This window comes from Macaca mulatta, chromosome 5 (assembly GCF_049350105.2).
Source record: "Macaca mulatta isolate MMU2019108-1 chromosome 5, T2T-MMU8v2.0, whole genome shotgun sequence".
NCBI classification, from domain to species: domain Eukaryota; kingdom Metazoa; phylum Chordata; class Mammalia; order Primates; family Cercopithecidae; genus Macaca; species Macaca mulatta.
This window is the reverse complement of record NC_133410.1, coordinates 145943431-146015519: the sequence shown is the minus strand read 5'-3', so window position 1 is coordinate 146015519 and position 72089 is coordinate 145943431. Positions and strand designations below refer to the sequence as shown.

The 72089-nt window shown below is 34.0% G+C and overlaps 1 long non-coding RNA gene across 1 annotated transcript; it reads left to right on the top strand.

Annotated features, from left to right (window-relative positions):
* Positions 1 to 28089: 28089 nt before the first annotated feature.
* On the top strand, positions 28090 to 57781 carry LOC144341005 (uncharacterized). The gene is made up of 3 exons (XR_013417566.1): positions 28090 to 30061; positions 31555 to 31646; positions 56468 to 57781. It is a non-coding gene; the product is annotated as an uncharacterized LOC144341005 (long non-coding RNA).
* The last annotated feature ends 14308 nt before the right edge of the window (positions 57782 to 72089 follow it).

The window sequence follows — 72089 nt, the reverse complement described above, 5'->3', positions numbered from 1 at the left end:
ATATATATATATATATATATATATATATATATATATATATATACACAGAGAGAAAGAGAGAGAGAGAGAGAGAGAGGAGAGAGAGAGAGAGAAATAAACAGCCCTTAAACTATAAAACATATTGCAGTAATGATACAACAGAGAAATATGACATTTCTGATTAGAGAACATATTTTATGTTGAAGACATTGGGCTGAAAAGCAAAAACAATGTCGTATAAGCATAGTAATGAAGCAGAATTTTTAACCACTTAGTAAAACGGGGATTGGGAGAAAGTGGTCAGTTAGCATATGCAAAAACATTGAGGTAGAGAGGTAGGAAATACAGGCAAGATCTGTAAGGTAAAACTATTTGTAATGGATCTGAAAGCATATAAATTAGCATGAAGACCATTCATAGTCCAATCTACCTTAACCCAAGAACTAGGGATCAAGCAGGACAGTTCTAAAAAATGTGGCAATAAATGTATGAAAAATAGGATAATGAGAGATTATTTGGAAGTAAAATAAACTGTCATTTAGATTAAACAGGGGTTGGAAGAAGTAGAGGAGATAGAGATCAATCAAACATAAATCCCAAATGTTGGTTTGAGATGATAAAGAAAATATCCTTAACGTATCCAGAGTGATGAGCAGAAGACACTATTCTGTGAGGGGCAAGATGTTCATTCATATTTTAACCTCATTTAAAATGTAGGTGTAAATAATTAATTTATTCATCTGTTTTTCAGAAAGTAATTGAGTAACTAGTATGTGCATAGTGCTGGATCTTGGCCATGGGTGATACAAAAGCCAAATAAGAATAGGTCTTGTCTAAGGAAATTACTGTGTCTACATGCTATTAATGGAGCTATGCTTAGGGCACAGATGAAGCCCTGGAAATTGGCAAGGATATCATAGGAAAGGGGAGGTCTGATTTAAAGGTATTATGTGCTAATCCCAAGCTTTTGCCTTTATTCTGAAGGTTTTTTGAAATCACTGAAATAATTCATTCTGACAGTGTAATAATCAGATTCATGTTTTCATAAAACATATCTAGCTATGCTACACATTACCTGCTTATGAATACAAGATACTTGTTAATCCAAGATGGAATGGTGAATGTAGTAAAATATTTCCCTCTTACTATATACATATTATTATCATGCATTCTTTCAATAAACAATAAATGTATATTTTCAATAAAATATTCAATAAACAGGTACATAAATAAATGGTTATTAGTTGTGCAACTACTATAAATTGAACATACATGTGGTAGAAAATAAAAAAGGAGTTCGAGTAATGGGTTAGGGACCTACTTGGTCTATAAGAGGACAAAATCGTATCTGAGAAGGTAAGACATAACAGATTTGAAAGATAAAAAGAGTCATGTAAAAAGAAGAGTGTATTCTAGGAAGTAGAAATAGCATATGCACAAACTCTAAGGTTTATGGTACTTTTGCTGTATTTTGAAAACATTGTTATTCTGCAGATAAGGTCACTTTCCAGAAATAAGCCTTATCTATGAGGATTTTGAAAGCTAACATAGCTCACCTGTAGGCCTTGAAGGGTTGCCAGTTTTAGAGCAGCAATCATCCTCTCTTTCTCTTTTTCTTTTCTGTAGGTAACCCTAAATTTAACTGCAAAAAGGTATTTTTCAAATGTTCAAGCTTCCTTTCAATCTCAAAATGAAAGAAAACAAGTCTTTTTTAGATGAAAACCTTAAATGTAGGAGCCTTTAATATTATTTAAACTGAATCTTAAAGCTAAGAAAATAAATTTTAGAGACTTATCAAAAAAATTAAAATTTGCATACATATAACCACTAATTCTGGGAATAGTTTCTAGATATCGACTAAAACTTATACATGGGAATCTTAAGTGATATGCAAAAACTGTAACATTAAAAGTTCTACTGCTAATTACTATAAGGAAAAAATAACAAAATGACATATTTGCATTATTCCAAAATTTGAGGTATTCCAACATATCATATATTTAATTTTAATGAGATTCTAGTTTTAAGTCAAAGACTTAAATCTAGAAAAGAAAGTGTATATTATTGCATACACGTTTCACAGAACAAGTATTCCATCAAAATTCTTCCGGTTAATTTTATGGTGATGGCAAAACCAGTTCAGGGAATTCTAAACATATGAAGTTATATGAGATTTCTAATAGGGTATATTTGTTAAATAAAATACTGTTCACATTCTTAATATTTAGTTTTTTCATATAATTAATTTATATCAAAAGTATAACACATATAAATGTTGTTAATTTATTTTTAGGTATGTTCAAATAATATGGCATAAAGTGAGAAAAAGTATAGTATAATCAGAAAAGTTCACATAAGAATAGATACAAGATCTGTCACTCTACAATTAATATCAAGTTATTTCCATAAGTTTCTATTATTCCCCTGATTTAAAATAGAGATATTACAAATTATGTAATTAAGTATTACGTGTCATGGACTGAATTGGATCCCCCTGAAATTCATATGTTCAAGTCCTAACCTCCAGTGCTTTTAAAGACCCTATCTCAGTATTTGGGGATAGGGTCTTTAAAGAGGTACTTAATTTAAAATGAGTCCACTAGCATACGCCCTAATCCAATCTGACTGGTGTCCTCATTCACAAAAGAGAATGGAACACACAGATGCATACACAGAGGTGTGTATAGTGAAAAGACCATGAAGACATGAAGAAAATGGCGCTACCTGCAAACCAAAAAGAGAGGCTTCAGAAGAAATCAAACGTGCTAACACCTTCATCTTGGACTTCTACCCTTCAGAACTATGAAAAAATTAATTTATGTTATTTAAGCCACCCAGTCTGCGGTATTTACTTAAAGCAGCTCTAGAAAAATGGATACTCTATGTTTCCAAAATGATTTTTTTCCTACAAATAACATACAGAAAACAAAAGATACACATTTTCTACAAAACGCATACTCTTACTACATAATACAAAATAATTTGAGATGCCATATGCAGTCATTATAATTTCATGTTTTAGCTTATTTCTGGAAAAATAGCTTCTCTTTATCTTGACACTGTTGCACTTAAATAGTTTTTAAAACGTCATCTTTCAAGCAAAATAATATTAACACACTCTGAAATATAAAAGAAAACGTGAAAAATATTCATTGACATATTTCACATCAATGAACTTTATGAATAGCATGTATTTGTAAAATTATTTTGCAAATGTCAGACTTTGATTATACAGGTCATTAAGCAAATTATACAAATGAGCAAAGTCTAATAGATAAATTGACCCTCATAACTAGTAATGTATGTAACGTTATCAACAATCTAGACTTTGCATGGGATAAGTCTGTGAAATATGTAATACGAGCAATAAAATATGCAAAATCAAGAGCTACAGTATATAGCTTACTCAGTAAAACTTGGCAAGCATAATAATTAAACAATTTACTGAAAGAGCAAAATATGCAAAAAAGGGAAAGCAATCTTATTTATTAAACTGTAGTAATGGATCATCAATAGAGAGTTTCAGATGATTTGATTTAAAAAATAAGCTGTTTGAATGATCTATGCTGCTCCATCAGCAAATTACGTACCTCAATCATTGAGCTGTATGAAAAATTAATTGGCTAACTATGGGATTTTATTATTGCAACAAAGGAAATTCATTGAGACAATAAAAAGTTTATGTGTATAATTTTAAAATCTGATATGGCATCTTAGAGCTTTTTGCAGCTTGCTTTTATTAATTTCCCTTTTTCCCTTTTTCTTGTTCTATTATTTATTTTTTTTTTGGCAAAAGTTGACTCACAAATTATGATGGGATGTAAAAAATAAAAGCTTAAAGATAAATAATAATAAAGAGCGATTTTTAAGATTTCACATATGATTATGATTTATTAATTAGTACCAGACTATCCCTTCTACCACATACACTAGATAGAACATATGAATCAACAGTTTTCAGAAACTAGATAATAGGGAATACAAGACTGCTATTCCTAAAACCACAGACATTCATCTGGTTTGCCCCATGATGTCACTAGGTCTAAGAATAGGAAAACTTCCCCAGCACAAAAGAGCGGACAAGGTACTAAAAAGAGAGCTGAGCTGAGGAGGCAGAGATCAAAGTTCAAGACAGCTGGAGAAGAGCACGGGAGAAAAGGTGGTCCTGCAAGAGGAGATCCCAAATTCTGTGCATGGTTCCCCAAAAGAAACTGGGTGAGGACTGTACTTCATCTATTCAGGGTGAGGCTATAGGAAACTGACAACAGCGTCAAGAGCAGAGATACTAAAATTCAAGTTGTCCTGGTGATACTACATCCTGAAAAGTAAGAGTGAAGAGTCCATATTAATGCCCTATTAACATCCCTTCAGATATCTGATATATTAGAAAAGTAGGTCCTACAAGCAAAAACCATGCTCTAGAATAAGACCTACTCTACACCCCTCCACACACACAAAAAGCCTCAAACTGATCCCAACAAGACATGTAGATATTTGAAGTTGAGTACTGACAACTTGTAGGACTTTGGAAAACAACTTGGACTTTCCATACATCTATCCAATAAAGCATAAACCAAGTTTATGTAAGTTCGTTGAACAAAACTCAGCACTTTTCCAGAGGAGATAATATAATATAGATTTCTTACAGATATTAACAATAAAACATTAGTAGACATGGAAAGAAACTAGAATATGGGAACCTTATTTTTTGTCTTTATTTTTTGCATAGTTAATGGAAAAGAACTATCAAATTGTCCAGGTTTAAGACTTATAAACATATAATAAATCAGATATTATAAATATATACATAAAACTAAAGAAGATAATTTTGTAAAATTAAAACAATGGCAGAAGAATATCAACAGAGAAATGAAAAGTCATAAGGAAATAGAGAAATACAAGAATTAAAATTTTTAAAATTCCTAATTGGGCTTAACAGTAGTTTGGATATGGCAGAAAAAAAGTTCAGTCAACTTGAAGATAGGATGGATAGTCAATTCCTCATGAGAAAGCTGATATGTAATTAATACTCTGTATGGTATAAGGTAGCTGATAATAAGACTTGAATGGAAACCTGCAGCCATTTTGAGATCAGGTTAGAAGTTTTATCCTGGTATAACAGTGGTGTACTGTTGCAAGTAAAGGCTGAAGAAACGTCTTTACAAAAAAATATTTAGTAGACTTAAATGAAGTAGAGATGATGATATCAGTGTGAAGGAGAAAATCTGCTGCTTGAAGCAGCAGTAGCTAAATTTCCCAATTTGTTAAACATGGGATAGAAGGGAGTTTGAGAGGGAGGAATCTAGGAAGTAGTGACCCACATTTCTCAGCTTGATTAAATGGATGTATGAAAAAATTAATATGTTCAAAAATATGTTTTGAACATCTACTGCATAACAGCAACTGCTTATGGTGTTGAAGATACAGCACCATAAGCAACAACACAGTCTACAACACAGTCAGGAATTTCTGCCTTTATGAAGATTTTACATGGTGGAGAAGACAGACAATAAATAACAAAATTATCTAAATCTTCTTGAAATACTCACATTTTTCTGGGTGAACTGAAAGGATGATCAGACTGAGACAAATGTAAAAATATGATGTTTTGGCATTCATACAAATTCTCTGAAATATCATTCAGGAGTAATTAACATACATTTACCTACTTATTTTGGTGACTGGGAGTGTGTCTGGTGGAGATTACATGATAGAAAAAAAAGCAACATTACTTAGCAACAACTAAAAATTATCTTAATCATTATATATGGAGAAATTAACTCTGTAACAGCCAATAAATTGTACAATTACATTATACAGTTTTGAATATGCATAGAGCCTAAACGTCTGAAAATAAATGATTGATTTAAAATATATCAGTATGCAAAACAATATCTACAAAACTCTGATGAAAGAAATCAATGAACTGAATAGGTGAAGAGATATTCCATGTTCTTGGGTAGTAAGAGTCAATATTGTCAAGATTTAATTCTTACCAAATTGACCTATAGAGTCAATGAAATCCCATTTAAAATCCCAGCAGGTTATTTTGTGGATATTGACAAATTGATTCTAAAATTTATATAGAGAAGGCCGGGCGCGGTGGCTCAAGCCTGTAATCCCAGCACTTTGGGAGGCTGAGACGGGCGGATCACGAGGTCAGGAGATCGAGACCATCCTGGTTAACACGGTGAAACCCCGTCTCTACTAAAAAATACAAAAAACTAGCTGGCCGAGGTGGCGGACGCCTGTAGTCCCAGCTACTCGGGAGGCGGAGGCAGGAGAATGGCGTGAACCGGCGAGGCGGAGCTTGCAGTGAGCTGAGATCCGGCCACTGCACTCCAGCCTGGGTGACGGCGCGAGACTCCGTCTCAAAAAAAAAAAAAAAAAAAAAAAAAAAAAAAAAAAAAAAAAAATTATATAGAGAAGGCAAAGACTCAGAATAAAAAGCACAATACAGTCAGTCCTCTGTATATACATGTTCCACATTTGCAAATTCAATCAATGGCAGCTCAAAATGTTTTGAAAGATAAACAATGAAAAATAACAATATAGGATGGATGTAGTGGCTCAACATCTACTATCCCAACATTTTTGGGAGACTGAACCAGGTAGATTGTTTGAGTCTAGAAGTTTAAGACCAGCCTGGGCAACATACCATACTATATACAGTATAGAGAGTCTTGCTGCCTAATATATGCACACACACAAAACCCAGTCAGGTATGGTTGTGTGTGTCTGTAGTCCCGGCTACTCAGGAGGCTGAGGCAGGAGGATTGCTTGAGCATGGGAGGTCAAGGCTGCAGTCAGCTGAGATGGTGCAACTGCAGTACGGACTGGGTGAAATAATGAGACCTAGTCTCAAAATAATGATAATAATAATAAACAATACAGTATAAAAACTTTTACTTTTCATTGTATTGGTTACTATAAGTAATCCATGAATGATTTAAAGTAACTGGAGAATGTGCGTAAGTTATATGCAAATACAGTGCCATTTTATATAAGAGACCTGACCATTCACAAAGTCTGATATCCAACAGGAGCCCTGGAACAAATCCTCCATGGATACTGAGGGAGGAGTGTATTGAAGGGAAAAGGGAAAGAACAGAACTGTTCTACCAGACCTCAAGACTTAATATAGATCACTATACACTATACCTCAAGAATTAATAGAAACATGGCAGTGTGGTATTAGCAGAAGAACAGACAAATCAATGGAGAGAGCTAGAGAGCCCAAAAATAGAGCCAGATAAATACAGTCTACTATCTTTGACAAAGGAGAAAGGGCAATATAATTGAACACATATAGTCTTTTCAACCAATGGTGCTGGAGTATGCAAAAAATGAATCTAAACAAAGCCTTCCATTCACAAAAGTTAACTCAAAATGAATCATAGACCTAAATGTAAAATGCAAAATATACAACAAATAAAAGATAACATAGGAAAAAACCTACATGTCTTTGCATATGGTAATGGATTTTTAGATACACACCAAGGCAGGATCCATGAAAGAAATAATTGACAAGCTGCATTTTATTAAAAAAAAAAAAAAAAAAAAAACTTCTTGTCTGTAAAAAGAAATGTCAAGAGAGTAAGAATATAAACCACAGACCGGGAGAAAATATTTGTTCAAGACACATATGAAAAAGGACAGTCATCCAAAATATACAAGAACTCTTAGAACTTAATAATGAAAAATAAAAATAAATAAAAATCAGTAAAAGACCTAAACAAATTTGTCATTAAAGAAGATATAGAGATGTCAGATAAGAAGTCCATGAAAATATGCTCCACATCATATGTCATCAGGAAATGCAAAATAAAGCAACAATGAGATATTATTATACCTATTACAATGGCCCAAATCCAAATCACTGACAATATCAAATGGTGGGAAAAATGTGGGACAACAAGAACTCTCATTCATTGCTAGTGGGAATGGAAAATGGTGCAGCCACTTTAGAGGACAGTTTGGCAGTTTCTTACAAAACTAGAGAGTCTTACAATACAATCCAACAATCATCTCCTTGATATTTATCCAAATCAAGTGAAAACTTATGTTCACAAAAAATCTTGCACACGGATGTTTATAGAAGCTTCATTCATAATTGCCAAAACTTGGAAACAACTAAGATGTTCCCCAGTAGGTGAACTGATAAACTGTGGTATATCCAGACAATGGATTATTTTTCAGTGCTAAAGAGAAATGAGCCGTTAAGCAATACAAAAAGGAGGAATGTTAAATGCATATTATCAAGTGAAAGAAGCCAGTCTGAAAAGACTACATGCTATACAATCTCAACTGTATGACATTCAGGAAAAGGTAAAACTACGAAGATAACAAAAGCATCAGTAGTTGCCAGGGTTTGAGGGGGGAAAGGAGGGATATCTAGGTGGAGCTCAGAGGATTTTTAGAGTAGGAAAACTACTTCGTACACTATTATGATGATCATTATACGTTTGTCCAAACCCATGAAATGTACATCAACAAGCATGAACCCTAATGCAAACTATAGATTTGGGGGTTATTATGATGTGTCAATGTAGATTCTTCAATTTTAACAAATATACCACTCTACTGGGGGATGTTGAAAATGAGAGGGGTTGTGTATTTGTGAGGGTAGAGGACATTTGGGAAATCTCTGCACCTTTCTCTCAACTTTACTGTGAATCTAAAACTGCTTTTTAAAAAAGTCTTTAAAAAGCACATATTAGTACAATTAAACTAGTATTTCCCAAGACTCTGTTCATTAAAATCACCTCAGGAGCTTGAGAAAGCTACAAATTTTCCTATTTTACTCAAATTAAATGAGTCAACATTTCTGGTGGTGGATACGGAGAAACTATATTTTGAAAACAACCTCTCAAATGATTTTCATGTAGGAGCAGTTGCGCATACAATGGAATGCTATCAAATAGTTTGTGGCAGAATAATTGATGACACATAAAGTACCTAAAATATACTCCACTAGTAAGCAAAAGAGTACTGAGAAGTATGTTCATCATGATATAATGTTGTTACACATAAGGAAAACACACACAGAAACACACCCTCAGTTATTCACACGGTAGTTTTTGCAACACTAAATAGAGGGACACATTTAAATAATAATTATGATTGCAAAATAATATGTAACAAATAATATTTAATAATTTATATTTAGATGCCTATGTCATGATATGCAGATGCTTTCCCTCCCTTGTCTTAACTGTAAAAACTTAATTGAGAGGGTCTTTTTAACTGTTTCCCAAAGAAGGCTATATTTTTGGAATCGTAGTCAGCTGTAGGAGCACACATTCTAAAAACAGAAGTCAGAACCATAATTTTGTTGACTTGAAAGATCAGACTTAGAGTGCTTGTTGAGTGCTTGTAGAGTGCTTGGTAATGCTTGTTTTCAGTGCATTTTAGTAGCATCGCTAAAGGACTGGCACTAGAGATGAAAATTCAAATCCCACTCTTAGTAAGTTATCGGAATGATTACAAATTTCTTAAACTCCATTGTTTCTCTCACCCTTAGGCCTATTTACCTTTGCAGAAAGTCCTCATATACACAAAGTCATTCAGACTCAAAATAAAGACAACTTAATAGGAGCCAGAAGAGAGAATTCAGACGAAAGATGGCAGAGACGTAGAAAATAATCCTCCCAACTCCTGACCAGCAATTTGCTAACTTAAAATCATTAACATTTATGTTTTGAAATATGACTATGACAGTATGGAAGCAATTTATTACAAACTATATAAATTGATTTATAAAAAATGTTTGGTAAATACTGTATTTCTGTTTAATATTTTGAATAACCTACTTTGGTCTACAAAAAAATGTGTGGAATACAATTTCAAAAAATTAGCATTTAACAAAATAATTATATTTGGGGTGAGGAAAACTTACTTTCAGATCTGAAGTGCCTCGAGATGACTCTTACAAGCCTCCTCTGTTCTTGTAAAAATCCTGCAACCAGAGAGGATAGTAGGAATAATTAAGAACCAATTCATTTTCTCTGCAACCTCGTCAGCATATGTTTTTATTTTTTAGTAGTAGGCTTTCTGACTGGTGTGAGATGGTATCTCATTGTGGTTTTGAACTGTATTTCTGTAATGATCAGTGATGTTGAGCTTTTTTTCATATGATTGTTGACAGCATGTATGTCTTCTTTTGAGAAGTGTCTGTTCATGTCCTTTGCCCACTTTTTAATGTTTTTTTTTTTTAATTGTAAATTTGTTTAAGTTCCTTATAGGTGCTGGATATTAGACCTTTGCCCAATGCATAATTTGCAAAATTGTTCCCTTATTCTTTAGGTGGTCTGTTTACTCTGTTGATAGATGTTCAGAAGCTCTTTAATTAGATTCCATTTGTCAATTTTCACTTTTGTTACAATTGCATACATTGTTGGTGTAAGTGTAAATTAGTTGAATCATTGTGGAAGACAGTGTGGTGATTACTCAAAGACCTAAAGACAGAAATACCATTTAACCTAGCACTGCCATTACTGGGTATGTACCCAAAGGAATACAAATTATTCTATTATAAAGACATATGCAGGCATATGTTCTTTGCAACACTATTCACAATAGCAAAGACATTGAATCAACCTAAATGCCCATCAATGATTGACTGCATAAAGAAAATATGGTACATATACACCATGGAATACTATGCCACCATAAAAAAGGACAAGATCATGGCCTTTGCAGGAACATGAATGGAACTGGATGCCATTATCCTTGGCAAACTAATGCATGGACAGAAAACCAAATATGGCATGTTCTCACCTCTAAGTGGGAGCTAAATGATGAGAACACATGGACACAAAGAGGTAAACAACACACATTGGGGCCTATTGGAGGTTGGAAGGTGGGAGGAGAAGAGGATCAGGGAAAATAACCAATGGATACTTGGCTTAACACTTGGGTGATGAAATAGTCTGTGTAACAATCCCCCATGACATATGTTTACCTATGTAACAAACCTCAACACCCCTGAACTTAAAATAAAATTTTAAATTAAAGTAAGTAAATAAAACAGTGCCCAGCATTCAAAAAAAGAGCCAATTCTATTATTTACTCATTGAAGCAATTACATAATAGGTTTAACTGTTTTGTTTTCTTATTTATTTTGTTTATATATTTGTATTTATTGGGTTAATCTCTAAATGTAGTTTTCTTACATAGAGAAAAATGTGTTATTGTCTACCCAAGGATTAATTAATGATGGTCTCACATAAGCAGAAAAAATATTTTAAAATTTAGATTATGGAGTAAAAAAGTAACACAAAACACTTAGTGGACTCTTTTGCTCTAAAACATCACTAGGGCTGTGATGAGAATATTCCCCAAATCCACTTCCATCGGCACTTCTGTATAGAATCAACAAGGATGGATCACTGATATGTGTTTTGTGAGTCTTTAAAATTTTAAGACAGGAATTTTTGTTACAGGATATTTGGGCATAATACTAATGCCTATTCAACAATGATTGCCAAATAAATGAGGCTGGCGCTAATGCTGATGAAAGCTTGAAGTGAGTTTAGAAGCCTGTAGAACCAGAGATTGAATCTAAATTTTAAATTTGAGCTGTTTGATATCAGGTAAAGTTCTTATAAGTTTTCTACATCTTTGAAAAGATCAAAAACAGTGAAAGAAAAAAACAGGGTAAAGCACTGGGTTTCAGAACTCTTTGTGATTATGAGTGGTAATGTAAGAGTTCCTCCAAATTGTTTTACTCAGAATTGGCTTTCAACAAATAAAAGTTATATCTTCTTGGAAGCAGAATGCTGTGGTAGAATGAGGGCTTCTAATTTCAATTCTAACATCTATTGTGACCTTGTATCAAAGTCTCTTACTTCTCTAAGCCTTCAATCTCTTGCATTAAAAGAGAGAAAGAATACTTACACAGGCTTTGTGATCTTAGCTGCATAACTTTGCCATTCTCAATGGCAATTTCTCTAAGCCTAAAATGAAAATGATTTTACTAAGTTCAGTATATAACTGTGGCAATCAAATTCATAATTATCAGTATATAATTGTAATTTAAATCATGTTTCTATACTTTTATGATGTATTTGAACATACAATAATGTATATATGCAATATTTAACTTAACATTAAAAATTTATAAGTTCTTAGTAGATTTCTGTCTCTATCCCTTTTCTTGTTAGTTTTAATTTTCACAAATGGCACCAATACCTTCTAGCATGAAAAACTAGAGAGTGTTATGACATATACATTTTTTTTGAGTCAAATGTTAGGAAAGAAAGTTATGTTGAGTTTTAAGAAATCTTCCAAAGTTGTTTCAATTTCCTAGAATTTCAATAATAACGTGTCATGAAAAATACATAAACTTGTCTGCGATCGTTTGTATGCCTGCACACAGATCTCTAGATAACATTTAGATAGATGGATTTTGATGTGGAGAGTGATAGGAGAGGAGAATTTGAGGAATAAAGCTTGTATAAAGTAATATTTCTATGCTTTCAGACTGGAGGTCTGTCTGCCAATGGCTGGGATGCTTGTTTCTTTTTAGAACTTTGCTTTATATAAGACTGTCAAATTCAAAGTGAGATTTTCTTCTTCAAACCCTTCTTAGTAATTAAATGAAAAATAATCTTATAAAACAATTAGAACCACCAAACTTGATGTCCTACCTAACCCAAAAGAAATAATTTCACATTGGCTTTCAGAATAAGCATAGCTAAAGATCATTCTGTTTAAAGTATCTTCATTACGGTTAATTTTCTTAGTCCAAACTCAGGACAATACAGTTGTAATGATGTCACATTTTTACATTACAATAAATTGATCAGTTGCTGAATTTTTTGAGGGGAATAAAACTGAGTTATTTGTTCTATATTATACCATAACATGAGGTTTGTTATAGAATTTTATAATACAACACCAGAAATAAAGTGCCCTAGGCCTTACTTTTAAGTGTTCAGTGAAGAGAATAATTTGTTCTGTGTATGCTATTTTAATTTATAATTGCCCATTATTATTTATGGCCTTTTAATACATCCTCCTAACATCTTCAACAGAGAAGCAAAATGAAAACAATGAAAACTTTTTTTTTTTTTTTTTTTTTTTTTGGAGACGGAGTCTTGCTTTGTCGCCCAGGCTGGAGTGCAGTGGCGCTATCTTGGCTTACTGCAAGCTCCGCCTCCCTGGTTCACACCATTCTCCGGCCTCAGCCTCTCGAATAGCTGGGACTACAGGCGCCCGCCACCACGCCCGGCTAATTTTTTTGTATTTTTAGTAGAGACGGGGTTTCACTATGTTAGCCAGGGTAGTCTGGATCTCCAGACCTCGTGATCCGCCTGCCTCGGCCTCCCAAAGTGCTGGGATTACAGGCTTGAGCCACCGCGCCCGGCCTGAAAATGTTTTTAAAAGTAGTCTGTTTCAGAAGTTAAATGAGGTTGGTGGACTCAAGTCACAAATGTTTAATAGTGGTGCTTAATGACGGTGATAAAGCCATCATAAATACTGTAGAAAGGCCTATATAAATGCAAAGTAGTAGTTGCAGTGGTGACAAGAGAAAAGCTGAATATACCTTTTACTTTAACTTTTTATGTTTGACTTCTTTGTTCTTGCCTGACTTGACAATGTTACAATATCGCAATATCTGGTTCTCTTTAGTCCTATTGATAGTATTTATGCTTATATGGCACATGGTTAATAGAAGGTCTGCCACAACTACTCTGCTATTAACATTGAGATCTTTGGAGACTGTATGGCCACCTTTTAACCCTGAGTTGTTTTTTGTTTCTTTAAAATAATGAAAGTTTTTGGAAGAAAACATAGGATTGATGTCACTGCTGTTTCAGCCTGTAGTCCACTGTTAGGACTTCAATGTTGCAAAATGCTGAGGATGTAGTTGAGACAGAGAAGGTGTAGACTTTCCATTGATTGATGGAAAAAGACAGTCTCTAGAGGAATGACCTTAAAAAGCCTAAGATGATTTAAAAAATACTCAACCTCCTAGATCTCAGGTATGAATTTTTTTTTGTTTCTCTAAAACATGAAAGATAGTAGTAGCTAATTTTATGAGTGTATTTATAACCAACTTCAAAGGAACTCATTTTCTTGGCATTTATTAAAATATGACACTGACTCAGGAGGATGAGGCAGGTTTGCTTGAGGCCAGGAGTTTGGGAACAGCCTGGGCAATGCAGGAAGATGCCAGATCTAAAAGAGAAAAAGAAAAATTAGGTGGGCATGGTGGTACACACATGCAGTCCTAGCTACTGAGGAGGTTGAGGTGGGATAATCACTTGAGCCTAGGAGTTCCAGGCTGCAGTGAGTTATGATCGTGCTACTGCATTCCAGCCTGGTAGTCTCAAAAAAATAAAAAAAATAAAAAAAAGACACTTAAAAAAAGTTTTATCAGTATTTATGTTCTCAAGCTGCGTTAATCATCTAGCGAAGATAGCATGGTACAGTCATCTCTTTAATTATATAGTTTATTACAATGATTAGCATCCTTTTTATGTGGCCCCTTCATACTCTTGTTTAAAACAATTATGGTTCTAATGGAGAAATAACCTCTGATTCTTGTTGCAATAACTGAGAAGGTCATAAAAAGGTGTTGAGAATATGTCTAATATATAAAATATTGGCAATTTATAATACTTGATATAAAAGACTAAGTTGTTTTTCTTTGGCTATGAATGTATTGCCATGTTCTCCACATTTAAAAACTGCAGATCACAGAGCAATTGACATCCATGTTACTTCCTGAAATAAATCTGATTTTGCATACAAGGTAGAAATTTAAAAGAAGCCAAAGTGGGAAATATACTTCTCAAATGATCAGTACTGCTTTTTTGGTTCCATCTGGGATGATTTTGCTTATTATTGGCTTCAATAAGCACAAGAGATGCGGTGGATACTGAGCAAATCTGAGACCCTAGATATGTCAAAATGAGACTATTGTATACGATCCTTTGTTACCTTGCAAACATAAGGTCAGCAGACATTTCTACATGCCAGTCCGTCACAATTATGTGTTTTATAACCTCTTACTTTAGCACATTGTGTAGTGAGTGAGGTCACCAAGGATGCTCTAAAACTAAATGTGTGTCCCGGACTACACATGTGGTTTTCAAATTAGTTCTTGCTTTCTCAACTGATAAGGTACTTTTCAGCATACTCTGAGACTCTCAATTTTTAACTTTGGATTTTTGACAACTGTTCACCCAAAACTCATTCAGGGAAAATAATGCCATGCTCTTTCAGGATATTCTTGTATTTTTCCCTTCAGTGTGACTAAAAATGGTTTAGATGATAACAATATATGTCAATAAATCTCTGAGAAGCATCCTTTCTCCAAAGCCATTGTTTGAAGCTACTTATTTTGATACTATCATGAAAAAGGCTATAAGTAGCCCATAGGAAAAAGCAGGCAAAAACATGGTGAATCAGAGGCTAAGGCATCCAATGACGAAGAATAGTATAAAAATACAATATGAGGGAAAGAAGCTGTTGAAGAAACTCATCTATAGCAATGTATTATTTACTGTCATCCCTATTTCTGTATGTTGTAACCAATGCCGAGATTCTCCTTCCAATGGTTCTATTATAGATGGATTTGTCATGGCACTATACTTCTGCAGCGTTCCTCTTATTCATGGAATTGTCACACTTGAACACTTGAAATTTTTTCTTTTTTGTTAACAAAAAATAAAATTTGACAAAAATGCCAGGGAGAATCTTTCTTAAAACTAGGTCTAATCTTATAGAACAAAGTGCTCTGGTTAGAAAACCTGAAATTACCGAAAGCAAATGTGTTCTTTCCTTTCTCTAGCCACCAGAGATTATTCTGTTATTTTTTTTTTCTAAACAATTTGCCAGGGATTCTTCATATTTTCAATAGAGAAAGATTATCAGTCATTTATTGATATGGATTGACTGTGTTGCCACTCAAATCTCATCTTGAATTGTAGCTCCCATAATTCCCTTGTGTTGTGGGAGGGACCCACTGGGAGATCACTGAATCATGGGGACGGCTCCCCCATACTGTTCTTGTGGTAGTGAATAAGTCTCACAAGATCCGATGGTTTCATAAGGGGAATCCCCTTTTGCTTGGCTCTCATTCTCTCTTGTCACCACCATGTGAGATGTGCCTTTCACCTTCTGCAGTGATTGTGAGGCCACCCCAGCCAAGTGGAACTATGAGTCCATTAAACTTCTTTCATTTGTAAGTTGCCCAGTCTCGAGTATGTCTTTATCAGCAGTGTGAAAATGAACTAATACATCTATTCTATGTGTTTTTTTATAGGAGTCTGAAAAGACTAAATATGAGAAATTAGTGCTGGGAATGGGATGTGGCTATAATAAATACCCCAAAAATGTGGGGATGGCATTGTAACTGAGTGATGGATAGAGACTGAAAGAGATTTGAGGTATATACTAGAAAAAGTCTACATTGCTGTGAACAGTTTTTTAAGGTAATTCTCATGAGAGCTTAGGGGGAAAAGTGGAAATCTGTAGAAAAAGCCTCAATCTTTGAGAATACCTTAGTAATTTTGAAGAGTGTTGGTAGAAATATGAATTTAAAAGTTTAGCCATAGGAGGTCTCAGACAGAAATGAGGAAGTTGTCATTGGAAACTGGATCTTTATGATAAAGTGGAAAATAAATTGGTTGATTTGTGTCTGTGTCCTAGTGTTTGTGAAAGGTAGAACTTGAGAGCGACGAAACTGGATAGTTAGCTGAGAAAATATCTAAACAAAATGTTAAAGATGAAGCTTGTCTTCTGCTATGGTCTGAAGATTTGTGTCCCTCCAAAATTCATGTTCACATCTAATTCACATTGTGGTGATATTAAAACATGGTGTCTTTAGGAGGTTATTGGGCGTCACTGACCCCATCCTCATAAATAGAATCAGTGCCCTTATAAAAAATGATTTGAGAGAGGCTTCCCCTACTTCTGCCATGTGAGGATGCAACAAGAAAGAGCTATCTTGAAACAGAACAAACCCGTACTAGACACCAAATCTGTGGATGCTTTGGTCTTCTCAGCCTTAGAACTGTGAGCAATAAACTTCTGCTGTTTATAAATTACCTAGTCTACAGTGTGTTGTTATAGCAGCCCAAACAAACTAAGGTAACTTCTCCATGCTGATTATAGTAAAATGTTAGAAGAGGTACACGATTTTACGATGGAATTGTCAAATAAAAGGGCATCAAAACTTAAAGATTTGGCAAAATTATTAGCCTATCCATAATGTAAAGAATAACATCTGTTCAAGAGAAAATACCAAGGCTATGGCTGAAGGAATATTTGGTAAGAAGCTTAGTCAGCCTTCTCAACAGAAGACAAGAGCTATTGTTCAATGGAAGAATGCAAAGGAAGAGCTCATGCCCATTGAATCTTGGCATAAACTGCCTGGTATAATTTCACATCAAGGGTTTAGCTCCCCACACTCTCTGGGTGTTTCAGGTGCAGCTGTGGCATGGTGCAGTGGCTGCCTTTTTGGAGGGCATATGCAGCAAACTTTGGTAGAGTTCGTACAGCACCATCCCCACTTATCACACACACCTAGAGAACCCTGGGGGCATGGCTGCCTCTACTTATATTTCAAAGGAAAGGAACAATTTCCTGTGAATCAGTGAGGATGGATCCCCAACAAAGAGCTGCCATGGCACCAGGGCAGCCTGGGGCCTTGGGGACTCAACTTTTGCCGGACAAAGCTGTGGTAGGAGGACTACTGCCCAATTAAGTTCTCAAGGCAGGACCCCTTCCCCAATGTGTTTGGGCAGGGACCTCTGCCTCAGTGGTCCTGGAAGACACAGCATGGAGCCAAAGATTATTCTTAGCCTTAAGGACTAATGGGGTTTGCTCAATTGGGTTTTGGACTTGTTCAAAACCTATTACTCCTTTGTTTTTTTCTTATTTCTCTCTTTCAGAATGGAAATATCTATCCTATGCTGATTCCACCATTGAATTCTGTTTGATTTCACATGTTCAGAGCTGGAGAGCAATTTGCCTCTGAGTGAATCATACCTTGAGTATCACTCATAGCTAATTTAGACTTTTTGGTTGATGCTGGAATGAGTTAAGACTCTCCGGACTTTGGGGATGTAGTAAATGTATTTTACCTGTGAGAATAACATGAGTTTTGGAGGATGATTATTTCATAAATGTGAAGCTCTTATAATGGGATTAATGCTGCTATAAAAGAGGCCCTCACCCCTTTTGCCATGTGAAGACACAGCATAAAGACAGCCATCTATGAACCAGGAAACACCGTCACCAAACACCAAATCTGTGGGCCTGTTAATGTCAGACATCCTAGCCTTGAGAACTGTGAGAAATAAATTTCTGTTGTTTATAAGCCACGCAAACTATAGTATTTTTGTTGTAACAGCCTGAGTAGACTCAGACAAATAGTTACTCTGACACTTTGATTCATTTTTACATTTATGAAACTAGATATTGATGTTATTAGCTAGGGATTCTGCACATTTTCAACACAGAGAAAGAATCTTAATTTCACAATTATGTGTTCCACTTCTTTACAGCCATTGACCTTTCAGTGTTCATTTGGGGAAAATGATAAATCTAATAGGAATTCAGCAATAATTTTGAATACATTTGCATTTCATTATATTCATTTGAAAACTATGAGATCCAAAACATATTATTTGCTCTACAGGTAGTCCATGCACATATACATATGGATTCATAGACCCTTACAGTAGCTTTCACCTTACTCTATGATTCTATGCTTCAGTGATATGAAAATAGCTCACTATTTTTAACTAGTAGATGAAGCCACCTGTTTCTCTCTCCCTGTTTTTCCTCTCTCTCTGTGTCTCTCTCTCATTCTCTTTTTCTCTCTCTCTCTCCATCTCTTACATGCACACACACACACACACACACACACACACACACACATACATACAGACAGACACATAGAGCCTCCCATATCTTTGATTGGCTATTCCTACTAATATTTCAGGTCGCAACTTCAGATAAGTTTCTGCAGGAATTCTTTTCTCCATGACTGAACTTTGTACCTCCTCTAAGCAATGTTTGGGGCAAACTGTGTTTGTATCTGCTTTTTACCAAAATATAAGCAAACCAATGTTAAAACTTTATCTACACAAATTGTATTAAGTGTTTATAATGTGTATTAAGTGAAGTAATGAATGAATCAGCTTTTCTTGTCAACTGCCAAAATCCATAGGCTCTGAGCTATTGCTATAACTTAATAAATGTACTTCTAACTTGAATTTGACAGAAGGGACCTCTCCTTTTCCCATATTCCTAATTTTCAAGCTATCCATAAAAATAATTTTAAATATCTGTCATCTTGCACATCTACGTGTTTCCAATATCTTCCTTCAAAATATCGCTTACTTTTTTGTAACTTATATTTGGTAGTAAAATTGAGAGTATAGCACACCTTCTTCCCTTTTGCAGCAATAGTAATAAATGTTTGCTAAGTTATTAATGCACGAGAGTGTATTACGCAGTCATGGAAATATTAAGTTAACTGTTTTGCCAAGCACCACACTTTAACCCACTGAGCTTACCTAAAATCCAGAAATTAGCATGTAGAGTTTATTTTATATATTATATTTAAATTGATTCTAGAGGAAAGTGTATTCACTTATTCACCTGAATGTAAATAACATCCAATCACAAAAACTTTTAAATAAAGAAGCCAGAGAAATCTGACAAAATAATGTTTTCATTTTTCTGTTGCTTATTTTATTTTTTACATATTTCCCAGACTAAGTTAATGTTGTAATGGTCCATTAGTTTTCTTCACCTTCTTTAATATTTTCTTGGAAGAAATAATAAAACACAAGCACCCTACAAAGTTTATTATATATGGCTCATTTCCTAACATATTATATTAGCTCTAATATATCATCAAAGCAACTACTTTGTTGAATTTATATTTTTTAAGTTGTTGTTCAAAGGGTAATGATTTTGCTAGGGAAATATTCATATTTTCCCCATGCAAAGTAATGATTTTCTAATAAACTGGGCATGGTGCATGGGCCTGTAGTTCCAGCTATTCCCAAGGCTGAGGCAGGAGGATGGCTTGGGTCCGGGATTTGAGTCCAGCATTGGGCAACATAGTGAGATCCTGTTACAAAAATAATAATAATGATGATTTTCTAGATGAAAACTTCACCAAAATCTTCATATATGTATTATAGAATATATTCTATATGTTGAAATCTTCCATCAAAACAATTTCAAATTTAATTTTCATTAAGGTCCAAATCTTGACATTGAACATATTAATTATGGTGTAATTAAATGTCTACAAAGAAAATCAAAAATACATTATTAAATTTATCTGTGCTCTGATTAAACTACTGCAAAGAGAATAATCAAGTTTAAAAATAAGCTTAAGCTTGCTACATATATTTTTACCCTAATGTTCAGGAAGTTCAAATGTTCAGAAATGTTCAAATATCTTTCAGAAAGATATTTGGAAACTAATGGAACTAAATTTTATTTCAATTACTTATTACTTTATCCATGCTATGATTATAAATGAGTTCAAAATATGCAGATTTGAAAAAGATTACCCAAGTGGTAAAGAAAGTCAACATTTCTTTTTCTTCAAGCATACAAGCCCAACTCCTACTAATAAGACTCAAAATTGTATCAAATATTCATCATGTATGCTAAAGTGATTGGTATGAAGTGTAGTCTTATTGTGTTTTTTTATATTGAAAAAATATACAGTTTTCTGGGTATGAAGTTAATTATTTTCATGGAGTGCTCCTTTTCTCAAAAGACTTTGTCCACCCAAAAATCCTCAAATGTTTTAATTCTTTGATTTTATTTTGTAGATTAATTTGAATATCTTTTAAACAATGTTAATTTTAAGATAATGATTTTTATACACTGAAATGTCTTATGCCTGGCACGGTGGCTCATGCCTGCAATCCTAGCACATTGGGAGGCCAAAACAGGCGGATCACTTAAAATCAGGAGTTCGAGGCCAGCCTGACCAACATGATGAAACCCCATCTCTACGAAAAATACAAAAATTAGCTGGGTGTGGTGGCGTGCTTCTGTAGTCTCAGCTACTGGGGAGGCTGAGGCACGAGAATTGCTTCAACTTGGGAGGCGAAGGTTGCAGTGAGCCAAGATCACTCCACTGCACTCCAACCTGGACAACAGAGCAAGATTCTGTCTCACAAAAAAAAAGAAAGAAAAAACAAAAAAAGTCCTAGAAAGGCAGATTTAGTGACGTTCAAAATGCTCATGTATTTCATTCTAACTTTATTATAGCTTGCTAACTAATTTCAAACATTTTAATTCCAAGGACATTTTCTTTTCCATGCTTTGACCCAACGTGGCCTTCCAGTTAGCAAGTAAATGAAACTGATGGCAGAAATCTTGTATGTGATGCTTAGGCAAAAACAACCTAGGTAAGTATTTATAGTGGGAAGGACTGACAGAATATTTGAGCTTAGAACTCCTATATTTTATTATGCTCCCTGCTATAAATAAGAAAATTAATATATCTTTGAATACTTCCAACCTCACCTTCTTGAGACTTCATCTGACAATTCAACTTAAACTTCTTAGATCAATAATTGCAGATACTGAAACAAAACTGATTTTTTATTTTCTGTGTATACACTCCTGTAGGTATCTCTTTTTCATTACTTTTTTTTTTTTTTTTTTTTTGAGACGGAGTCTTGCTCTGTCGCCCAGGCCGGAGTGCAGTGGCCGGATCTCAGCTCACTGCAAGCTCCGCCTCCCGGGTTTACGCCATTCTCCTGCCTCAGCCTCCCAAGTAGCTGGGACTACAGGCGCCCGCCACCTCGCCCGGCTAGTTTTTTGTATTTTTAGTAGAGACGGGGTTTCACCATGTTAGCCAGGATGGTCTCGATCTCCTGACCTTGTGATCCTCCCGTCTCGGCCTCCCAAAGTGCTGGGATTACAGGCTTGAGCCACCGCGCCCGGCCTTCATTACTTTTAATGTAGAAGAAAACAAATTAGCAAGGAGAGTCCAATTACTATAAATTTATACTTTTACATTTTAGCTGAGATGTGAAATATATTAATGTGATTTTTTGAAAAGATACTTTCAAAGAAAAATATTTGCTGACCATATCAGTCACTGAATAAGAAAATTCATATTTTATACAAAAAAGATAAATTTATTATCAACATTTATAATAGAGTATTCCAAATGTGTACAAATATATGCATAATAAGACACACAATCACATACTAACTCCTAAATTTTTCCTCACATCATAATTTTTTTGGTCACATTTACTTCGCAACTTTTTTTTTTCTTTTTTTTTTTTTTTTTGAGATGGGGTTTTGCTCTTGTTGCCCAGGCTGGAGTGCAATGGCACAGCCTCAGCTCACTGCAACCTCTGCCTCCCGGGTTCAAGTGATTCTCCTGCCTCAGCCTCCCTGTTATCTGGGATTACAGGGATGCACCACCACACCCGACTAATTTTGTATTTTTATTAGAGACTGGGTTTCTCCATGTTGGTCACGCTGGTCTCAAACTCTGGACCTCAGGTGATCCACCCTCCTCTGCCTCCCAAAGTGCTGGGATTGCAGGCGTGAGCCACCACGCCCAGCGGAACACTTTGTTAAAGAAATAAAACGATACAGATCAACTTGACCCTATTCTTCTGTTTATTTTTCTCCAATTTCATTTGCCTCTGTTCTTTCCTCCATTTCTCCTAATAGGTACTAACAATTATGAATTTAGTCATCTTCCCCCAAGTGCTAATTAATTTGCATGTGTAAGTAACATTTCATATTGTCTTACATGTTTTTGAACTTTTACAAATGATCTCCATTTGATTATATTATTGAGCTACTTTCCTGTTTGTGCAACTTTAACTTCTGAGATCTGGTTTATTCCTGTTGATATATGTATCATTTTAATTGTCATAAAATATTAAAATTGCAAATAATTAAAATTCATTTTAATTGTCATAAAATATTCTATTTTATGAGTATATCATAGTTTTGGATCTCTTGTGTGGTAAGATATTTAGGTTGTTTACAAATGTTACAAAAAACATTTCAATAAATATTGTGTACATGTCTTCTCATGCACACGTGAGAGAATTATTGGGTGTAGACTAAGAGCACACTCAAAACTTCTGAGTATGGCCAAATTGCTCCATAAAGTGATTTTACCAGTTGCAATCCCACTAGGGTGCATAAAAGCAGGCAATTTGCTGAGTGTGTAATGATGCCTTCTTGTAGTTTTAATTTTTACTTTCCTCATTACCAATGTGCTTGAGTATATTTTTACATACTTGCTGACTAGTTTTTTTCTCTTTGTAAACTGCTCATTTTTCCTAATTATTTGCTTTCCTTCTTTGTAGGTTTTTTTCTCTCTCTCTTTCAAAAATCAAAATACATAGTATAACCAAAAATATTTTTGTTTTGGTTGTGTGAATTTACATAGAGAAAAAAATCTTACATAATAGTTTTTCAACCTGATGTTTTTTAAGAGAATCAATCGTGATTATTTTATGTTAAAAAAAAGTACAATCTAAAGAAACAATTCAAAGCATGCATCAGTTTTTCCACTAAAGATGTTGATGAGATTTAGAGCTGTTCCAGACACACATAAAAGTTAAAGAAATAATCATATTCTATGTAATTATTTGAACACCCAAAGTTGCAAGCTACAAGTATCTACAATATTCTTAAAAAGTTATATATAAATTATTTAACAGGAAAAAAATAAGTTGGGCACAGAGAAAGAAAGCTGAGAAGGTGACATTTAAGGCATGTCACTGACATAGGTTTGAAAATAATTAAAGGATTTAGTTTGAAAGAAAGTAATGGGGTGGGCATTTCAGGCAAGCAAACTGCTGAAATAAAGGCTCAGATGTAAGATGCCCCATGTGTAGGGGCAGTGAGGAGCATAGCAATTAAGGAGACTAAGCATTTAGATTTAAGAAGTTGGTTATTGAAGTCAAATCAATCTATGCATTTAATAACGTGGAATCTCAGTATAAAATCACGATACTGTCCATTCCTATAAGATAAAAATTGAGAGTCCTTTATGTGGTACGCAAGGTCCTTCAACTTCTCACTTCTATCCAAATTTATTTTCAGATTCATCTTCCACAATTTATTCATCCATAGTCTACTTGCTAGCCACAGAAGCCTTATGAATTTTCTTGAATTCATTGTTTCTGAGATAACTTTCATTATGCCACCCACAGGCCCTCATCCCTATCCATACTGCAGTTTTTCTCATTATTATCACCTCTGTGAGTCCTTGGATAGTTCCTCCCCATCTTGCTGTCCATGCAATTTTCACGAGTTCATTACCTTTTTTTTTTTTAACCTTATACATGTATGTTTATCAGTATTTCCCCTCTCTCCAGTGTATTTGTTCTTTTTCCCCTAAGTATCTTTCCTCTGTCCTCAGGAGTTCTTTGAAAACAAGATTTATGTCTTTGTTTCTGAAAGTATTCCATTCTTGCAGCACAGGAACTGCAGCAGAGTATTTGCTCAGTGATCGTTTCTAAACGGAGGACCATAGAGGTCTAAGACCATCTACAACATAGGAATAAGACACATGTGATGGCAAAGCAGTTGTGGACGATTCCTCGTATATTGGTTACTCTGCCTTCTCTGAATTCCACACCTCAGGCTTATAGACTTTTGCTCAGTGACTGTTTATAACTGGAAGACCGTAGAGGTCTAAGACCATCTACAAAGTAGGAATAAGGCACATGGGATGGCAAATCAGCTGTGGGTGATTCCTTGTATATTGGTTACTCTGCCTTTTCTGAATTCCACATCTCAGGCTTATAGATTATTGGAGAAGACATCAGGACAAATGAAGCACAGGCAATTATCTATAAATGAGTCAGCTGCGAGGTCTGAAAATAATATCCAACGAATATGCATGAAATTGGGAAATTACAAAGGGAAACAATCAGATCCTCACAGTGGAGGTTTGTGTTTTGCGTCTGGAATATGTGAAAGTAATCTTTAATAGGAAGAGACCAGGGAGAAAGGAATCAAAATAGATGTGCTGAGTAACAGTAATGGAAAAGTTATTCTTGTATCCTGAAAAATGTTTGAATTTTTCATGAGACCTGTTGAAATGCTCTCCTGGTCTCTTATTCCTTTTTATTTGGCAATAAATAATATTTCACTTACAATACTATTTTATCACCTATGCTAACCAGAATGATTTGGCCACTTTCACCTTCAGTTTGAAAGAACCCAGATAATATGAATAAACAAACCAAATGATGTAGAAAAGAAAAAATAATCCTATCTTCTGAGAACAGAAACCAGATCTAAAGTTTTTGTAAGATTTAATAATCAAAATGAGCCCATTGTAATACCCTCCTGCCTTGTTAAAATAGTCACAATAAAGATTATCTGGCTATTTTATTAATTTTGAAAACCATAAAATAATTTTGTAGAATGTTATTTATTAATTTCCTCTTCTCTCAACTAGAAACTGGATATTATAAATTAGGTTTAAAATGTTTGCACATGTCCTCTTCAAGGATTTGATCATTTAAGATCAAAGCCAAGAGTAAATCTGAAACTTTGAAAGGAATGCAATTATTTTCTCACAGCTGTTTGCTATTTCACACCTGCAAAAACAATAATATTTCAGCAAAAATATTTTTAAAGTAAAGAAAGAGTTTAACTTGTGATTGAGGGCACGTGTTGGTAAGGCTAAGCTACTTTTGTTAGCTGGTGAAACTAATCTCTCCCTTTCTTGGATCATGAAGGGTCTCTACAGATGGTTAGGAATTTCTTTATCGTGATGTTTTGTTTGGTTGCTTTAATCAAGGTTGCCATAAGAAGGAAACAGTTCCTTGGATAGAATTACTGATAAGACTTTGGTAAAATGACACAACTTTAGCAAATGATTAAGACATACATTCAGTTAGACAACTAAATAATGTGGTGCTTCTGGCTACCCTGTTTTCGTACTAAAGATTAATATCACTCTTGGTTGGGTGTGATGGCTCACGCCTATAATCTCAGCACTTTGGGAGGCTGAGGCAGGTGAATCACATGAGGTCAGAAGTTCAAGACCAGCCTAACCAACATGGTGAAATCCCATCTCTACTAAAAATACAAAAATTAGCTGGGCATGGTGATGGGTGCCTGTAATCCCAGCAACTCAGGAGGTCAAGGCAGGAGAATACTTTGAACTCAGGAAGCAGAGGCTGCAGTGAGCTGAGATCACATCATTGTACTCCAGCCTGGGTGACAAGAGTGAAACTCTGTCTCAAAAAACAAACAAACGCACACACACGCGCGCGCACACACACACAGATTAATATCACTCTCTAGTTGCATGTATCTTTGGAGTCAGATTTCACATTTGGTTCCTGATGTTTTTTATTGGTTTTGTCCTGGTTTACTCCATCTTCTGTTGCCTTGTTCTACATGATTGCACCTTAATTCTTGTTTTAGTCTTTGTATTGGTTGCATGAATATCTCCTTTCATTTGTATCTTGCTTCTGATTGAGAAATAGTTACATTACCCTTTATTTCAGAAACAAGCAAATATGCAGCAAACAGGCAAATAATCAAACAAATAAAAATCCCAAACAAATGTGTGTTAGTTATTATTTCTGCTGGGCTTTTACGCTCTCTCGCTTTCTCTATCTATTGATTGATGTTTTGCCAGCATCAAAAGTAGGACAAATTGAAGAGTGGTTAAAGTCCCTCACTTTATAAAGACTGCATTGATTGCTTTTGTACTGGCTAATTCAAAGTTGGAAATAAATTTTAATGGCATACTGATATTTTATTAAGAAAAAGAGAACTTCTAGGAGTAGGTCCCATTGGAAGATTGATCCCTAATATTCATTCCTCGTTTGCCATATTTATTTTTAATCTCTCACTTGGTCAGGGAATGACTGCTGGATTAAGCAGCAAAAAGTGAAAGTGAAAGCCCAGGAACCGGTGCGGCACTTGGGACATAAAATCTAGTCCCAGAGGAGACAGTTGAGATTGTCTTTGAGAAAACTCTGGCAAAATTTTGGAGTGTGTTTTGTTGCTTTCTGCGTGTGCTGGATCCAGCAGAGAGTGCAATGATAGTCAATATAGGTACATGTGTAGATACAGGATCGATCTAATGGTTTGCACACAGACAATCTTCTGTCACACAAATTTGGCTTATGTATAAAATATGTAATGTATTCTCTGCCTTCCACTGAGTAAACCTCTACTGAATTTTTTTCCTTTTGGAAACTTATTTCATCTATGAGGAAATTACTTCTTGTGTCAATCTCCTGTCTTTAGCTGATTTGCTGTGATACCATATCATGCTTTCCATGGGAGAAATTCTTTGTTAGAAACCTGGGCTGAACTATGCTTATGACATATGCTTTCATATTGAAGAGATACTTCAGCACCTGCAAAGCTTCTCTATGTGTGTGGCAAGCAGGATTATCTACAGGTAATAGGATGTTACAATGGCTCTTTCCTGTCTCAAGTTCAACTGTACAACAGCAGACATTAGAACTGAGTGTAAGAAAAATGTTCCCATGTAGATTTAAGAAATCTAGATTTAGGAAATGGTTTAAGAAACTTTAGCTAGCTTAGGGTTCTGTAAGAGGAGTGGCTGGAATATGGAGGAGATTTATTGGCAGAAAGGAGTCTCAGAGTGACATGGAAGAATGGTGCTACCTTCACGCCTCAGCCTGATGAGGTGATAGGAAATGGAACTACTTGGAAACTTTGACCTGCCTGCTGCAATTGGGAGAGAAGAAAAATTTGTGCTTGATAAAAGTAACATGGCTGAAGCAGAATGTAAACCAGAGAATGATTTGATTCACAAAATTTATAGGACTGGCTTTAGTAGCAGAAGAGAGGAGTGTGGTCACATTTTAACAGTCCATCTCTATTAGGTTATCTAGGTAACAGATGAGTAAATGTTTTGCATGGGCCCAATTTGAAACCAGAAAGAGAGAAAGAAGAAAGAGGTAACTGGTGAGGGATTTGGGGTTGTCTTGGTTTTTATTTCCTAGGACTCCAGAGGGACAAGGAGTACTCTCTTGAAAGAGTCTGTGTATAAATTGCTGAACACACAGAAGGTATAGAAGGATTTGTAAATGACCACCAGGATGGAAGTGCAACCTTCCTGGTCGAGAGAGTTTGGGAAATAATTGTCCAGTAGACTCTGCCCAGAAGAAAGTGTAGCTTTTTTCATCTGCCAAGCACAGGAATGGCCAAACTATTCAGATAAGCAAGAACTGTCTGAAAATTATAGCACCTTCTTCTTCCACTGACTTGGGGATGAGAGTCAACAAAATGATAACAGAAAAACCACTGAGGAAACAGTGAAAGAGGAAAGATATAAAGATTGATCATTTCTCCCTTCTAGGCGGAACAAACTTGAAAAAGGTCTCACTTTCCAAGAGGAAAAATTTTAAATGAAAGTTAGATTCCGCGTTTTAATTTATATTTGGCATTGTTCATTCTAATTTCACAATTGAAATTGTGTGAAATGTAAATTATCATAGGACCTGATATTCCTAAGGATAAAGGAAAAGCCATAGGTATGCCAAAATTTGTATCCAGGGGCAGATGAAAATTATTCACATTGAAAAAAATGTTAATGAGCTGGAATGAGGGTGCGGACAACACACAAGTAAAATTGTGTTTTGTTGACTTTGCAAGTTGTACATGTTCTTGGCTTAATTTTGCTTTACTGGAATTTTTTAACCTTTTCCTTTTAGTTTTAGGGTTAATAAAATATATATTCAGTTAGAAAAGCTGGGTAAAGATTTTATTAAGTTTGTTGGTTCCTAAAATTTACTTTTACATCATTATTTCAGGTGATTTGGAAGTTCTCCATTGCTACTATGGCTCTCCAGTTTTCCAACTTTATGTTTTCCAACTTTATGTTTTCCATTTTGTATCTTACAGAACTATAGAGGTTACATATGCCGTCACCATCCTGAACTCGTTTTGACATTCAAAATAACCCTGTATATTTGCAAGACAAACATCATTGTGTCTATTTTAGAAAAAAGCAGACCAACATTTACAGGAGTAAAATAATTGCTGAGATTTATACTGTTAATAAATGACAGGGCGAAGATTACAAGTCAGTCTTCTGATTACAGTTTCACAATTTCAGAATCTATATTTCAGTATTCATATAAGTCTTCTATTTTTACAGATGATAACACTCCATAACAGATAACAATTTCTGAACATTTCTCTTTTTTTTTTTTTTTTTTTTGAGATGGAGTCTCGCTCTGTTGCCCAGGCTGGAGTGCAGTGGCAAGATCTCGGCTCACTGCAACTTTCACCTCCCGGTTTCAAGCCATTCTCCTGCCTCAGATTCCCGAGTAGCTGGGATTATAGGCATAAGCCACCACACCCGGCTAATTTTTGTGTTTTTAGTACAGACAGGTTTCACCATGTTGGCTCAGGCTGGTCTTGAACTTCTGACCTCAGGTGATCCGCCTACCTTGGCCTCCCAAATTGCTGGGATTACAGGCATGAGCCACCATGGCCAGCCTGAGCATTTCTTATGTAACAGACACTTTAGTAGTGCTGTTTATTATCTCTCTTGCTTTTAGTAACAGTTCTATGAGGTAGGGATAACTGCATCATTTTGTAGATGAGAAAACTGAGACTTTGATAGATGTAGGTATTTAACCAGGATCGTACACTAGACAGTGATTAGCAATGAGAAAACTTAAACCATGTCAGTCTAACTTTAGACCTGAATAATTAACTACTGCACTCCCATACTTTTTGAAATGAATACATCTTAGTAAGTATATATATATTAGTTTGTTCTCACCCTGCTAATAAAGACATATCCGAGACCAGGTAACTTATATAAAGAAAAGAGGTTTAGTTGACTCACAGTTCCACATGGCTGCAGAAGCCTCAGGAAACTTACAATCATGGCGGGAGGCAACTCTTCACAGGGTGGCAGGAGAGAGAATGAGTGCCGAGCCAAGGGGGATGTGCCTCATAAAGCCATCAGACCTCCTGAGAACTCACTCACTATCACGAGAACAGCATGGCGGAAACCGCCCCCATGATTCGGTTATTTCCATCTGACCCTACCCTTGACAAGGGGGGATTATTACAATTCAAGGTGAGATTTGGTGGGAACACAGAGCCAAACCATGTCAATGTGGTTTTTCACATATTACTGAATTTTATATTATAGAAATCTAAAGTGTGTATAATTCTAAGCAAGCTGCTGCTACTAAACTACTGCTTTTTTTAAAGAGGTGGAAAGAACACTCGACCTGAATTTAAAACATTAAGTTGCAATGTCTGCCTTGTTTTTAGACAATTATGATATACAGCATGTTGCAAAATTCCTCAGATTTGTTTTCCTCTATATCTGTTATACAGAACCTGTACTTAAGCTCACTACACAAGTTTAAAATATTATGCATAAGTTCACATAGTAAGCATGGATTAATTACTGAGGAAAAGAAGCGTGTCTCTCTCTGTGGGTGTGTGTATATATATATACACAGTCCTATATATATATATACATAGTTGATGCCATTAGTTCCTGTAGTAATAATGAGGCAGCCATTTATTTCTCATTATCAAGGTTGATGATTAGCTGGCATGCACGGTAGCTGATGCTACCGCTGTACCATTTAAAAAATATTTTCTATGTATACTTGCCTCTAATAATCTGCAATCACAGAGTTCCATGTATGTCAAAAGCAGTAGTATATTAGCACATCACACTTAAAAAGGAGCTAATTGTTAAATTGGAATAATATCTTATGTGTTGACATTCATTTCAATATGCTAAATGTTATAGAGCCAACACTTCCATAGACTAAGCATCAGCACTCTTAATCTATTATTTTTACACCAAATTCTGACTGTGATATTCCAGCCAATGAATGATCATTTTGAGTCATCAAATGGTACTGCTGCCTACTAGCTATCTTTGTACAGCAGCATTTGTGAAATTATTTGAATATTCAATTGCATTTTATGTTATTACTTATCAAATGAGTGGAAATGGAAAACTGATACATAAACTTAATTCATTTGAGGCAAAATTACAAATTATTATCATGCTTCAGGCGACAAATCTTAAAATTCCTTGTATTCACTGTTCTTAAATTAGTTGGTGTTTCATAGTGAAAGAAAATAATAAAGGAAGTTCATGCATAAAATAATAGAAACCTTTGAGGAATACATTGTTTAAAAGTCAAGATATATATAGAACATTTATTATATTGTATTTTATAAATTTTAAGATATCACTCATTGTAAGATGAACTATCAAGTAAAAAGTACCTAACAAAAAATATACAGTCTGTATTCAAAGTAGAAAAATCTATTCAAAATGTACACTGATTTTAAAAATGCTGAAATGTGGTTTTAGAATCGGATAACTACCTAATTATTTTTAATGTCGAAAATGTTTTTTCTAGTTTTCTTATATTTGATTCTGATTTGCATTTAGAATTATATTATTTATAAAAGTTATGATAAAATTTAGATCTATTTTCTTAATACATAAAAGCTCATTCAATAGTGAGTAATGCTTGTTAATAACAGAAAATGTTGGTATAATGGATATATTATACTTTGTTTGTTTGTTTACAGATCATCATAATAAAGATGTGATGTTTTTGTAACATATTTTGACTGTCAGACCACATTTCTGTGTTTAACTTGAGTGAAGTGGAGACTAACAGGTAAGAATAATCTTCTATATGTCGTCTTAGAGACTTTTGTAGAGGGCCGCTCCAAAGGAAACCTGTATTCTTTATAATATTTAACGTCATTTTTAAATTAAATTAATATATGTGTGTTCATCAAACAAGAATCAACAGTGGTAGATGTGCTGTGGGCTCTTCTCTTGTATACAAATAATTATTCCTTTGCATGTTTACTTTCGTCTTTTTTCTTTTGCTTATCAAGATTGCTTCACTACCTATTAGTGGCTAGAAATTCTAACAGCATATTTTGCAAAAAAAATACCTCAGTTATAAAAAAAAGGTGTAAAATTTTATGGATCAGACTATTTGTCAAAATCATGATTGTTTATATTTGCCAAGGAGTTGACTTGAAGATGACTCTTATTTTTTCCTCTGTGAATCTTTACTAAATATTAACACTAATGATTGTTTTTAAAGATGCAAAGATGAAAAAGTAGTCATTTGTGGTATTACGTTTCTGATTGGTTAAGTAGATGATTGATTAATAGATGACTTTTCCACACCTAATTCAATTACTACTTTAAGTAGATGATTATATAGAGAAAAGTTAATTTTATTTCAATACGAAGAATAGAAATGCAATTGTGAGGAGTGATAAGATTCGGCAAGAAACATAAATGTTTGCCATCTAGAGTGTTTTCTTAGGTATAACTCCCCAACATACAGTTGGGTCTGGAATTGAAATGAGGCTTAGAATTGATATATCATTTTCAGGGTCATCAACATTCATGAAAGAAAGTACCTCAGTGTTATTTGTGAAATGATCAAGTTGCATATATAGGAGAAGAATAAAGGAATATGGCAAGATCCATAGGAAACTTCTATTATTTTCCTATTTTCTACACCTAATTCAATTACTTCAGTTTTGGCCCAACCATCTCCTGAAATAACTGTATACTTTCTACTTTGTCTTTCTGCATCTTGTCATTCTTTTCTCTAATTCATTTTCCACATGACCTCTGTATTGACATATTAAAAGTAGATCACTTTTCATATGATAAACCTAAATAAATCTTTGTTTCCTTTTTGTTCACAGAAGAAAGCTCACTCATCCTAGTACTTGGTATGATCTTTCATTGTTTGGCTGAAAGTTGCATTGGCTACGATTCCAGATATAACCATAGAATCTGAATTAAAATTAGTATTTCTGTTATTCTATCATAATTATTACCATTCTCTTATAGCTCTTTTAAAATCTTAATTGTATGGCTATGCAGATGTCTGATCGCTGGGGAATAAATCATGAAAGGAAGAAATCGATTCTAAGTCATCAATTAATATAGGCTTTTCTTATAATAGAAACTCATTTATTTAATTTTTGGTTTGATTTAATAAAAATTATATAACTTTGGATGTTTGGTACTTGGTGGTTCTCAAACAACAAAATTTCAATTTTAAAAAGGTAGTCTGATTGTCTAGAAATATCTTATTTGCCTTCACTATCTGTCCCACAGTTGTAGATTTCCACTTTTCTTCATTATTTTATCATAAATCAAAGGTAGCTCTTTAGCTTGATATTTTATGTACTTTATTAGATCTCTGTATAAATTTGGAGCATAGAAACAGAATATTTATATCTTGTGCTTGTAATTATGTATTACTATAAGCAATTAAATGTTTATTTTCATGTTTCATAATGATTTCTCTTGACTTGCTTGGGAAGCACTGTATGTAAATAGGCCAAGCCTAAGAAAAACAAAACCTTCTCCAACCCTGGGTACATGAGTAGCTTTCTACTTTCATAAAATAAATCTGTGAATTTTAGTTTCAAAAACTATATCCATGGTAAACAAATAATTAGATTGAATGTAAGCGAAATACAGTTACTTAGTTTACTTTCATTTTTCTTTTGGATTTTGGTTTCTTAAGAATAATGGAGTTTGATTGATCATTATTTTTTTCCTAGAATGTATTTGCCACCACATATTTGCTCAAGTAAATCACACTCCCATCTTAATTTATTTATTTGTAACAAAAACATGCCAGGGAATAGGCTGACAAATATGCATTATTATTATATTTTTATACTAACAAGCACTAGGGAGCCATAAGCTATGACTTTTCTTGTTTCTGATGTCAGTTGTCCTATACCTGACAGTATCTGAAAACAAACACATTTGTGATTCAAATTATAAAAATATAGTTAAGCCATAAGCTATGACTTTTCTTGTTTCTGATGTCAGTTGTTCTATACCTGACAGTATCTGAAAACATACACATTTGTGATTCAAATTATAAAAATATAGTTAAAGATGAAGCAAAATGGGTGGGAGAAAACAAGGATGAAACAGCCATTTGATAGTTAATAAGATTAAAACTTTTATTTCTGTTGTATGTAGGTATTTATTTATTGAAGAATAAAACATGTATCTACTTGAATAAGCAGCACACAAGGAGAGAGAATAAAATATAGGATTTGCCACTTCACTTCTCTTTCCATTCTTAAAAATATAGGATTTTATAAATTTTATAAAATGCAGTTGGATTTTTAGACTTTTATAATACATGCAAAATTAGGTTTTTTTTGAAGTTTTGTTAAAGGGAATTAAGAGTTCTATACTCAATAGTCTAGGTCATTTAATCACAAACCATATTTTATATTGATTACGTAATGCCAGAATTATTCTTTTTTTTAGGGAAATCAGAGCTATTCTTACACATCTTATTACTGTATGTTTTCATATGATAGGCACCACCCATCACCACATTCAATAAGCAACATGGGGATAGCGAATCAGAAATAATTTTGTTCTGTTTTCTTCTGAAATTCTACCCATGAATCAGTTAATTTATATGGAGATCTGGTAAGCTCACCATGCCATTTGTACTTCTTAATCCTTCTTTTATTAGCTATACTTATGAGAATATTACACCATTATTTTCCTACAAGCCTCAAGGCTCAACTAATTTGTATAGTCAAAAATATTTTCAAGTGGCCTTCTTTTCTGACTAAAGAATTATTCATACTCTGTGTCCCAGTTTGACTGAACATGTCTCATGATTTAAATGTGTACACTTTATTCTGTGGATAAGAATAAGCACTGAGGTAAGCAAGGTCTTTACAGGTCATGAAATTTGTTGTATCAGTGGTTCTTGGTCTTTATCCATCAATGCTCTGGCTACCCCCTCTCAAATGCTGGAGTAATTTGTTGTAGTCATTTATTAACATTATTTTTATAAAGACAAGGAAGAGATTGTGTCTTCTAAACTCTGAAATTCTGGCCATTAATCTAACAGCTGTGGCAGATTTCTAGTCTTACACAGCAACAATAAAAAGAGTATTTGGAAAGCAAAACTATGCCCACTGATTATTAATTTATGTCTCCCACCTCCCCCCTGCACACAGTAAGCCTCTAACATTGAAATTTCATTTCCATTGACATTTCTGAGATGTTAAAATTACAGAGTTTAGTTATTCCAGCTTTTCTCTTTGTGTTCCAATTTTATAAAAACCTCAAAGTTTCAATGAGCACTTAAAACACCATTTTATTATCTGGTCGAATTCCTTATTATGTAGATTTAAGGAAATTTAAATTCTGAATCTAAGTAAAATAACAGAGGCATATACACTAAGGAAGTGTAAATTAAGAAGTTGGATATTCAGCAAGGGTCTATGTCAGTATGCCAAGTGAGTCCTGAAGATTTCAGGGGAACAATCCAGACTGGGTCATGGCTAGCTAGTGAGCTCAAGAAGGGGGTTACTGTGACCAGAGAAATAGTGCCAAAGATAGAATAGTAAATGAGTTCAAAAAGTTAACTGAAACCCAGCTTTTGTTAGCATTTAGAACATCATAAGATCATTCGGCTTAATATATCAAACAAAGATGTTGAACAGTTTTGTGCAGATATATGATGTGCTAAATTAGATTCTATCACCATCACTATAGATTCTGAGCACTGTGATGAGTCTAGACTGTAAACTGATTAGGATATTGCTTTAAGTCATGACAATAATCCAAGTAAGAGATGATGGTGGCTTTTAAGTAATAGAGATGAGAAAAAATAATTTGATTTGGGTTATTTTTGAAAAATTTTTGATAGATTTGATGTGGTTATGAAAGAAAGAGAGGTATTAGAGACGATTCAAGAATGTTGGCTTAGTCAAATAGAAGAATGACATTGCCATTTGTGTCATGGGAAGACTTTGACAGCAGTTGCATCTGGTAAAGGTGTGAAGTTCAGTTTTGAAGATGTCAAGTGTAATTTGCTTATTAGTTATCTAGGAGTTTGTGTGTGTGTGTGTGTGTGTGTACATGTATTTGTATCTGTTTCCTGGCATTTAAATGTATATGGCCAGAACTCAGATAAGTCTATACTGGGGTTATAAATTTGAAAGTTGTCTACACATAAATGGTATTCAAATTCCTAACACTGAATCAGATTACCCGATGAGTTAGTATATGTAGAACAGAGGCAAAGAAAAGGAGGAAGAAAGAAGGAGAGAGGCTTGAAGTGGCTGGTGATGTCAGAGGAAAGGACAGGAGTATGGTCAGCAGAAACCAAGGTCAGTCAAGTCTAGGAAGTGGTTAAAGAAGGAGGGAGTAATCTACTGGGTGAAATAATGTTTATACATCAAGTAGATTGCTGACAGAAAACAGATGGTTAGAATTAGCAATATTGATAGTCCCTGATGATTTGTAAAAGAGTCAGGAAGTGTGGCTGATGGAAGCTGTTACAATAGTCTCAAAAGAGAATGGGAAAATAATAATCTAATAGGAAATGGAGAGTGTAACACTTAAGAAGTTACCATAAATAGGAAGGAGAAAGTGAAGTCAAGAGAAGCCTCTCTTCTTCTTTTTCTTTTTCATTTATAAAGTGAATATGATGTTTTTAATTCATAAGAATTACTAGCACAGAGGGGAGATATTAAAACAGACCAAAGACACATGAATCTTTGGAGCAATGTTCTTAAATTGGTACGGTAGAATGGGATCTAGAGGAAAGGAAAATCTTAAGAACACAGGGTTCATCCATATCAATAGGAGGATGATCAGAATTATGTGGGTACCACTTCTGGAAGTAGGTCTACAAGGTGGTGAGATTTCATTGGAACTTTTGTTGTTGGCTTCAATTTAATCAGTAGTTGAAAAGTGTACATTTATGTGTCCCTATACATTAAAAGTGCTCATCTGCTCAACATACTAGTGTTGTATATGTAATAAATATCTGGAAAGAGTTAAAACACATGTAAAATTGAAGTCAATTTAAAATATACTCCACAAATGTGATTGTCATCTGCTTGCCGACTTTACTTATCTTCTGTTATCTACTTACCCAAACCAGCCTACTCCCTACCTCGCTCTTGTCTTCTGTGTTTAGAAAATTTAAAATCTGTGAGAAAATTTAACCAAGATAATCTGTGCATGTGTGTGGATAAAGTGAAGGGTGGAGATGACTGCTCTTTTCAAGTCATACATTTTCTGTGGTAAATTTAAGAAATCATGTTTAAATTTTTTTGTGGGTGTGCATATGTAAAGATTGCAAGGTTATAGGTAATTGCTATTCACATTTGCTTTGCAGTGCTCACAATTTATAATAGAAATCTATCTGTTTTAGAATGTCAAGGACATAGACAAAATGCAAGTGTTTATAAATTAAAGAAATCAGAGCCAGAAGACTAGGAAATTGTAGAAAGATTAATAATATCATTGAAAATCCAATTTGCCTGCACAGAAAATCATATTTTCTAGGAGAAATATTAATATCAGAGATGTCTAAATAGGTTATTTAAAGATTAAATTGCAAAGGATGGAGGAGGAAGAACAAAAACAAAGTCATATAAATAAAAACTAACATTGCAGAAACTTGAGATCTTACAGATGACTGATTGTGATCTACTTAAATATCTTTTGATTATAGTAAATGCAAAAGATTATTCAGAGTCCTATATTTTGAAAGAATTTGTAGAGATCATTAAGCTCATTTTCTTTAAATTAGGCCTGAGTTATTTAAGACACCCTGCGGTGCCAAATAATAGGCAAGTGCCAGAATAGTAAAGTATATAAATTTAATACGTATAAGCAGGATCTTACACCCTGGCTCTACAGAGAGGACAACGATGGAGCTTATTTTCACAGATAAGATTAATGAACATGACTATCTATCTTTTCATTTCATTTTATTCCCTTTAAAAGTTAGCATATTTTCAGGAAAATTTATGCAACTGTTGGATGAAATCTGTCTCAATATTCCATATATTGGAAATACCCAAATATGGCATCCACATTCATTTAGATTATGTTATGAACTCTGCAGCAATTTACAGACACTGGACAGGTTATGTTTTTCTTTTTGTAATTTTTAAATTCCTAAAGAGACTTCATCTTTCCCCCAAATGTCTTTTTGGGGAAATGTGTTCATGCATGGAGGAGTTCTATTTTGTAAGTACTAGATGGTGTGATCTTCCGTTTTTCTACTTGTTTCATCAGATAATGGCAAAACAAATGAATGAAAGCATGACTATCTTAAAACTGTCTAGTTTTTTGACTTTCAAATTTGCTTCAAAATAGAATAGTAAAGATATTTTTCATAGCTAAACAGCGTGCAGCCATGGTTTTTCTACCAAGTTTTAGTTTATATGGCATTCTTCATGGAGAAATCTGATCTTCAGTTATACTTGTCCAACTTCTATCTATATTGTAAGGTCAAAATAAAAACTTTTGATAACTACCTGAGATTTAATGTAAAACTTCTATCAATAGTAATGAGGAATTTTTTCCCTTAGTCTACTTTCTTTTAGAACTTACATTATTTCATAGCTTACTGTATTTGTAGTTTTTGTCTCTGAATATAAATTTTAAACTTCTTGAAGACAAGAACTCAACTTTTATATTATATTTGTCTTTATAGCTGCCAGTACCCAGAAAGCGTTAATTGGCCAAATATCAAGTCTTTAATGAACACTTCTTATCTAAATAAGGCATCATTTCAATTTGTGTATTTGAGATAGGAATAAACTGCATGTGAACAGTTTCTGCTAGTGTGGAGAGAATGAGAAAACAAAATATTTCAATTAAAAAAATCAACATTTTATGATAATTGAAAGTAATTAAGGGGACTCAACAGTCAAATGATTTTGAAGTTTTTTGGATTTAAAGCCTGCAGCATAGTAATATTGCTAACTTAAGTAAAGTTAATTTGTGGAGTAAAATTGTGGTATGTATTTTTGTCCATTGAGATTTTGGTGTATCAGAGGGGCCAGAATTAATTAATTTTAAGATTAGTAATTATCAGCAAGGATGTGGGAAAGTTCACATTAACTCTAACTAGAATGTGAGAGAAACAAGAGCAAAGGCTGTGGCGGAACTTTGTGGAACTTGCTGAATATGAGGCCATATTCTAAATTCCTTGGTGGGACCTGAGCCTTTTCACTAAAAGAAGTTGTAAAATCATCTACTGGGAATCAGCAAGAACATCTTGGGAACAGGAACAAGTAGGAGATTATGGTGTTTGCTCACATGACAAATACCAAACTTAAGTATAAATACTAAATGTAAGATATTACCATTATCAACACAGTAGTAATAATTTTAATATTGATTACTTGGCATTCTACTGCAATTTTATTTTACTTTGTTTTCACAAGCTATTGGTGAGGCATCATTATTAATATTTTTTTCCCATTCTATAGAAGAGAGGACTTGGAATTAAACTAATCAAGGAAGTCACTAAAGGTCACACAAAAGCAAAGGTGAAAGTTTTTATTTGAACTTTGGCTAACTCATGCCTTTACTTTTTCTATCACAAAATATTGATACACCATACTTTACAAATATTATCCATTTTGAAGTCATTTTAATTATTTTTTCGCTCCATGCTCTAAATTGTGAATGTTGAATATGTCCTGTTCAAAGAAACAGACCAATGAAACAGGTGTAGATGTGGCACGAATCTCTCTAAACGTTCTCTCTTTCTCAATCTCTTTTATCTTTCATAGAAATGAAAAAAAAAATAGATGACATCTCTTCAGCACTAAGTAAAGATGTAAGAAGGAATACTACTTTAATATTTTGCTCTAAGCATAGAAAAGTCTATAGTTAATGGGACAATATCTATATAAAATAGCCATTTTGCCAGAGATGCTATTGATTAGAAAGCCTCTGAAGTTTTTGCACTGTTTTTTGCTCTCTCTTTTTTGGCTCTGGTCTCAACCATAAACTTGGAAAGGCACTTCCTTCAGCTGATTCAACTGGTTGATCCCATGTCTCTCCTCACATAATTTGTGGAAGGATCTATCTACCTGAGAGGTAGTTGAATATAGTTGTTAAGGGTCCAGGTTCTGAAAACAGACTGATGCAGCTCCATCACTTACCAACGCAGCCCTACGAGAAAATTTATTAAGCTTTATCTGCCTCAGTTTTTTCACCTTTAAAATTAAGTTATTAATAATACCACCTACAAGATGAATTATTATGAGGATTAGATGAGTTAGGATATGTATTATTCTTAGTGTCCAGTATATCCTAAGATTTAACTTTTGTAATCAAAGAGATACTTGATCATAACTATTGTTACCAAAATTAGAAAATAACTCTACATATGTCCAAAATAGCATTTTTCAATAACATAGAACTCTGGCCAAAACCTTGCCCCAGCACTGCTAGATCTTCCATGGACTGATGTTTTTTGCTTACTATGACAAAATATACTGCTTGCTTCCTGCTGGCCCCGACCCCAAATGACAGATATGACCTGCTTTGCAAGTCACACAACGTGACGCAGTTTTCTCCATAAACCAGAATCCTAGGAAGGAGGGGTTTGTCCAATCTTATTAAAGAAACTAAGTAAAATGAAACTTAAGCCTAGAGGACAAGGTTCTACTTTATTTGCCATTTTCAGGATTTAAGCCACAGTGGCAAATGCTAATTTATACGCAAGTTTTATTCCTTGATAATGTGCCAAAGTTTTAGTAAAAAATGAGAATGTTAATGAAAGAGCCAATCATCTTCAAGTATTGAATTCAATATTCATGCTGCATTCGAGGTAATTTCATGAAGAACTGTGGCATTTATTTGTCTTTCTCATCCTAAAGCACTTATAAATGAAAAGAATATTTGTCTAATTAAACCCTGTGTACTATATATAATACTATACAGAATCATAAGTACTATGTACACTTTTGGAAACAACGTAGCCGAAACAGTTTCAGAATAGGGACACCTGAGATAATCACAAAAAGGAAACATTCCCCTTGTATAAATTTTAAAAATAAATAGAAAATGCTTTTCTCTTTTAATTGTTTTGGCTGTACCTAAAGCCTTTTAATTTATGTTAGAATATATGAGGATGGGGAAAAACACAGTAGTGAAACATTTAAGTTCATTAGAGAGTTGCAGTCTGTCCAGACAATGCTGAAGTGTCTGTTTTCCTGCAAGGATGGCAGTGAGTGAAAAAGTGATGTACAGAGACCTCTAGAGACTGGAAAGCTTAACTACAGTTAATACTATGCAGCTAGGCTTCAATGCTGTGCTGTAATTGAATTACTCAGGGAGCTATAACACAGCTATAAAGAGAACAAGGTACTATTCTATTCCTAGTGATGTGGTTAAAATCAGCGTTCTCAAAAGCCTTATGCTTTTGGCTATTTTCTCTTTAATGATTTAATTAAAGTAAAATATGATTTACATTTGTTCTACTGGAAAAACAATGATTAAATCACAGATGTTCATACCCAAAACATATAAATTATCAATGTGTGCAGAACATTTATTATTAGAAAAACTTAGTAAGCATTTACCTGCTGCCATGACATAGGATATTCTATTTACTTTAGCTTTTACTTACTTGTTTTGGAAAGAAAACCTGTCCTTATCACATTTATTTTCCTTTTTGGATATATTGGATTCCTCGTTTTGATGCCTTTGATTATGGGTGGTAGATTTCTTTAAATACTCACTAAAAATCCCATATGAACTTATTGGAATGGAAATAACACAGTTTATCATATTGTAAACACATTTTACAGTCAGTTTTGTCTTCATTTCAACTATTTTTTTTGCTCTGTACATGAAGTTATGAATGTTGAATATTTCCCGCTACAAAGAAACAGATCAATTAAGCAAGTATAGCTGCTCTACTTCTGTCTCTGTCTCCATCTCTCTCCCTCCTCCTCCTCTCTCTTTGTCTGGCATACACATATGTATTAGCGTATTAGCCATTAGTATTAGCCACGGTTCTCCCAAATAACAATATCAATATCCAATATGGGGTGTGTGTGTGTGTGTGTGTGTGTGTGTGTGTGTGTGTCAAGGAAGAGAGGGAGAGAGAGACAGAGACAGAGAGAGAGTGACAGAGAGAGAGAGAGATAGAGATTTTATTTTATTATTGGGACTAGAAAGTTCAAAATCTCCTGGTCAGGATGACAGGCTTGAGATGTCAGGGAAGAGTTGATATTTTAGACTCTAGCCCAAAGGCAATCTAAAGGCAAATTTCCTTTCAAGGCCTTCAACCAACTGGATGAAACCCACTCACATTTGGGAGAGTAATCTGTCTTCTTCGAAGTCTATTGATTTAAATGTTAATCACATTTGAAATATAAATTTATTGCAGCATCTAGACTACTATTTGACTAAAAACGAAATACCATGGCTATCCAAGTTGACACATAAAACTGATCATTGAACTGAGTAATTCTGACAACTTTATAAAATTTGACTATTCTAAGTGAACCAAAGCAAGCAAAATATCAACATAAATATACACACAAATAATACAATTATACAACAACTAGTGATTATTTATCCTGTGAATTCTATCTAATCACAGTAAAATACTTCTCACAAAGACAAACAATGCAAGGTGCCTACCTTGCAGTTAAAGTTCACTGCTATCTGATATTCAGTCTGCCATATTCTTTTACTATTGATTTCATCTTAAAGAATAAATCAGGGGCCGGGCGCGGTGGCTCAAGCCTGTAATCCCAGCACTTTGGGAGGCCGAGACGGGCGGATCACGAGGTCAGAAGATCGAGACCATCCTGGCTAACACGGTGAAACCCCGTCTCTACTAAAAAATACAAAAATCTAGCGGGGCGAGGTGTCGGGCGCCTGTAGTCCCAGCTACTTGGGAGGCTGAGGCAGGAGATTGGCGTAAACCCGAGAGGCGGAGCTTGCAGTGAGCTGAGATCCCGCCACTGCACTCCAGCCTGGGCGATAGAGCGAGACTCCTTCTTAAAAAAAAAAAAAAAAAAGAATAAATCAAAATTTATAATTAACTTATTTTTGTAATCACACCCAAGTTCTAGTTATTGAATCAAGACTGATAGGTTTTCATTGATTACAGATTTTTTTCTTATAGACATGTGGAGATCCCAGTGAAGAGTTGATTGAGATATATTTCCTTTATATTTCAAATACAACTGTAAAGATACTCTAAGCCAAATATGTCATTTATTGTTGAGCATATAAAAAAGGATAATATGCTAATAATTTTATAATCTTTTATTTTTTAAAATACTAAGTAATGTAATTAGTTTTGAGCCATATTGACACAAAATGGTGTCCTCTTGGTTTGAAATGGAATTGTAATTAATGTTACCTATGCACAAATACATGGAATATATTAGTGATACTGTCTTCAGCCATCATTATATTTAAATATGAATTTGATATAAAATACTAACTTTGCCTTTTAAAACGTGTTAATACTATTTGTATATTACACTATAGCACATTTCTGAGACTGCTTTCCTCATCATTCTTTTTTGGATAGGCATCTGCATTCTCTTAATATGCAATGAATAGAATATGACTATGGGCTCATTTGACTAATTAAAAAAATTGGTCATGCACATAAAGTAGCTTGTATAAGGTCATATTACAATTTAGCATTCATGCCAGAAGTAAAACCTACATTTACTAGTTTTGAATACAGTATATAATCATTTGAGATTTACCAAGAGGGGATCAAGTAACTAGAGAAAAGTCTGTATACATTTTTTAAAAACATGTTTGACCATTATATTTATTTTTTCAACCTTATTAAGGTATAACAGACACTATTTCAATATATTACAAATATACAATATGATTATTGAGTCTATGTCTACATTGTGAAATGACTACCACAATCAATTTATACACCCATCACCACACATAGTTGCCATTTTGTGTGTTGGGGGAGGGGTGCTGAGGACAGTTAAGATCCACTCTAGCAAATTTTAAGTAAACAATTCAGTATTATTAACTTTAGTTGCCATGCTGTACAGTTTCAGAATTTGTTCATCTAGCAACTGAAAGTTTGCACCCTTTTACCTGCATCTCTCCATGTCCCCCACCTTCCCAGTTCCTGAAATCACCTTTCTACTCTACTTTTATGAGTTGAGCTTTCCTTTTTTTTTGAGACAGAGTCTCGCTCTGTCACCCAGGCTGGAATGCAGTGGCGCAATCTTGGCTCACTGCAAGCTCTGCCTCCTGGGCCCACGTCATTCTCCTGCCTCAGCCTCTCCAGTAGCTGGGACCACAGGTGCCCGCCACTGCACCCGGCTAATTTTTTTTTGTATTTTTAGTAGAGACCGGGTTTCACCGTGTTAGCCAGGATGGTCTCGATCTCCTGACCTTGTGATCCGCCCGCCTCAGCCTCCCAAAGTGCTGGGATTACAGGCGTGAGCTACCGCGCCCGGCACGAGTTGAGCTTTCTTAGATTGCACATGTAAGTGAGATTATACAGTATCTATCTTTCTGTGCCTGGCTTAGCATATTTAGCATGATGTCTTCCAGGTTTATCGATGCTGTTGCAGGTGTTCCTTATTGTTTATGGCTGAATAATATTTCATTGTGTATATGTATACCATGTTTTCTTTAGTCATTCATTAGTCGATATACTTCTTAATTCCTTAAAGACCTGAGGAAATGGCAATATAATCCCTCATCTATTATTTTCAACAGTAATACATCCGAGTCTGTATAAGTATCTAACAAAGATATTTTTAATATAGCTAGTAAAATGCATAGTAAGATACATTTCTGAACAGCAGTTCTGTGTTTTGTTTTGTTTTAAAGCTAAGTAGGTTATTAATTTAGTTTCAGGCTAAATTGCAATCATGATCTGTAGTTAATGGACTACTCTTCTTTCATCCTGAATCCAAATGTAGTACAAAATTGAAGGAGAAGTATTTAAATACAAAATAAGCAGAGGTGCAGCATTAGATGGGCCAGATGAAATCTGAATGCAGAAAATATTGAGGGAGAAATGAGAACAACAACAACAAAAAAACATAAATGAGTACAGTGCTGATAAAAGTAGCTATAAAAAGTATTAGGGCACAGAAATTTGCCAAAATGGAAAGGGCTATTTAGGAAATAGACTGTAAAGGGCTGGGATCACAAATGATGACAATTACAAGAACAGTTTTATCTCTGAGCCTTCTTTCATCTGAAAATAGGAATCGTGTATCAAATTACCCTGTGCAGTAATATGGCTGGAATAGGTGCTAATTGGAATAAACAGTTATCAATGTTGATGGAAATTTGTTTGGCACTACCGAAGCATACTGAATATGAGAGAGATCATCTTAGTATAACTTCAGGTTAACTGTAACTGACTGATAAAGAGTTGTATTTCTGAAATCAGATATGTCAGAGAATGCAAGGGGCATAGTGGGAATAGCCTTCTCTGAAATGAGGGCAGAAACATGTGGTTACCGAGTTTGAAGCTGGTGCAAACAAGACATAAACGTTCCTTATTTCACCACCGTTTTTCAGGGAAGATCCTCAAATATCTTATTTGCATTAATAACATTTGTTTGATTTTTATATGTCTGGTTGGGATGAAGAAAAAGATGAGAAGAAATTTTTTTGAAATTTTGGCCAAATCCCTTTTTCAACAAAATACATTTTGTTAGGAGTTGCTTTTATGGCTCAATCTCTAGTTATAATTTAATGTTTATCTTAAACTTTTACTTTTTAAAAATCTTTTAGCTTTTGTGGGTTCACGGTAGGTGAATATACTTACAGGGTACATGAGATACCTTGGCACAGGCATGCAATGATAATAATATCATGGTAAATGGGGTATCCATCCCCTTAATCATGTATCCTTTGTGTTACAAACAATTCGATTATACTCTTCTGATTATTTTTAAATGCAAATTAAATTATAATTGACTACACTCATCCATTTTTGCTACTAAATACAAGGTCTTATTCATTCTTTCTATAATGACTACTTATATACCCATAAATCATCCTCACTTCTCCCTCCCCCACTACTGCCTTGCCCAGCTTGTAGTAATCATCCTTCTACTCTCCATCTTCATGAATTCAATTGTTTTATTTTTTAGCTACCACAAATAAATGAGAACATGCAAAGTTTGTATTTCTGTGACTGGTTTATTTTACTTAACATAAAGATATTCAGTTCCATTCATGTTGTTGCAAATTACAGAATCTCATTCTTTTTTATGGCTGGATAATACTCCATCGTGTATATGTGCTACATTTTCTTTATCCATTCATCTGTTAATGGATACATAGGTTGCTTCAAAAGTTTGGCTATTGTGAACAGTGCTGAAACAAACATGAGAGTGCAGATATCCCTTTGATATACTGACTTGTTTTCTTTTGGGTATATATGTAGCAGTGGGATTGCTGGATCATATGGTAGTTCTGTTTTTTGTTTTATGAAGAATCTTCAAACTGTTTTCCACAGTCATTTTACTAATTTACATTTCCACCAACAGCATATGGGGGTTCCCTTTTCTCCACATCTGTATCAGCATTTGTTATTGCCTGTCTTTTGGATAAAAGCCATGTCAACTGGGGTGGGATGATATGTCATTGTAGCTTTGATTTGCATTTCTCTGATGATCAGTGACACTGAGCACGTTTTCACATGCCTGTTTGCCATTTGTATGTATTTGAAAAATTTCTATTCAAAATTTTTACCCATTTTTTAATTTGAATATTTGATTTTTAGCTATAGAGTTGTTTGAGTCCTTATGTAGTCTGGTTATTAATCCTTTCTCAGTGGATAGATTGCAAATATTTTCTTCTGTTCTGTGGGCTGTCTCTTCACTTTGTCGATTGTTTCCTTTGCTATGCAGAAGCTTTTTAACTTGATGTGATCCCATTTGTTTTTGCCTTTGCTTTGGTTGACTGTGTATTACTCAATCAATCTTTGCCCAAACCAACATTATGAAGAGTTTCTTCAACATTTTCTTCTGGTAGTTTTATAGCTTAAGGTCTTAGATTTACATCTTTAATCCATTTTGATTTTATTTTTGAATATGGTGAGAGAGATGGGTATAGTGTAATTCTTCTGCATATGGATATCCAGTTTTTCCAGCATCACTCATTAAGGGGATTGTCTTTTTCACAATGTATGGCCTTATAGCACCTTTGTCGAAAATTAGTTCACTGTAGGTGTATGGATTTGTTTCTGGGTTCTCCATTCTGTTCCATTAGGCTATGCGTCTGTTTTGATGCCAGTACCATGCTCTTTTGGTTTCTATAACCCTGTAGCATAATTTGAAATCATGTAATATGATTCTTCCAGTTTTTTTCCTTTTGGCTTAGGATAGCTTTGGCTATTCTGGGTCTTTTGTAGTTCCGTATAAATTTTAGGATTATTTTTTTCTATTTCTGTAAATATCATTGGTATTTTGATAGGGATTGCATTGAATTTATAGGGTTGTTTGCATGGTATAAATGTTGTAACAATATTGATTCTTCCAATCTATGAAAATGGAATATCCCTGCATATTTTTGTGTCCTCTTCAATTTCTTTTTCAATATTTCATAGTTTTCATTGTAGAGATCTTTCACTTTTTTAAGTATTTAATTTCATATATGGCTATTGTAAATGGGATTACTTTTTATTTCTCTTACAGATTGTTCACTGTTGGCATATAAAAATGCTAGTGATTTTTGTATGTTGATCTTGTATCCTGCAACTTTACTGATTTTTTTTTTATCAGCCTAAAGGTTTCTGGGGTGGAATCTTTAGGCTTTTACAAAGATAAGTTATATCGCTTGCAAACAAAGATAATTTGTTTTCTTCTTTTTCAATTTGGTGGGTCTTAATTTTTTTCTCTTGTCTGGTTGCACTAGCTAGGACTTCTAATACTGTATTAAATAACAGTGATGCAATTGGGCATCCTTGTCATGTCCAGATCTAAGAGGAAAGACTTTCAGTTTTTACTGATTCAGTATGATACTAGTTATGAGTCTGTTGTATATGGATTTTATTATGTTGGAATATGTTTGAACTATACCCGGCTTTTTGAGGATTTTTATCATGAAAGGTTGTTGAATTTTATTGTGTTCTTTTTCAGCATCAATTAAAATAATCATTTGGCTTTTGTCCTTCATTCTGCTGTTAACATGTAGACGTTGATTGATTTGTGTATGTTGATCATCCTTGCATCCCTGGGATAAATAACACATAGTCATGATGAATGATCTTTTTAATGTATTATTGAATTATTTTGTTGAAGATTTTTGTATCAAAATTTATCAGCGATAATAGGCTGTAGTTATTCTTTATTTGATGTGTCTTTGTCTGGTTTTGGTATCAGGATAATACTGGCCTCATAGAATGAGTTTGGAAATATTTCCTCCTCTATTTTTCAGATTAGTCTGAGAAGGATGGATATATATATTTTTAAATGTTTAGCAGTAAAGCTACAGGGTCTCGGGCTTTTCTTTACTATCTGACTTTTTATTACAGCTTTGATCACATTACTTCTTACTGGTCTGTTCCCGTTTTGGTTATCTTCATAGTTCAATCTTGGTAGGTTGTACATATCTTGGAATTTATCCTTTTCCTCTAGATTTTCCAATATTGGCATGTAATTGCTCATACTAGCCACAAATGATCCTTTGAATTTCTGTGGTATCAGTTGTAATGTCTCCTTCAACTCTGATTTTATTTGGTTCTTCTCTCTTCTTTTCTTAGTCTGGCTAAAGGTTTGTCAATTTTGGTTAACTTTTCAAAAGAACAAATTTTCATTTCATTAATCTATTGTATTGTAGTTTTCATTTCAGTTTCTTTTATCTCTTCTCTGATTTTTATTACTTATTTTCTTCCACTAGTTTTGAGTTTGGTTTGCTCTTGCTTTTCTAATTCTTTAAGATGCATCATTGGGTTATTTGTTAGGAAGTTTTCTTCTTTTTTGAAGTATGCATTCATAAATATAAATGTCCGTTAGTACTGCTTTTGCTGTATCCCATAGGTATTGATATGTTATGTTTCCATGATCATTTTTTTAAATGATTTTTTTCAATTTTCTTCTAAATTTCTTTATTGATCCATTGGTTATTTAGGAGTGTATTGGTACATTTTCATGTGTTTGTATAGTTTCTTGATTTCTTGTTTTATTTGATTGTAATCAGAAAAAATGCTTGATATTATTTTAAACTTTTGAAATGTTTTAAGACTTGCTAACATATGGCTTATCTTTGAGAACGATTCATGTTCTGAGGAGGATAATGTATATTCTACTGCCATTGGATGAAATATTTTGGAAATATCTATTGGGTGTATTAACTATATAGTACAAGTTAATTCTTATTTTTCTTTGTTGTTTTTCTATCTGGATACTCTGTCCAATGCTGAAAGTGGAGTATTTCAGTGTCCAACTATTATTTTATTGAAGTCTATCTCTCTCTAGTTCCAATAATATTTGCTTTATATATCTGGGTGCTCCAGTGTTGGGTGCCTGTATATTTACAATTGTTATGTCCTCTTGGTTAGGTGACCCTTTTATCATTAAATAATGACCTTCTTTGTCTCATCTTACAGGTTTTGCCTTTTAATCTATTTTGGCTGATATGAGTATAGCTACTTTTGCTCCTCTTTGGTTTCACTTGGCATGGAATGTCCTTTTCCATCTCTTTATCTTCAGTCTTTGTGTATGTTTATAGGTAAAGTGTGTTTCTTGAAAGCAACAGATCATTGGATCTTGTTTATCTTTTGATTGGAGAGTTTAGTCCATTTTGATTAAATGTTGTAATTGGTAAGTAATGACTTACTCCTGAAATTTTGTTATTTGTTTCCTGGTTGTTTTAGAGTCTTCTCTTTCTTCATTTCTTCCTTCTTGGATTCCTTTTAGTGAAGGTGATTTTCTCTTGTGGTATAATTTAATTTCTTGCTTTTTATACTACCAGGGTTTCACTGTTGGTTATTCAGGGCCAAAGGCTTTTCAGTCAGCAGGTGATGAATCCTGCTTGAACTGAGTCATTTCCTTTGAGGTAGTGGGTTCTCTTGACTGGCTCATGGTGTGTCTAGAAATGCTGTCTGTGAGCTAGGGCCTTGATTGGAGGCCTCATGACCCTGCCCAATACTTTATCCTATTGTGGCTGAGGTGGTATCCGAAATGCAAGACAAAGTCATCTTTACTCTTCACTCTTCTCTCCTTAAGTAGAAGTAAGGAGTCACTTTTGTTGCTGCAAGCTGCACTGCCTGAGGTTGGGAAAGGATTTGTGAAAGCACTCCCATAGACACGCTAGATGGTGTCTCTCTAAGTCCCATGTCATCCTAGTCCATTAGCTCTAAGCCCAGCCCAACACTAGGACTTGCCTAGGAATTGCAATGCTTCTGTCCTAGACTGTCTTTCAATTTTATTTATGGCCCAGTGCATTTTGACCTTTCGTGGTGAGGCTTGCTGATAAACCCTAGTTTCAACCACTGAGATGGGTGATTCCTCTTTAGCTAGAGCTTGGTCAAATCCTGCCTGTGGGGGTGGGCACCAGCTGAGCCCAGCAAACTTTGCTGTCTGCTGTGATAGGGCAGCACTGAGTTCATTGTCAATTTCCATAGTCATTGTGCTCTCCCTCCCCCCAAAACACAGATTCTCCCTCCACACCGCAAAAACACTGCCGGGGAATGGAGGAGAGGTGGCATCAGTAATTTAGGACTGTCCTTCCAACCTTCTTCAGTGCCTCTTTCAGTGATATGAAGTTAAAACAAGGTACTATGATTGCTAACCAGATTTTTGGTTCTTATGTTGGTGCATTTGTGTCTGTAGTTTGTTGTTAAAATCTGGTGTTTCTGCAGGGGGGATGATTGGTTGAAGCTTCTATTTAGCCACCATGCTCTGCCCTCTTATGGCTCCAGCCAAATTTTTTATTATGCACATATATAAACACTGGAGAAGCCTATAACCCAATTTCTCATATGATCATATCTCTGGAAAACTAACATCCTGCTCAAGAAAATAAATAAAGAAAAATTCTGCCTTTTCAAAGTAATATTATTCTCACATTTATTACCATTGATTAGTTTTGCCTGTCCTTGAATATTATCTAAATGGAATCATGAAATATGTACATTTTTTGTCTGATATTTTATTCAATCTGGTTTTCAAATTATTCAATATTCTTTTTTTATGAGAGATATATTCCTTGCATTGTTATGCTGAATCCCTGTTTGTCAACAAAACAAAAAATAAATAAAAACCATAATCCCCATATCCATTCTTGTATTGATTGAAATGTGGGTTGCTTCCAATTCAAAGTTTTTAAAAAGCTTTTATTAACATTATTGTATGTGTCATTAGCCTTGGATTTCCTACGTATACACCAAAGAGTGTAGTTCTTGGATGATGGTTTTGGCATGCATTTAACTTTATTAAAGGAGCGAAATAATTTTTCAAAGAGGCTGTAAAATTTACCCTCCTATGAGAAATGAAGGGGAGTTCTATTTGCTCACAACTTTTCTAACACTTAAAATCGCCTAAAAGAGATTCACTTCAACTGTACGGATGTGCATTGACTGAGAGTAAACATGGAAAAATGTTACTTCATGCAAATGGAAACCAAAAAAAAAAAAAAAGGCAGAAATAGCTGTACCTACACAAAATATACTTCAACCCAAATATTTTAAAAGATGAAAAGAAGGCCATTATATAGTAATAAATGAATGGAAACATCAAGATGATGTAACAATTATAAGTATATATATAAACTAACATTGAAACACCCAAATATATAAAGCAAATATTGATAGAGTTAAAATGTGTGATAGACTGCAATACAATAATAATGGGGATCCTAAATACCTTACTTTCAGCAATGGAGAGATTATTCAGTCAGAAAATCACCAAAGAAACACTGAATTTAAACCACACTCTAGACCAAATTGACCTAAGAGAAATTTACAGAACATTCCATCCCACAGCTATAGAATATACATTCATCGCAAGGGCATATGAAACATTCTCCAGGATATATCACATATCTATCTACAAAAAAAGTCTTAACGCATTTTTAAAAAATTAAAATCATACCAAATATCTTTTTTATTACAATGGAATAAAATTAGGTATCTATAATAAGGTGAACTTTGGAAACTATATAAATACATGAAAATTAAACAACATGCTTCTGAACAACCAATGGGTTAATAAAATAATTTTTAAATATTTTTGAGGTAAATGAGAATTGAGAACAGAAATAAACAAAATAGAGACTACATGAAATAGAAAAGATCAATAAAACAAAGACTTGGATTATGAAAATATAAACAAAACAAACCTTTAACTAGACTGTGAATAAAAAGAAGTAACTCAAAAAATAAAATCAGAGATGTCAAGGAGGCATTGCAACTGATGCCTCAGAAATATAAAGGATCTTACAAGACAGTTATGAAAAGCTATATGGCAATAAATTGAAAAATCTTGAAGAAATGGATAAATTTCTGGGCACATACAATCTACTAAGATTGAATGATACAGAAATTTAAAAAAAGCTAAAGAAATCAATAGTAAGTAATGACATTGAATCAGTAACAAAGTCTCCCATCAAAGAAAAGCCCTCAAACTATCCCAAAAAGTTGAAATGGAGGGAATTCTTCCCAATTAATTGCTTGAGGCCATCATTAATTACTCTAATACAAGAAACAGAGAAAAACACAACAAAATGAAAACTACAGGCCAATACTCCTGATAAGCATAGATGCAAAATCTTCAACAAAATGCTAACAAAACAAATTCAACATCCAAAAGATCTTTCACCATAATCAAGTGGAATTAATCTCAGGGATGCAAGAATAATTCAACATACCCAAATCAATAAACATGATAAATCACATTAACAGAATCAAGGACAAAACTTATGTAATCATCTCAAACATGGGAAAAATCATTTAACAAAATTAAGCACGCTTTTATGGTAAAACACTGAACAAATGAGGTATAGAAAGAACATACCTCAACACAACAAAGGCCATATGTGACATACGCCAACTAACATCCTACTGAATGGGGAAAAGTAAAAAGCTTTTCCACTAAGATCTGGAAATAGACAAGGGTTCTCACTTTCATTACTTCTATTCTATATAGTAGTGTAAGTCCTAACCAGAGCAATTAGGCAAGATAAAGAAATAAAGAGCACACAAACTGGAAGACAAGGTCAAATGTTTCTTACTTGCAGACCACATGATGCTATTTACAGAAAACCCTAAAAATTTCACCCAAACTATTAAAAGTAATAAATTTAGTAAACTTGCAAGACGCACAATCAACATATTAAAAAGTAGCATTTTTATAGGCCAGGCAAACTATCTGAAAAAAAATCAATACAAGCAATTCCATTTAAAATAGCCACAAAACAAAAAGTACCTAGGAATAAATGTAACCAAGGAGACAAAATATATGTTCACTTAAAAATATAAAGCATTGATGAAAGAAATTGAAAAGGACAGAGTCAAAGAAAAAGAAATCCTGTGTTCATCAACTGACAGAATTAATATTAAAATATCCATACTATCGAAAGGGATCTACAGATTCAATGAAATCCCTATTAAAATATTAATGATAGTCTTCACAGAAATAGAAATAAAAAAATCTTAATATTTGTATGGGACCACAAAGGACCTGGAATACTCAAAGCAATCTTGAGCAAAATGACCAAAGCTAGGCAGGGTGTCGTGGCTCACACCTGTAATCCCAGCACTTTGGGAAGCTGAGACGGGGGCAAAACCCCATCTCTGTCTCTACTAAAAATACAAAAGTTAGCTGGGTGTGGTTTTGCGTGCCTATAATCCCAGCTGCTGGGGAGTCTGAGCCAGTAGAATCACTTGAACCTGGAGGCGAGGCTGCAGTTAGCTGAGATTGTGCCACTGCACTGCAGCCTGGGCAACAGAGTGAGACTTTTTTTTTTTTTTTTTTTTAAAAGGAACAAAGCTAGAGGCATCATACTACATTACTTCAAAATATACTACAAAGCTATGGTAACCAAAACAGCCTGGTGCTGGCATGAAGACAGATACAAAGACCAATGGAACTAACTAGAGGACTGATAAATAAGTTCATGCATTAACAACCAATTGATTTTCGAAAAGTCTGCCAAGAACACATGTTGGAGAAAGGATAATCTCTTCATTAAATGGTGCTGGGAAAACCTGATATCCACATCGAGAATGTAGACCCCTGTCTCTCACCATATACAAAAATCCACTCAAAACTGATTAAAGACTTAAATATAAAACCCCAATTTATGAAACTACTAGAAGAAAACGTAAGAGAAACACTTCATGACATTGGTGTGGGCAAATATTTCTTTAGATAAGACCTCAAAATCTTAGGAGCAAAAGCAAAAATAGACCAATAGGATTACATTGAATGAAAAAACCTCTGCACAGCAAAGGAATCATTCAACAAGGTGAAAAAACAACCTAGAGAATGAGAGAAAATATTTACAAACAATGTGCCTGATAAGGGGTTAATATCCAGAATACATAAGAAACTCTAGCAACTCAATAGCAAAAAAAGTAAAAACAATATTAATAATAATAAACAGTAAATCTGATTTTAAAATGGGCTAAATATCTGAAAGGGTATTTCTCAACCAAAGACATACAAATGGCCAATAGATGTGTTAAACATACTCAAAATCCCTAATCATCAGGAAAATACAAATCAAAACCATAGGGAGATATCACCTCATCCCAGTTAGAATGGCTATTATTAAAAAAGACAAAATATAACAAACCTTGACAAGGATGTGGATAAAGCAGAATTTGTTGGTGGGAATGTACAGCCATTATGAAAGAGAGTATTGAGGTTTCTCAACAAATTAAAAACAGAACGGCAACATGAGCCAATAATCCCACTACTGAGTATGTACCCAGTGAAAAAGGAATCAGTATGTTGAGGAGATATCTGTACTCCCATGTTCTTTGCAGCACTGTTCACAAAACCAAGATAAGGAATCTACCTAACTGTCCATTAATGGATAAATGGATTTCTATACATATGCACAATGGAATATTATTCAGTCATAAAAAAGAATGAAATCCTGTCATTTGAGGCAAGATGGATGAAGCTAGAGGACATTGTTAAGTGAAATAAACCAACACAGAAGGACAAATACCACTTGATTTCACTCATGTGAAATATAAAAAATTTGATCATGTAAAGTAGAGAGTAGAATAGTGATTACCAGAGGCTGGTCAACAGGAACAAAGATACAGTTATATACAAAGAGTAAATTCTGGTGTTTTATGGCTCTGTGAGGTAACTATAGGTAACAATAATATATTGCATATTTCAAATAACCCAAAGAGAGGATTTTGAATGTTCTCAAAACAAAAAAAATAATAAATGTTTGATATGATGTATACACTAATTACCCTGATTTGATTATTACACAATGCATACATATATGGAAACATCATACTGTCCCCAAAAATATGTATACTTTTATGTCAGTTAAAAACAAAATAGAACTTTAAAATAAAGTTTGCAATTCATGGGTTGTAATGGTGTCTCATGGTTTTCATTGACGTTCCACTGGTGACTGGGGATGCTGACCATCTTTTCATATGTTTATTGTTAATGAGCAATAAACATGAAAAGATGGTCAGCATCCCCAGTCACCAGTAACATGAAGTGTCAGTTCAAGCATTTGACCAGTTTTTTTGTGTGCTTCCTGATTAATTTGTTGAAGTCCTTTATATAGTATAGATCTGAGTTCTTAGTCAGTCTTCACCTGACTTAATGCCTTTTCATGTACTTAGCAATGTCCTTTGCTAAGACAAAATTTTGAATATTGATGAAGTCTGATGAACTTTTTGATGTATGTTTAGTAATTTTTGAATTTAGTTTAAAAACTACTTATAAAATAATCTGCAATGTTTTCTTCTATAGACTGTGGTTTTATCTTCACATATTGGTATAAAATCCATCTTGAATTAATTTCAGGATGTGGTATGTGGGAGAGCTAAAAATTCATATTTTTGTAATTGCATATCCAGTGTCTCCTGGATTTTCTTTCCACATGGAATTGCATAGGTATCTTTGTCATAAATTAGTGATTCTATACACGAATATCTATTCTGGATGCTAGTCTTTTCTTTTTTTCTATCTTTATACGTGTCTGCATTTTTATATAATTTTTTATTATCCTTATTGATTTCTACACAAATACCAGTTGAAACTTTGATTGGGATTATTTTAAGTGCATAGCTCAATTTAAGATAATTGACATTTTAAAATCTTAAGTTTTGCAGTTCCTCAATATGGTTCTTGTTCTCCATGCCTGTAGATCTCATTTGGATTCTCTCGGAAAAATTCTGTACTTTTCAGTGCAGTGGTGCTTTAGCACATTTTAAATAATTAATTTTATAACTTAAGAATTTATTATGATAATTACAGTAAATAATAATTTTAATCTACCAAGAAATTAATTTTGCCTTTTTGGTTTCTTTTTATTTCTTTTTTGTTTAATCCCTTTGTTGCTATATTGCCTATCTTCCTTGTATCTAAATTCTTCAAAGAGTGAAGTGAACTGAAGAATTATTAACCTGCTTCTTTCTTTCTTTTTTCTTTTCTTTTATCTTTTATTTATTTTTATTTTTAGAGACACTCTCTCTGTGATGCCCAGGCTGGAGTGCATTGGCACGATCTCAGCTCAATGAAACCTCCTGGGTTCAAGCGATTCTCCTGCCTCAGCCTCCTGAGTTGCCAAGATTACAGGCACTCACCACCACAGCAGGCTAATTTTGTATTTTTAGTAGAGAAGGAATTTCGCCATGTTGGACTTGCTCTTCTCAGAATTCCTGACCTCAGATGATCAGCCCGCCTTGGCCTCCCAAAGTGCTGGGATTACAGACATGAGCCATCATGCCTGGCAACCTGCTTCTTCTTTCTAAATGCTGTTCTCATCACCCCAACTGCGAGCAAAAATTTGATATCTTTCTATGGGTGAAGATATATTAATTGAACTACTGTTCAGAAGGCAACCACCCTGTCACAAAGCATAAATCACCACTCCAAGAGATGGGCAATTGTGACTTTATCCACTGAGGCCTCTCTCTATGGTTTTCTAGCAAGACCCAGTCTTTCTGGATGGTGTCTATTGCCACAGACTTAAAAGTCACTGGTTCTCCATCCCTGGCTTTTAGGGTCCCATGAACACATTTCTGGAGAAGGGTTTTAATCACATGTCACAGGAGAGAGCTAATCTCCAAGTGTGAGGGGTGTGTTTGTGGGTACTGGTGTCAGTAACCCCACTGCCAGTTCGTCTTGTAGGCCAGAGAAGCTGACCAGAAGCATGGGGTCATGTAATCTGCAGATATGGGAAGCCAAGTTTGTGTTTCTGTAATAATATTTAACAACACTTAGAGAAGCCATCACATTGCCTATAAAGTGTAAACTTTCCAGTACTTTTGTCATTTGAAATATTTAGCAATGATATTTGGTGTTTGCATTTATTTTGTTTCTCCAAAATATATACCTCAGTATTGACTGGGCAAAAAAAGATGGCACTAAATTTCAGAATATCTTTTCCTTAATTCAAACACTACTCAATTTTGATGTATTCAAATTAACCCTGTTTCTTTTACTTTGCTTTCTATAATTCAGCAAATGTTAACTAAGTAATAAATCTAGCAAACATTTTACAAAATACACATCTTCCGGGATTTACTTAAGGTATTATATAGGTATACACTATTCAATGGACACCAATTTGCTTCGGTATGTATTGAACCTTTGCACTCCACATCTAGAGAATATAAAGTTAAAAATTCTCTCAACGGTGTGAAAATGTAATTTATCTATATAAATATATCATAACTGAAGATATTATTGGTATTATTCAATTCTGAGAAAATAGTTGAAGAAAACATGAAACTATGTAGATAAAATACCTGCAAAATAAAATGATTTATTGGATAAACCATTGTCTGTGTGTCAGTCATCCTTTACACGTGCTTTGATTTTACCCAGTACGGCTTGTTCCCTCAAATACAGGGAGTGCTGTTGGCAAAAAGCCTTTAGCTACAGCCCCTTCAGAATTGCCTCAGATGTGGTTGGCTGCTTCACCCAGTCATGATCTTAGGTCGTAGCTTACATCCAATAACTGGTCCAAGTGGTGATATAAAATCTGACTCAAGGTCAACAACTCCGAGATACCATTCCAGCTCTACAAATTCCTATAATGTTGACTGAAGTTTTGAGGCCTGAATTTAATTTGACTTCTTTGCTCAATCCTGCTTCTCCTCTGTCCCCTCCAAGGACACTCAGTGAGTATTCTGAACATTAAATTATTTCAAAATCTGCTCCCTACTGGGAAAAAAACAAAACAAAACAAAACAAACAAAAAAAAACTTTCCACAAATCCTATTACTTAATTCAAAACTTGTTTAATATATTTGCAGGTTATATTTTTTTGACCTATATAATTTTATGAAGAGCATGTACTTTTCAGGGTTGTAAATGTTACCATTATTAAATAACCAGCTTTACTTACTCTCTTGGGTGATTTTATCTTTTATTTATTTTTATTTATTTTTTATTTTTTTTCCTAAGACAGAGTTTCTCTGTGTCACCCAGACTGGAGTGCAGTGGTGTGATCTCAGCTCACTGCAACCTCCACCTCCCAGGTTCAAGCAATTCTCATGCTTCAGCCTCCCCAGTAGCTGGGACTACAGGCACATACCACCATATCTGGCTAATTTTTGTAATTTTTTGCAGAGACAGGGTCTTTCCATGTTGACCAGGCTGGTCTCAAACTCCTGGACTCAAGTGTTCCACCCGCCTCGGCCTCCCAAAGTGCTGGGATTACAGGTGTGAGCCACCGCGCCTAATTTTATCTTAAGTTGTACTTTGCCTGATAAACATTTTTCTACTTCTACTTTATTTTTCCTTCACTGCTTATTCTTTTATTTTTATACATCTCTATTCTTTTCTCTTAGGTGTTTATTTTGTGCATAGCGTATATTTAGACCTTTGCAACATTCAGTTTAATAGTGTGCTCTTTTAATAGGGGAGCTGAAATCCTTTATGTTTACAGCTGTAATTTACATATTTGGTATTACTGATTCCTACTTGCATTTTTCTTATTTGTATTTCCCTTTTCTTCTGTTTCATTCTATGTGGTTTTTATTTCATTTTTATTCATATTATTCAGTGATTTAAGAGGCATATGCCACTCTTATATTTGGCGGTGGTTAACATAAAGTTTAAAGTAGGAACCTCTGCTTTTCAAAGCCTGGCAGACAGTATGTGGGGAAACTTACTTCACAACCAAAAGAGCATAAGCGGTATATCTCTTGTGCATTTTAATTTATACTTGATCCTAAGAAACTCATTATAAGAAATGAGGTTTTCAACAGTTTTTCCTTAGTAACATAAGGCAATGAGCAATTTAGATACACAAGAACATTTTATATTTTTAGATCCAAATTTAGTAATTTTAGAATTGTTTTGTTTACATTTATATATGACTAACACTAAACTAATTCAAACATAGTTTGATGTTGAAAGGAATGGAACTCAGTTTGAGAGTATTTATGTAGAATCCCTCTTGTAAACCAAAATAATTTCACTGAAATCAACCGTAGTTTACTTAACAACACATTTAGAAAATACTGTATATGTTTTCCCAGCAAACCAACTGTTCAGAACCCGCAAAATTGATGTTTCTGCTAACCTTTTCATAAAAAGCTGTTTCAAAGAAGATGTGAGAAGATTAGCAAATGATTAGTTTAAACTTTCTATTTTAGTGTAATCAAATAGTTCACATTTCTAGATTGCATTTTTTTAATCGACCAGTATTATTTTCTTACTCAGCCCAGCTGCTTTTGACAGACGAAATAGTGCAATTTGGGAAGTGGCAAGAGAAGCTTATAAACTAACTACAGAGATGGAAAATTACCTCCACTGCTAAATACCAAGGGAATCTACAAGATAAGAGTAAAATGCAATGTCACAATTCACAGCAATGGCGTAAAACAACTGGACTTAGGGGAGTACTTGAGTATTTGCTTTTGCTGCATTCTATAGTACACTCCAACTAGTTTTTTTTTTTTTTTTTTTTTTTTTGTATTAAGAAACTTAAAGTTTCCAGTGTATTAAAAGAATAAAATGTATTTCTGGCATTATCAACATAGCTATTTCTCACTCAGAACATTTGATGTGTTCTAGTCTGTCATTAATTACAAAAAAGATTAGACATAAACATAAGTGGTGCAAAACTATTATCAGTTTTCATTTTAATCGTATTTTTAAAAATTAACTTAATTTTCTTACTGAATTTTTACTATTGTGATGTGAAAATTGTGTATAAATTAATGCTTTCTCAAAAGACTGAATTAACCATCAGTCTTAATCCCATGTTCATGTAAGATAATATTGTAATTCTACAAAAGGATAAGAAATAATAGATATGGGTCAATAATATTATAGGAATGATAGCATAAAACAAAGTGGAATTATTCTCAATTTCAGATACAGTAGAAGGACAGAAAGTTTAAATCATTAAGATCGCAAATTGTTCATTGGCCTATGAAACTACCCAAATTCATCAGTAACATTTTGCAGTGTTCTTGATGGTCATGAAGTGGGAGGAGGAAGCCATGAACAGCTATAAGACTTAGATTTATTTAGCTAAAGAGATAAAGGATTTATTGGCAGAAAGAGGATGTGCGGAAGAAGGGCGGAAAAACAGAAGATGTTTAGGGGTCTTTTGCTTTGCCCCCAGATTTCTTGTGAGAATGCTCAACTAATGGTGAGATTTTAGGCAGAGTTAAGATTAATTCTTGTGATGCCATTGTCCTTTATATTTAGTCTATACTATCTTTCTGCAGGAATGTATACTAATACAAAGTGTGTTTCCATGGAAGATAAAGCTTACAAACTTGATGTTCTCCTTGTTCTTGAACCAAACTCAATGTTAGCAAGTATACTTCCTCAATATAGTTGAAAAACAAATACATTTTCCAGAGAAATGTTATTGCCTCTGGCTTTCAAAGATCCCACAAAACACATCCTTCTATCTAACTCTTCAACTAAAGCTTTAACTCTTTATTTGTCTCCACTGAATAAGATAAGACCGTAGTTGTCAAAGATGCATCATGATCACCTAGAAGCCCTGGTTAAAAAGCACACTGCTGGCCCATCTTTTCCAGTTTCCCCATCATGTTTCCTGGTGATGCTCATACCACTAGTCCAGGGACCGTATTTTGAGAACACTGGATTGAAGAAACATAAATCACTTTTATACCATGTATATTTAAACTTTGCCAATACAATTTCAGAAGAATCTGTTCAGACCTCAAAAAAGGAAACTAATATACAAATGCTTTAATTAGGTTTATTTGAAAATGTAATTCACATTGTTAGAGTACTTACACTAATCACTTCTATACACATGCACATGATCTTTGCTATAATTTTTATACAATGCCCTTTTACATAATAGTCATACAGCATAGTGATTTTTTTTCTCTTAAACACTGCACATTGCAAGAAGTTGTCAAGTATTTTGTTTGTCACTAAAAGTTTTACACATTTATTCCTTTTTATTTATATATGAGTGAATCCATCTTTCAGTCCTGGCAGTCATGGTGACTACCACTATCAAATGATATTATTCATACCTTGTCTAATAGCCTACAAAATTAAGGTTAGAAAATAATATTAAGTCAAATATCTCAGGCAATTTAAGACATGGAGTGAGTAGAATTAAACTTTTATTAAAGTCCTTTTCTCTATTCAAACAATAAGTAGAAATCTAAAGAATAACTACGAATAATGGTGATGTTAGATACATCATATACCCCAAAGTCCTTATCGCCACAATTTTTCAGAAGACATATATATATATATATTTCTATTTTTATATATAAATGGATATATAAAATTATTTTTATTGTGGAAAAATACACGTAAAATTTACCATCTTAACCTTTTTAAGTGTACTGTTCGGTGACATTAAATACATTCATATTGTTGTGCAATCATCACTACCATCCAACGGCAGAATGCTTTTTCATTTTGCGTAACTGGAACTCTGTATCCATTGAATAATAATTGCTCATTCTCCTGTTTCTGCAGTCCCTGGCAAGCACCATTCTACCTTATATCTCTATGATTTGTCTACTGTACATCCCTCTTATAAAGTACAATTATACAGTATTTATCTTTTTGTGACTGGCTTATTTCACTTAGCATGATGTTCTCAAGGTTCATCCATGCTGCATGATATGTAAAATTACCCTTTTTAATATTGAATAACTTTTTTGTGCATGTATACCACTTTCGCTTACTCATTCATCTGTGGCTTCCACATTTTAGCTATTGTGGGTAATGCTGCTACGAACATAGGTATACAAAGATCTCTTTAATGAAAATTAAAACTTTTGTGCCTCAATGAACACTGACAACAGAGTAAAATCCAACCTACAGAAGTAAGTATACCATTAGGTATATATCCAGAAGTAGAATTGCTGGATCACATTGTAATCATATTTTTAACTTTTTGAGTTACTGTTTTCCATAGTGCTGGTCAGTTTTAAATTCGCACTAACAGTGCTCAAGTGTTCTAATTTCTCCACATCTTTGCCAAAACGCTCCTGTTGTTTAAATAGCAGTATTTTAATGCGTATGAGGTGGTATCTCATTGTGGTTTTGATTTGCATGTCCCTAGTGATTAATAATGTTTAGCATCTTTTTGCCTGTGCTGGTTGGTCATTCATATATCTTCTTTGAGAACTGTCCATTCTAGTAATTTTCCTTTGTTTGAATTAGATTGTTTTTTGTTGTTGATTTTTAGGATTTATCTTCCTATTCCAGATATCAATACTTTATCAGATATATGATTTTGAGTGTGTTTTCCCATTCTGTAGTTAGGATTTTACTCTGTTGTTAGTGTTTATTGAGGCACAAAAGTTTTAATTTTCATAAAGCCCAATTTGTCTATTTTGTCCTCTGTTGCTTTTGCCTGTGGTGTCATATCAAGATATTGTCAAATCCAGCATGTCAAGCTTTTCCCTTATGTTTTCTTCTAAGAGTTTTAGAGGTTTAGGACTAATGTTTAAATCAGTAATCCATTTTGAGTTAATTTTGTACATGGCATTAGGAAAGGATCCAGCTTCATTCCTTTGCATGTGGGTGTCTAGTTTCATAGCACCATTTGTTGAAAATACTGTCCTTTCTTTATTCAATAGTTTGGGCATCCTTTTCAACATTATTTAATCAAATATGTGAGAGTTCATTTCAGGAATCTCTTCAATTCCATTGATCTATCTGTCTGTCGTTATGCTGGTACCACACTATTTTGGTTATTGTGGCTTTGTGGTGAAGTTTGAAATATGGAAGTGTGATTCCTTCAACTTTGTTTTTACTTTTTAAGATTGTTTTGGCCAGTGGGGGTCCCTTGAGAGTTTATATGAACTTTATGAAAAGTTTTTGTATTCCTACAAAAATGTCACTGTGTTTTTGATATTAGGTATATTGAATCTATAGATTGGTTTTGGTAGTATTGACAACTTAATAATATTAGGCCTTCCAATACATAAATATGGAATGTCTTCCCATCCATGTATTTATATCTTTAATTTCTTTCAGCAACCTTTTATAGTTTTAATTGTACAAGTCTTTTATTTCCTTGATTAAGTTAATTCCTTATTATTTCATTCTTTTTGATGCTATTGTAAGTGGAATTGTTTTCTTTATTTCATATTTTGATTATTCATTTTTGTTATACAGAAATGCAAATAATTTTTGTATACTCACCTGTGTCCTGCTGCTTTATTTAATTCATTTACTAGTTCTAACAAGTTGTTTTGTAGAGTCTTTAGGGTTTTCTACATATAAGAACATGTCATCTGCAAACAGATGTTTTACTTCTTTTCCCACTTAGATGTGTTTTATTTAGCTGCTCTGGCTAGAATTTCCATTACGATGTTGAATAGGAGTGCCTAAACGGGTATACTTGCCCTCTTCTTGATTTTAGAGAACAAGCTTTCTGTTTTTCATCATTGAATATCACGTTCACTGCAGGTTGTTTGTGTGTTTTGAGACAGAGTCTCGCTCTGTCACCCAGGCTGGAGTGCAGTGACGCTATCTCGGCTCACTGCAACCTCTGCCTCCCAAATTGAAGCAATTATCCTGCCTCAGCCTCCTGAGTAGCTGGCATAACAGGCATGCGCCACCACACCCAGCTGATTGTTGTATTTTTAGGAGAGACGGGGTTTCACCCATGTTGGTCAGACTGGTCTCGAACTCCTGACCTCAGGTGATCCAACCACCTCAAAATATAACTTTTTAAATGTTGATGTAGTAATGTAGTTTTCTTCTATATCTAGTTTGCTAAGTGTTTTTGTTATGAAAAGATGTTGAATTTTGACAAATGTATTTTCTCATTTGCAATTATTCTATTTTTTCCTTTATTCTATTAATGTGGTATATTAATCCATTTTTATATCTGAAAACATTCTTAAATTCCAGAAATAAACCCCACTTTGTGGTGTATAATTATTTTAATATGTTGCTAAATTTGGTTTACTATCTTTTTTTGAGGAGTTTAGTATTAATGTTCAGAAAAGATACCGACTTAGATTTTTTTTCTTTTCTTGTACTGTCTTTGTCCATCTTTGGTATTAGGGTAATGCTGGCCTCAAAGAATAATTTAGAAAATATTCCCTCCTTTAATTTTTTCAAAAAGTTCTAGAATGATTTGTGCTAGATGTTTTTTTTTGTTGTTGTTGTTGTTGTTTTGTTTTTTTGTTTGTTTGTTTGTTTGACAGAATATATCGGTGAAAGCATCAGATGGTGGGTTTTTTTCTTTTTCTTTTTGAGGAGATTTTTTATTTATAGGTCTATTTAGAGTTTTGATTTTTTTATTATTTAGTCTTGGCAGATTTTTATTTCTTGGAGTTTATTCAGTCAATCTAGGTTAACAAACTTGTCACATAATTTTTGTAACACCCTCTTATAATCACAATACTGGAAATATTGTCCTCACTTTCATTTGTGATTTTAGTAATTTGAATCTTTATTTTATTTCTTAGTCTATCTAAAGGTTTATAATTTTATACTTATTTTCAAAGAACTAACTTTGGTTTAATTGATTTTCTCTATTTTTTTCCTGATTTTTAAAAATTTAATTATAATACTCTAATCTTTATTGCTTCATTCCTTCTGTAATTTTGCACTTAGTTTGTTCTTTTTTTTTTAGTTCTTGAAGTTGTAAAGGTAGGTTTTTCACCTGAGATCTTTCTGCTTTTTAAATGTTTTAATGTTTTTAACTGTTATTTTAGGTTCAGGAGTACATGTGCAGGTTTGTTCCATAGGTAAACTTGTATCATGGGAGTTTGTTGCACAGATTATTTCATCATCCGAGTATTAAGCCTAGCAGCCATTAGTTATTTTTTGTGATTCTCTCCTTCCTCTCACTCTCCACCCATCAATAGGCCCAAGTAAGTGTTGTTTCTCTGTATGTGTCCGTGTGTTCTCATCATTTAGCTCCCACTTATACGTGAGAACATGTGGTATTGGGTTTTCTATACCTGTATTAGTTTGCTAAGGATAGTGGCCCCCAGCTCCATCCATGTTTCTGCAGAGAAGATGATCTTGTCCTTTTTTATGGTTTCATGGTATTCCTTGATGTATATGTACATTTTTTTTTATCCATTCATCCATTGATGGACAACTAGATTTATTCTATGTCTTTGCTCTTGTTAATAATGCTGTTCACATGCATGTGTCTTTATGATAGAATGATTTATATTTCTTTGGGTATATTCCCAGTAATGGGATTGCTGGGATGAATGACAGTTCTGTTTTTAGGTCTTTGAGGAATTACCACACTGTTTTCCACAATGGCTGAACTAATTTTCACTCCCACCAACAGTCGAAGTTTTTTCATATGCTTTTTGGTCACATGTATGTCTTTTTTTAAAAAAGTGTCTGTTCATATGTTTTGCTCACTTTTTAATGGGGTTGTTTGTTTATAGATGTAAATTTCTCTGCCAGAACTGGGTTTTGACAATCACCATAAGTTTTCTTATGTTGAGTTTTCATTTTCATTTGTCTAAAGGTATTTTCTAAATCCCCTTGTGATTTTTTTTCTTTTATCTACTGGTTGTTTAAGAATGCGCTGCTTAACTTAAACAAATTTGTGCATTTCCTGGTTTTCCTGCTGTTACTGGTTTCTAATTTCATCTAGTTATATAATCAGAGTAGCTACTTTGTACCTTACCTATTTTTGAAAACTATTGAGACTTAATTTGTGGCTCATATCATAATATGGTCTATCCTGGAACATGTCCCATATTCACTTGAGAAGAATGTGTATTCTGTTATTGTTAGGCAAAGTGCTCTGTATATGTCTGCTGGATCTAGTGGGTTTATTGCATTATTAAAGCATTTTTTTCTTTAATTATCTCCTGTCTGGTCTATCATTATTGAAAGTGGAATTTTGAAGTCTCCAAGCATTGTTGTAGAACTTCCTATTTCTTCCTTCAATTCTGCCCATTTTTGTTTTATATACTTTGGCCTGTTATTAGGTGTGTATATGTTTATAATACTTGGATCTTCTTATTGTATTGAAACTCTTTTAATATACAGTATTCTCTAGCTCTTGTAAGCTGTTTCAATTTAAAGTTCATTTTGTCTGATAGTAATATAGCCACCTATATTCTGTTTTGGTTACTATTGATATGAAATATTCTTTTCCACCCGTCCACTTTCAACCTGCACATGACTTTAGATCTAAAATATCTTGTAGATGGCAAAGAGATGGATCATTGTTGTTTTTAAATTCATTTTGAAGTTTTTGTCTTTTGATTGTAGAGTTTAAACTATTTATGCTAAAAGTAGTGGATGATAAGAAGGGACTCTGTCACTCTGTTATTTGTTTTCATATGTTTTATAACATTTTTGTCTTTCATTTCCTGCATTAATATCTTCTTTTGTGTTTTTGGTTTGTAGTAAAAGATTTAAATTATTTTCTTATTTTCTTTTGTGTATATCCTTTAGCTATTTCTTGGTGTTTACCATGGGAGTACTTTTAACACCATAAAGTTAGAACACTCTAATTTAAATTTATGCCAGTTTAACTTCAGTAATATATAAAAACTTTGCTTCTTTATATCTTTATCTCTAGCTCTTTCAGTTGTTGTTTAGAAATATTACATCTTAACACACTGTGTGTCCATAAACCTAAACTAATATGTTTAGATGTTATTAGCTTCTTAAATTGTGTAGAAAACAAAAGTGAAGTTACAGAGCATTGTTATATTAATACTAGTTTTCATAATTGCCTATGCATTTACTTGTATTGAAATCTTTATTTAGTTATTCCGGCTTCAAGTTACTATCTAGTGACCTTTCATTTCATCTGCAAGACTCCCTTTAGCATATTGCAGAACAGGTTTATTGGAAATGAACTCCCTCAGGTTTTGTTTATCTGGGAATGTCTTACTTTATTCCTCATTTTTGATTGACAGCTTGCTAGATATAGGATGCTCCAAATTGCCTTAACTTTCTCTAAGAAACTTTTCATTTCTGTAATTGTGCTTTTCAGCTCCAGATTTTCTTTTTGGTTGATTGTTAGGTGTTTTATCTCTTTATTTATATTGTTATTTTGTTCAGGCTGATTTTTTATCTTTCTCTATGTCTTCCTTGAATTCTTTAAGCATATCCAAGAGGGTTGCTTAAAAACCTTTGTCTAGTAGATTCTCCATCAGGTATTCTACAGGAGCAGTTCCTGTTGGTATATTATATTTTCCCTTGGAGGACCATACATTTCTGTTTCTTTGTATGATCTGTGATTTGTTTTGTTGTTATTGAAAACAATATTTGATTTTAATAACATGGTGATTCTGGAAATCAGAGGCTTCCCTTTCTCTAGGGTTTGCTCCTTTCATTTGTACCACTATAGGCTGCCTCTGTGTTGAGGATCAGCTTGAATTATAACCTTAAACTGTTTACAGATCTTTTCTGAGGTGGCTTCTTTCCTTGGGCATGTACAGTGACTTTCTATTTTCCTCCATGTATGTGTTTGTTTTTGAAAGTGTTGTTCCTTAATGTTTGGTAACTAAATGAGAAATAAAAATTTGAAAGCTTAAAAGAGGCCCTGGCCTATGAAATCTCCTGAAAATCACTTCAGTGGGAGGGGTAAGGTCTCACAACAATGATGGGAGGTACAAAAACAACAGCCGCGCTTGCCTTTGTGTTTGCATCTTAAAGATCAGATGCATCAGTCAAAGATCAGAACACAGATCCCTTATATTTGGAAGACAGACTCCTTTTTCCAACCTGGACTCTCACAAACTTTGTGTAAGCCACTCCTGTGACGTGCACTGACCTGTTTCCAACCTGGACTCTCACAAACTCTGTGTAAATCACTCCTGCAACGTGCACCGCTGCTTGCCATTGGGGTGGGAGAGGATTGATAGTTGATACTGTGGCAAGAGTTGAAATTGACTGAAATTAATGGCAATTTACCTTTCAGATATCCATTTAGATGTTGCAAGCCTTCAGTGGACTCTAGAGTTTCAAAATAGTTATATCAGATGGTTCTCCCAGTGCAATTGTAATCTATGTATGAAGAAAGATTCCTGGTGCTTCCTACTCAGCCGTTTTACCAGAATCATTCTCTGTATATAATTTTTCAATAAAAAACAGAGTTTGCAATTTATATGATTTATAATTATATATAAATTAACAAATTAAGAGAGATGTTTACACTTTCATTAGACATAGTATATTAGTCCGTTTTTATACTGCTATAAAGAACTGCCTGAGACTGGGTAATTTATAAAAGAAAGAGGATTAATTGACAATATTTAGCATGGCTGGGGAGATGTCAAGAACCTTACCGTCATGGCAGAAGGTAAAGAGGAAGCTAGTCACTTTTTTCACAATGTGGCAGGAAGAAGTGCTGAGTGAAGGGGGAAGAGCCCCTTGTAAAACCATCAGATCTCATGCGAAATCACTCACTATAATGAGAACAGCACGGGGGAAACTGCCCCCTTGATTCAATTACCTCCACCTAGTCTCTCCTTTGACATATGGGGATTACGGGGATTAAAATTCAAGATGAGATTTGGGTGGGGGCACAAAACTTAACCATACCGCTCAGCATACTAATCACTTGGCCAGAAGAAGTTTTATCAGCTATTGAATTCCAGGAAGACACAATTAACAGAGAAAGAGAGTATTGAATATATGATGTGAAAAAAATGATTCATTTTGGGGGAAATAAGTATGAAAACAAAAGAAAAATATAATTTTATGGGCCTTACAATTTTCAGTAAGATTGACCCTGCTGAACTTCATTTGATTGGGGAATAATAAACACTTTTTTCAAAGACAACTTTGTGAAATGATGTATGTAGAAAATTCCAAATCACAAACCTTATCCATGTATGTATGTTAAATTTGTTTGTTTTATTTATTTTTCTGGGGAGAGGGTTATTTGTTTGATTGTTTTGGACAAAGCTACCATTCTCTTAATGGGTTTGTTAGTTTACTTGGTGAATCACAATACTCATATCACATTGAGCCACAATAAAATCAGAGGACACTGGCAGAATCAGTAAGAAAATTTTAACTTATTATTTCTTCACTTTGTTTTCAGGACATGCACTCACCCTACCTTTATTGACACATCTAAGGTACTTCCCTTTTGAATTACCCTCATTCCAGGTTCTAAATATTGCAATTTCCCAGGGCTCAGTTGCTGACTTTTTTTTTTTTTTCAATTATTATTTCATAGACAATCTCATCTAGACCCATGTTACTGATTAGTCACTGTACTTTTATTACCGATGGCTTTAAAATTTATATCTTCAGTGTAACCACATACTTTAGCATTTACATAGGCACAAAAAGAAGATTCTAGGAGAAACAATACTCTCTTAGGTGATCCCATCAAGTCTCTTGATTCACAATAATATCTAAACCAGAAATAAGCAAACTTTATTGTTAAATAGTAAATAATTAGGCTGTGTGGGTCACACAGTCTCAATCACAACTGTACAACTTTGTCAATGTAGTGTGAAAGCAGCCATAGGCAATATGGAAAGTAATAGGCATAACTGTGTTTCAATAAAACTTTATTTATTAAAAAAAGATGGTGGCATAGATTTGACCCATGTTTCCTATTTTATCCTAATCTATACCATCTAAATTCTAATAATTCTCAATTACATATCTTTATCCTATTACCTCATAGCACTGGATACATATATTTGTCTACTAAATATCTCTGCACAAATATCCAGTACTCAGCTCAAACGTAAACTCTTCCAAAGTAGTATAACTGATATCTCCCTCACAAATTGGTCATTCTCTCAGTGTTCATATCTTAGTAATTAGCAACCCCAGATACCCACTTGTTCAAGCCAAAAACCTTGGAGTACCTGTTTGATTTCCCTCTTTCTATTTCTACCCCCAATATCATCCGTCCATAAGGTTTACCATCTGCAATCTCAAAATATGTAATGAATCTGACAAGTTTTCACAGTCTTAACCCTCCCACTCCCCTACCACCGCCAAGTACAAAGGACCATCATTTTACTCACACATTAATGCAACAGCCTGTAACTGGTCTCCTTACTTCTAATATGTCTCCCATTTTTAGAATTTTCTACAGTACAGCTGAGACTTGTGCTTTAAAGAATAAATAAAGATTATGTCTCTTTCTTGATCAAAACTCTCAAATGGCTTCACTTCACTATCATAACAACTTCCAAATACCTTATCATGGACCTATAAAAGTCTGTTGGTGTCATCACTTTCTAGCTTTCTCCTTACTACTCCTAACTTTGCTGTAGTCACAGTTTTCATTTTACGTCCTTGAAGGCACCAAATTAATTTTTATCCCAGGTTCTTTGTACTTACTGTTTCTCTTTTAATAGTAAACTTTATCGAGACTTTCATCTGGCTTGTATAAACTTTAGGAAGTTCCTGAGATTACTTCAGGTTTTCGTAATTCACTAGAAAGACTCAGAGCTGAGAAAAGCCATTATGCTCATGGACGCATTGTGTTTCACTGAAAGGATATTGATTAAAACTAGCAACAGAAAAACAAGGCAGAGTTCAGGAAAACCAAAGGTAGAATTTTCATTTGTACTCATACTGCTGTCATGTGTACAGTGATCACTTCTCCCTAAAACAGTGCTTGACGGTATGCATAGTGTTGTCAACATAAGAATGCTATCCTAAGCATTAATATCCAAAGACTTTATTGGATATGCGTCAGATACACAAAGCTGAACACTCACACAACTGACCTTAGACTCCAGCCCCTTTAGAAGTTGAACTGTTACTCTGTGGCCCAAGACCCCTATCATAAGTCACACTGTTAATATAGAATGTTTAGCATGGTCCCAGGACCCCAGGAAAACAAAGTAATTCATAAGATTGAACATTTCAAAGACTTAGAGGTTACCTCCTAGGGGTTGGGGCAAAGAGCCAGACTTTTTTTTAGGCACCATTAGTCTTTTACTACACAGCTTGCTTCCTCATTTTATCCAAGTCTCTCTGATGAACACTTACTGGAACACCTTCCCTAACTTCATAATGTAAAATGTCCACTGGCTCCATCACTCCCCACCATTCTGCTTTATTCGTTTCTTCATTTCCCTTACTAAAAAAATGACAAGCTTATTTATTCATTTATTTATGCTTATCTACTAAAGTAGAACATGAACTTCATGAGGGCAGAATTTTTCTCTCATTTACTATTTACATCTCTATGGACTAGGCCCAGAAAAGGTAATTTCAATGAGTGAATCTAAAACCAAAAGACTTAAATCAATGTGTATATACTCTACATATGTATTTATGTATCTATGTATGTATATCTATAGGAATCTCTTGAACAAGGTCTAATATATAATTAGTATTTTGGGGGAAGAGAGAAAGAAAACCAAATTTCATAAATTATTTTTAATACCCTAGTATTTTCTAAATCACATGGAGTCTAAAATATAATAAGTTTGTTTTATTCTGTATGAGGGATTATCAGATTTTGATAAATGTCATAGTCTTAGAAATTTAAATGAGGATTTATGATTTTATAATTTAAAATATTTTAAATATTTTAAATATTTTAAGTGTAGTGTTTTATTTCACTAATAGCTGTAATAGATTAGTTTTTTAGATCTCTTTCATGAAGAACTGAAATCAATATTATTTCTTCATTACATACCAAATTGTATAATTTATTTTTTTAAAGTAAAATT